The sequence below is a fragment of the Gobio gobio genome, assembly GCF_949357685.1.
Source record: "Gobio gobio genome assembly, chromosome: 13".
Lineage (NCBI taxonomy): Eukaryota > Metazoa > Chordata > Actinopteri > Cypriniformes > Gobionidae > Gobio > Gobio gobio.
Window position 1 is genome coordinate 49,097,152 of NC_137106.1, and position 60,948 is coordinate 49,158,099.

General features: G+C 40.8%; 1 protein-coding gene and 1 long non-coding RNA gene across 2 annotated transcripts; one reads left to right on the forward strand and one right to left on the reverse strand.

The window, feature by feature from the left end:
• Positions 1 to 15,790: 15,790 nt before the first annotated feature.
• Positions 15,791 to 30,640, reverse strand: bmp4 (bone morphogenetic protein 4). The gene is made up of 4 exons (XM_079833752.1): positions 30,244 to 30,640; positions 27,147 to 27,269; positions 24,164 to 24,519; positions 15,791 to 17,364 (listed from the first exon to the last, which is right to left on the reverse strand). Exons 3-4 carry the CDS (start codon positions 24,510 to 24,512, stop codon positions 16,511 to 16,513), a joined length of 1,203 nt encoding a protein of 400 aa, XP_079689878.1. The 5' UTR covers positions 24,513 to 24,519; positions 27,147 to 27,269; positions 30,244 to 30,640; the 3' UTR covers positions 15,791 to 16,510.
• Positions 30,641 to 34,253: 3,613 nt separating this feature from the next.
• Positions 34,254 to 39,143, forward strand: LOC307135881. The gene is made up of 4 exons (XR_013817725.1): positions 34,254 to 34,504; positions 35,953 to 36,065; positions 37,309 to 37,398; positions 38,431 to 39,143. It is a non-coding gene; the product is annotated as an uncharacterized lncRNA (long non-coding RNA).
• Positions 39,144 to 60,948: the final 21,805 nt, after the last annotated feature.

Sequence of the window (60,948 nt, forward strand, 5' to 3'; positions counted from 1 at the left end):
ACGGACATTGACTCATTCACTTCCTCTGTATTGGATCATATCAATACAACCATCGACAGTGTTACAACCCAGAAACAGATCACCACATACCCTAATCAGAAGCCTTGGATGAACAGGGAAGTTCGACTCCTGCTGAAGTCACGCAATACTGCCTTCAGATCAGGTGATGCACAAGCCTACAGTACGTCCAGGGCAAACCTGAAGAGGGGCATCAAAAAGGCCAAGCACTGCTACAAGCTAAAGATAGAGGGTCACTTTTCCAACTCTGACCCTCGACGCATGTGGCAGGGCATTCAGGCTATCAGTGACTACAAACCCACCCACTCCACCCCCGCAGCCACTGATGTCAACTTCCTGAACGAGCTAAATTACTTTTATGCTCGTTTTGAAAGAGACAACAGAGAAACTGCCACCAAGCTCAAACCCTCAGCTGACCACCCACCAATCACACTCTCCTCCACAGATGTCTGCAAGGCACTGAGCCGGATCAGCGCACACAAGGCTGCTGGACCAGACAACATCCCTGGACGTGTGCTCAGGGCATGTGCGGAGCAGCTCGCTGGGGTTTTTACAGACATTTTCAACCTGTCTCTTGCCCGAGCAGCTGTACCTTCATGCTTTAAACGCACTTCCATTGTGCCAGTGCCAAAACACTCTAACCCGAGGTGCCCTAATGACTACCGCCCTGTAGCACTCACACCCATCGTCATGAAGTGCTTTGAGCGGCTGGTCCTGGAACACCTAAAAGACTCTCTACCATCCACATTGGACTCACACCAGTTTGCCTACCGCAGCAATAGGAGCACAGAGGATGCCGTTTCCATGGCACTGCACTCTGTGCTCACTCACCTGGACAATAAGAACACTTATGCACGCATGCTGTTTGTTGACTTCAGCTCCGCATTCAACACTGTCATCCCATCCAAGTTAATAGCCAAACTTGGAGACCTGGGCATCAACACTTCAATGTGTAACTGGATTTTGGACTTCCTAACTGACAGACCCCAGAATGTTCGTTCAGGATTCACCTGCTCCACATCCATCACACTCAACACTGGCGTACCACAGAGACCCTGGTTAGACCTAAACTGCATTTCGTTGCCTTGTACTTGTACTTGTGTAATGACAATAAAGTTGAATCTAATCTAATCTAATCTAATCTCTGAATAATTCTCAGAATGATGGAGGTGCTTATAGCAGAAAATGTATGCTCTTGAATTTGGCTACTAACTTATGGGATGTACAAATACTAGTGGTGGGCCGTTATCGGTGTTAACGTGAGACTCTTATCGGGCGATAAAAAAAATTCCGCCGTTAAAGGGATAGTTCACCCAAAAATGAAAATCAGCCCATAATTTACTCACCCTCAAGTCCTCCTAGGTGTATATGACATTCTTCTTTCAGACGAATAAAATCTGAGTTATATTACAAAAGTCCAGGCTAATCCAAGCATTAGAATTGGATTCATAGTTGCTCGAAAGTTTACTTAATAAAGTTATAAATATGGATATTTTTCTTACACAAACGTGTCGATTCGCTTCAGAAGGCCTTTATTAACACCCCAGAGCTGTGTGGAGCAGTTATATGACTGACAGGTGCACTTTTGATGGACTTCAAAAACAGAGCAACTATGAATCATTGTTCTAATGCTTGGATTAGCCTGGACTTTTGTAATATAACTCCGATTTTATTCGTCTGAAAGAAGAATGTCATACACACCTAGGATGACTTGGGGGTGAGTAAATTATGGGCTGATTTTCATTTTTGGGTGAACAAACCCTTTAATCTGTTCTCAAAGTTGGGTTGGGAGCTGGGTCTATAATACGCAAGCTATGATGACTTTCACCTTGATATTTTAGCGCGGATGTATACCTAGCCGAATTGCACTGTAGGGGGCGAGAGAACGATCCTGTGTGTATGCCTACTAGTGTTGTCAAAAATATTGAAATTTTGCTATGTATCGATACTGAAATATCTGAAACGATACGATACTCATTTTCGACAGTATCGATATCAGCTGTGCTCTCCTCTCCAACCGTCAGCGAGTTGACACACACCCGCCTCCTCTCATTCAGTCCAATTAACCCTCTAAACATTGCGAACGCGTGTTCTGCTGGATTTTACATCATGACCGTGTGTTAGTATTGGTGTGACCGGTCTGAATTTCGCGCGGGATTGCACATAACGTTAATTCGACTAATTCCTGCTGTTTTCGCGCTCGCATCTGAAGCGCACACACACACACACACACCGTAATAAAGCCGCTTATTACATACAAGGGCAAAAAGGAGCTCCTTTTTCCACCTTATTAATGGTCAAATACACTCAAAAATGTCGCAATGCCCATCTTGGTGAGTTTGAACGTAAACACAGTCGTAACCAGCTCACAGGAACAGTGTTTGGGATCCATGCGTGCGTCAGGTCTTAAAGGGACAGAAGTTATTTATTATTCAAACTACAAAAAGACAAACGATCACTTAATAGCACACATATTCTGAATGCCTTCGGCAGAATTCAAATGAGCCATTTTAATCAAGATTAATCTAGATTAATTCCAAGATTACAGTGAGATTAATCTAGATTAAAAAAAATAATCAATGCCCACCACTAACAAATACGCTAACAACAGTATTTTGTTCTTAAAGGGGTGGTTGATAATGATTTGACTTTTTTAACTTTAGTGAGTGTGTAGTGTCGCTGTTTGATCATAAACAACATCTGCAAAGTTACGACACTCAAAGTTCAAAGCAAAGGGAGATTTTTTCTTTTACAGTAATCTCTTTTTAAGGACTACAACAAATGGCTGGTAGGGACTACACAAGCTTCCTCCCGGGTTCGTGACATCAATACATCAATAACCCTAAAATTTACATAAACCCCACCCCCAAGAATTTGAACCATGGTTAGGGTTAGGTTGGGATAGGGTTCATTACTTTGGATGCCTTTAAATTCATCAATAGACACCAATTTCTCGAGTTTTAAATCTCTTGTCTGCAGTCCAGAGTGGACTCCACTTCCTGTCTCCAGTCCACAGTCCAGAGAGGACTGTGTCCAATAAAGTCGGCAGCTCCCCCCAAGAAGATTTTTTTTGGGGGGGTATATCAGTCCACAGAGGTCATCCCTGACACGGCCAAGGAGGCTGAACTCCCTGAGCCGCCATGGCCCCCTGAACTCCCTGAGCCGCCATGGCCCCCTGAACTCCCTGAGCCGCTATGGCCCCCTGAACTCCCTGAGCCGCCATGGCCCCCTGAACTCCCTGAGCCGCCATGGCCCACTGAACTCCCTGAGCCACCTTGGCTCCCAGAGCCGCTATGGCCCCCTGAACTCCCTGAGCCACCATGGCCCCCTGAACTCCCTGAGCCGCTATGGCCCCCTGAACTCCCTGAGCCGCCATGGCCCCCTGAACTCCCTGAGCCGCCATGGCCCCCTGAACTCCCTGAGCCACCATGGCCCCCTGAACTCCCTGAGCCGCCATGGCCCCCTGAACTCCCTGAGCCGCCATGGCCCCCTGAACTCCCTGAGCCACCTTGGCTCCCTGAGCCGCTATGGCCCCCTGAACTCCCTGAGCCACCATGGCCCCCTGAACTCCCTGAGCCGCCATGGCCCCCTGAACTCCCTGAGCCGCCATGGCCCCCTGAACTCCCTGAGCCACCATGGCCCCCTGAACTCCCTGAGCCGCTATGGCCCCCTGAACTCCCTGAGCCGCCATGGCCCCCTGAACTCCCTGAGCCGCCATGGCCCCCTGAACTCCCTGAGCCGCCTTGGCTCCCTGAGCCGCTATGGCCCCCTGAACTCCCTGAGCCACCATGGCCCCCTGAACTCCCTGAGCCACCTTGGCTCCCTGAGCCGCTATGGCCCCCTGAACTCCCTGAGCCGCCATGGCCCCCTGAACTCCCTGAGCTGCCATGGCCCCCTGAACTCCCTGAGCCACCATGGCCCCCTGAACTCCCTGAGCCACCATGGCCCCCTGAACTCCCTGAGCCGCCTTGGCTCCCTGAGCCGCTATGGCCCCCTGAACTCCCTGAGCTACCATGGCTCCCTGAACTCCCTGAGCCACCATGGCCCCCTGAACTCCCTGAGCCGCCATGGCCCCCTGAACTCCCTGAGCCGCCATGGCCCCCTGAACTCCCTGAGCCACCATGGCTCCCTGAACTCCCTGAGCCACCATGGCTCCCTGAACTCCCTGAGCCACCATGGCCCCCTGAACTCCCTGAGCCACCATGGCTCCCTGAACTCCCTGAGCCACCATGGCTCCCTGAACTCCCTGAGCCACCATGGCCCCGTGAACTCCCTGAGCCACCATGGCTCCCTGAACTCCCTGAGCCACCATGGAACCCTGAACTCCCTGAGCCACCATGGCTCCCTGAACTCCCTGAGCCACCATGGCCCCCTGAACTCCCTGAGCCGCCATGGGCCTCCATGGCCCCCTGAACTCCCTGAGCCGCCCTGAGCCTCCATGGCCCCCTGATCTCCCTGAGCCACCATGGCCCCCTGAACTCCCTGAGCCGCCATGGCCCCCTGAACTCCCTGAGCCGCCATGGCCCCCTGAACTCCCTGAGCCACCATGGCTCCCTGAACTCCCTGAGCCACCATGGCTCCCTGAACTCCCTGAGCCACCATGGCCCCCTGAACTCCCTGAGCCACCATGGCTCCCTGAACTCCCTGAGCCACCATGGCCCCCTGAACTCCCTGAGCCACCATGGCTCCCTGAACTCCCTGAGCCACCATGGCCCCCTGAACTCCCTGAGCCGCCATCGGCCTCCATGGCCCACTGAACTCCCTGAGCCGCCCTGAGCCTCCATGGCCCCCTGATCTCCCTGAGCCGCCATGGCCCCCTGAACTCCCTGAGCCGCTATGGCCCCCTGAACTCCCTGAGCCTCCATGGCCCCCTGAGCTGCCGGCGCCACCATGGTCCCCTGTAACACTGGCACCACCCTGGAGGCTTTCTAGCCAGTCGGCAGTGCCTGGATCAGCTGTCTGTGTCCTCAAAGACTCCAGGGTGCCCGCCCACCCTCCCCGGTTGGAATCATTTTGGCGCAAGGCCGCGCCTTCCGGGAGGGAGAGGTAATATCACATGTCTGTCTGTTAAGTTTAGCTTTCAGTTGTGTTTTGATTGTGTCACGTGTTCCTTTGTCTTAGACCCCATCCACACGAAGCCAGAGCTTTCCCTATCCAATCTTTTTTTTATCCTTGTTTCAAGAAATATCTACGTACACATGAGAGCAATGAAATCGACTCAAAACTATGTAGTATACATGCCAGCCCAGTGTGTGGCGCTGTAATTCTGCCACAGAAATACACAAAAAAAACCGTAGAAGAAGAGTTGTGGCTAGAAGGGGTACAGCAATGGTTGGAAGTGAGGCAAATCTCACAATAAAATAACAATAAAAAAATGTGCTGCTTACCAGATGTGCTTTATTAACTCCTACACCTACTCCAGCTCTAAACTTACCCTTACAATAATACAAATACAGTAATTAAATGAGACAATATTGATGTGCGCATGCCCAGTGCCCGTAATTGTATACCTTTCTAGTCTTTCCTGTGCGGGACGTGGTGTGATGACTTCACCGTTTCACAAAATATACGGATTGGCTGTATAGACGAAAACGCAAGGGTGTCGTTATCAGATTTATCCACTCTGGGACCGGGTTTAAAAAAATATCGGTTTCATGCTCCCAAAATGCCTGATCCATGTGGACGAAACGCTGATACAGTACAAAATGTTATCGTATACAGATAAACACATCTCCATGTGGACGAGTTCCTACCCAGCCTCCCTGTCCCGCCTCCTCTTCCAAAGCCTCCAGTGGTTCACTTTTTTTTAATCAACTGTGTGGATTCACCTTGTGTCCTCAGTTATCCAGTGTCACCCAGGCAAGTGGATCCCCCAGCTCCGGCTCCAGTCACGGATCTCATCACTCATCGAACTGTCGGCTTCATCTTGGCTTAGCCTTCCCTCGGCTCCACCAGATACCATCGTCCTTGTGGCTCCACCAGGCTCCCTTGTCCATCCGGCTTCGCCTTGGTCAGACTTTCCCCTGAACTTATAGACTTATGAGCCATCCACTGTCCTCTGTCTCTCAACCCCTTTGGCTCTGTCTGGCTCCACCCTCCCTCCACCTCGGTCCTCAGTCCCACCGGCTACAGTTCGGGCACCCTTGCTACACATTGGGACACTCGTCACTGCAAGTTCCTTTGTCTGATATTCAAACGAATGCTTTATTAAAAGTCACTGGACGGGATAGTAGGTGTATATTTGCCAGAGTTACTTTTTACTGTTTACAACTGAAGATGGTGTTTGGATGAACACCGAAACGTCTTGATAACTTGCTTTTATCCCATCCAATGACTTTTAACATTTAACATTTTATTACCTGGATGTTTTAGACGTCATGAATCTACAAGACTTTGCATAGAGTTTGTCTGATATTGTTCGCCAGTCAATGTTTATTGATTATGTTTACTATAATCTCTGATGATCTCCTGTGTTTTGGTTTTGTGAATTAGAATAAAGATTTTTCTGCATACTTATTCGTCATGTGCAAACAGCCAAAACGTTATAATATCAATACAAAAATACATTCTAAGAATATTCTACTCTGACGTTTGCATTAAGATAAAAAAAACGTATTCAGTGTTTTAAATGCTTTTAAAAAAAAAAATTCTGGGTTATGCGTTAAGGGGACATTCCCTTTTATAATTTTGCAAACATTATAGGAATGCAACTTTTGAATTAACTTTTTTGTTTTATTAACATTAAAAAAAAATCTTGGTTATGCATTAAAGGGATAGTTCACCCAAAAAGGAAAATTAGCCCATAATTTACTCACCCCCCAAGTCATCCTAGGTGTATATGACATTCTTCTTTCAGACGAATAAAATCTGAGTTATATTACAAAAGTCCAGGCTAATCCAAGAATTAGAAATGGATTCATAGTTGCTCTGTTTTTGAAGTCCATCAAAAGTGCATCTGTCCGTCATATAACTGCTCCACGCGGCTCTGGGGTGTTAATAAAGGCCTTCTGAAGCGAATCGATGCGTTTGTGTAAGAAAAATATCCATATTTAAAACTTTATCAAGTCAACTTTCGGCCGACCGCCTTCCCTGTTCAAAATATGGAAAAATTATTGAAAGTTACCATGCCGATCGAAAGACTAATGTGACCAGGTCCGCTCGTCATGACGTCACGTACGCATCTTGAGTTTCACTTTCAACATTCAACATTTTTCCATGGAAGGCGTTCGGTCAAAAGTTTACTTGATAAAGTTATAAATATGGATATTTTTCTTACACAAACGCATTGATTCGCTTCAGAAGGCCTTTATTAACACCCCAGAGCTGTGTGGAGCAGTTATTTGACGAACAGATGCACTTTTTATGGACTTCAAAAACAGAGCAACTATGAATCCAATTCTAATGCTTGGTTTAGCCTGGACTTTTTTAATATAACTCAGATTTTATTCGTCTGAAAGAAGAATGTCATATACACCTAGGATGACTTGGTGGTGAGGAAATTATGGGCCAATTTTCATTTTTGGGTGAACTATCCCTTTAAGGGGACATTCCATTTTATCATTTTGCAAACATTATAGGAACGCAACTTTTGAATGAACTTTTTTGTTTTATTAACATTATGGGAAGAATGTTTGTTGATAACTTTGAGAGAACCTTGCCAGGACATTAGCTAAAGTTCTGATAACGTTCGCTGTTAGCTGGGTCATTAGTTGAATTAGACTCAGACCCCAGAGCAAAGGACCAGGCTGAGGCTGTGTGACATGAATAACCCTGCAGTTGTAAAGCAGCCGCTTCTAGTGTGTCACCCGCTTGGCTCCCACTCCATACACTTGGGGCCGCACATGAATACGGCACAGTGAGCGGGGGAGTGAAACAAGAGGATCTGACCTCCACCTGCACTGACATCAGCCGTTACTAGCCAACTGATCCTCGCATCAAAACAAGCCACACATCCAGTGCTTAGTTAGAGGTGCTGCAAGGGTGCATGATGAAACAAGTCTGAGCTGAGGACCGCACAGAGAGAAACCGCTCGCTCAACAACACACGTTCACTCTACTGACGGACAGCACTTTATCTAAACCAATCAAGTGACATAAAACAGCCTCGCTACAAGCACATAAAGCGACCATTAGATTAGACTCTTTGTGGTGAATCAGGTGGGCTATTGTCTGTTGGGATACTGATGAAGATGTGGGCACGTTTTGTCTTTGCACTGAGCACATTGCACTCTTTTGGCCTCTGAATAAAATCATTTTGTAAGAAATTCTCTATGATTACGCTTGTCCTCTTCTTTGACATGGCTATAATTTTTGCCGCTATGCACGTGTTATTTGGCTCTTTTACTAAAAATGTTACTTTCAAAGATTGCACCAAAGTTACTGCTTGTTTTGTTAAAACTGTATCAGGTGACTGAGACATCTTTCTGAGGGAGTTTGGTGCGATTATGAGTGATGTTATCTTGATGGAGGGAGGCCAGTTGATGTGCATCTGCTCCAAGAAACCTTGGAAAAGCTCGGCCTCTGCCCTAAGCCACTTCAAAATGAAATTCCTACCTTCCCTCATCTGACAAACCCGTGTCTGATATAGTCTTCAAAGGAAAAGTGGCAAGCCTCTACCTCCAGGCTGAGGTAATTTGACTAAAGCTTTGCAAAGAGAGAAGACAAATGTTGTGGGCTTTTTTCCTCTTCAAAGATTAGATACGATGCTGCTTCTTTTCCACGTTAATCGCTGTAAATGGGTCATCTCAGGAAACATACAAATGCATGAAAATGTCCGATGTATAATTTCTTGAGAACTTCATCAATAGGATTTAGGGGTGGGGGAAAGCCATAGAGGGACCAATATTTAAGTTAACAAATATAGGTTCGTTTTTTAATATCATATTTAGGATACATTCCTAAATATGATGTTAAAGCCATGTAAAGTACATTATTTCAACCCCGCTATAGTACATTTTTGACTGTATCAACCAGTATCAGAATACATTTTAATAAATCACATGTATATATTTCGTCAAAAACTGAAAAAGGATCACTTCGATTTTGTTCCATATATTGTGTTTTCCCCAAATCTAAATTAATGAATACATTAAAAATCCCAGCGGTTGGGTTAAATGTTTGCTTAAAACAACCCAATCGCTGGGTTTGTCCGTTTTTATTTTTTAGAGCGTTTTTTAGAGTGTAGAGATTATAGTTTGTCAGTCCCCCCAGAAAAACGTGATTATGCGATCGCATGATTTAATGCATAATCAGCCAAAGTCCGCATATTTATGCGGGGGCCGCATTTTTTCAAATATGCCGCACTATCGCTGCGTAAATTGCCTATTTCTGCGTGCAAAATATGCGGGGCTAACATGATTTCATAATCCCCGCATTTTCGTTGCAAAAAAGTCATACTTTTAAGTTTCAAAACACAGCATCATGAAGCTTCGAAGCGTTATGAATCAGTGAGTCGATTCAGTGGATCGCCAAAGTCGCGTGATTTCAGCAGTTTGACATGATCCGAATCATGATTCGACTCGCTGATTCATAACGCTTCGAAGCTTCATGATGCAGTGTTTTGAAATCGGTCATCACTAAAGTCGTTATTTAGGTTTTTTTTGCGCACAAAAACTATTCTCGTCGCTTCATAAAGTTATTGTAGAACCACTGTAGAGGATGGACTTTGTAACGACGTCTTTAGTGCCTTTTATGGGTCTAAAATATCTTCATCTGTGTTCCGAAGATGAACGGAGATGAACGACATGAGGGTCAGTCATTAATGACAGAATTTTCATTTTTGGGTGAACTAACCCTTTAAGAGATTGCACTTTGTGCATTGGAAGCACTCAAATGTCTGTTTTGTATAGCTACCTCTGTAAAACAGGAATTTTTTTTTTTAAAGCATATTCTTTTGTAAAGCTACAGAACTGTTTGACTCAATGTTTTGTAAATTTGAGCCATGTGTTTATTAAGGTCTTCAATAAAACAAGATGAGAACTTAAATATTCCCAGCACTTTCTGTGATGTAGTGCTTTTTTTCTCTTTTTCATCAAACCGCAGTTTTTGCAAGTTCCCGCAATTTCATCGCATAAAATTGCATAAATATCCCGCATTTTCCATCGCATTTTTTAAGAAAACATGCCGCATAATCAAGGATTTTTGCCCTTAACAATCACAAAAAAAAGCCGAATTTTTCTGGAAGGACTGGTTTGTAAAGTTTGTAGGCCTAAATATGGATGTTTTTCTCACACAAATGCACCGATTCGCTTCAGAAGGCCTCTATTAACCCCTGCAGCCGTGTGGAGCACTTTTATAATGGATGGAGGCACTTTTTTGGGCTTCAAATTTTGGGCTCCCATTCCCATTATAAAGCTTGGGTTCGCCAGGACATTTTTTAACATAACTCTGATTGGGCCCTATTTTAACGATCTGAAACGCAAGTGTCAAAACGCGAAGCGCAAGTAACTTTGTGGGCGGGTCTCGGCGCTGTTGCTATTTTCCCGGCGGGATAAATGGCTCTTGCGCCCGGCGCAAATCTAAAATGGGTTGGTCTGAAGTAGCTTCATTATTCATAGGTGTGGTTTGGGCGTAACGTGAATAAACCAATCCGAGCGTCATCCAACATTCCCTTTAAAAGCAGGTGCGCAAGTTCCATTATGGATTGCTATTATTATGGCGTATTTACCAGGCGCACGCCAGGAGCGGTTCACAGCCGAGGAGACTGATGTTCTTGTAAGAGCAATGAAACACAGAGAAGTGAAGTTGTAATGTTGTACATTATGGTAAAGGTGATTTCACAGTCTTTTTTTTTTTTTCAGTCTTTCAGTTTTTTCAGTTTTTCAGTCGATTTTTGTTCCTGGTTCTTGACGGACAAACCAATTTGTCAGATGTCCTTATATACATATATGTCTTGCCACTATTGGACAAACAGGTCTTATCCTTAATTATTACAATTAGCCTGAATCATTTGTAAGCTAGATTTATGCCTATTTTTTCACATCTTCGTGGCACACCACAATGATTTCCGTCATCTCATGTGTTAATATTTTTTTAGTGTAACAATTTATGATTTGCAAAAATAACTGTTGCATCTGTGTAGATTACATGAGCAAAGTGTATGCGCGTTGTGCACGCTATACATTATGGTCAAGCATGCGCCCTTAAAATAGCATAATGAACAACGCGCAACGCGCCACTGACTTTAGACTAGGTTTTTTCTGGTCAGTGGCGCAATTGTTTAATGGAACGGCAAAATAGCACCAGGGATTGTTTGCGCCGGAACACGCCTCCTTTTTTGCGCTGACCCGCCCAGGGAGCGCAAGTGCATTCACTAGTTTAGCGACGTGCTTCTGTGGAGGGAAAAGCGCGCTTTGCGCGGGTGCAAAATAGGAATGACACATGCGTCGGTGTACAAAGTCAATTGCGCTGGGTGCAAGATAGGGCCCATTGTGTTCGTCTGAAAGAAGAAAGTCATACACACCTAGGATGACCTGAGGTTGAGTAAATCATGGGCTAATTTTCATTTTTGGGTGAACTAACCCTTTAATTGTCGTTAACGGAGGGAAAATATGACCTAGACATGTTCTTGACGGATTTTGTGAGTTTTCAGATGGATGTATTTGTTTCTTGATTCAAAATAATTAACACAAATTACTATAATGAAACTTGATAGAACCCTCTCATAAGTAGAGAATCACAACTGGCAACTTTTCCAGACATAAGAATAGGCCTATAGCCAATATTTATTATTGTTTAGGTTTGAGATATTAATCAATTAATTCCTGACAGGATTGTTTTGACTGGAGCACATGTCTTCAGAAACCAAAGTCAATGTTTTTACAGCAGTCAGGCAGGCATAATTCCCCAATGAATCCGACTGGAAATGTTCAGTATAATGATTCACCCTGCAATATCCAATGAAACTTTTAAATTAAAGAATCCTTGGTTGTTGTGTTTTTACGTCATTGTGAATTAATTCAAGATATGACAGTATTTTTAACAGTGTTTATTTTCGTGCGAGCTGTAAGTCGCATCAGAGGATATGATCAATTTAAGCCTAATAGCCGAAAGCATTTAACAAAAGGGTGAAAGATGATCGGACAATGATGCTTATTGACAGTTCAAAGGGCTTCCGTTGGTGTGCTGGAATACGGGCAGTAAATGAGTGATTAGAGCCTGACAGGCGTCTGTATTCAATCTGCTGATGGAGACACGCCGTCTCACCTTTGATTTGCTCTCGCGTCGCGACGTGCGCAGCGCCGTGTCGCGTCTCCGGATCCGCGCAACGCCACCCCCATTCAGACTGACCGGGGCGCGTGCGTCACGCAGTCTAGCCGCTATTGAGCGGACCAGAGACGGGCTGGTGTGTGAAATAGATAGGGTCGTGTCGTGTGAAACATGCTGATATTTATATTAGTTATACAATCAGGTCATGTGACCCTGGACCACAAAACATAAGGGTACATTTTCTGAAATTGAGATCTGAAAGCTAGATAAATACGTTTTCCATTATGGGTGAATTCAGGTTGAATGGGACACTTTTTTCCAAGTCATCTCAATGGCAAAAAGTGTCCCAATCACCCTGAATTCACCCTATGTTTTTATTTTATTTATAGGATTGGGCAATATTTGGCCGAGATGCAAATCTAAATATTAAGAAAAGCTCCTTTGAAGTTGTTCAAATGAAGCATATTACTACTAATAATATATTTTTGCTATATTTACGGTGGGAAAATTTACAAAATATCTTCATGGAACATGATCTTTATATAGGATCTACCATAGGATTATATTTATATAGGATCTACCATACCGTAACTGGATTATGCTCATTTGCACTGCCGACTGTTATTTACAGTACCAACTGTTTACATTTGTATTTTGCACCGTACTTCTAACTGTAATATGCAATCACTTCCACTGCACTTTTACACTTTTTATTCGGATAGCTTCTGTCCATAATTTATTGCACTACTTTAATCCACTGCCATATTCCTCATTTTAGCCTAACATATCATTGTATACCTCTATCTGTAAAATTCTGTTTATAGTAATAGCCATCTGTATATTATATTATATTATATTCATAGTACATATCCACCTGTAAATTCTGTTTATAGTAATAACCATCTGTATATTATTCACTGTACATATTCACCTGTAAATTCTGTTTATAGTAATAACCATCTTTCTATTTATAGATATATTTATATATACTCAGTACATATCCATGTCCTGCACTTATGCAAACGTTGTATATCCTGCACTTGCTGCTATTGCACTTCTGGTTAGACCTAAACTGCATTTCGTTGCCTTGTACTTGTACTTGTGTAATGACAATAAAGTTGAATCTAATCTAATCTAATCTAATCTTTACTTAATATCCGAATGGTTTTTGGTATAAAAGAAAAATGGATAATTTTGACCCATACAATGTATTGTTGGCTATTGCCACAAATATACCCGTGAGACTCATGACTGGCTTTGTGCTCCAGGGTCACATGCATGCTCTTTGCAGTGTCATGTCTAAAAATCACATTTCCCTCTAGGCTTTCAGCAGTGCAGACGTTTGTCTGGTCATAAAAAGACCAAACATCCATTAATAATAAACATTTCTTATAATGCAAACCGTATCTTCTCTGAATCTAGACTAAAAGGCCGTCCGCTTCCAGCTGAGAGGTGTGTTGATTGACAGCACAGACCACATGAAAGCCTTTATTTCCCTCTTCAGTGCCACTCATCCACCAGCTGATCAAGACAGTCGACTTATTTTTGTACAATGTTACACAAATGCACATCCGGATTACATTCACCCCGAGATGAAATGTAAACATGAGCAACTTCTTGCATTAAAGCGTTATTTTCATGAGAAATTATCACTGTAATACAGTTATTTGTAGTACGGTAAAAAAATATTCCTATTTTAACAATAAATTAGGCATAATTACATGCAACTAACCCGCAACCAAACCATAACCCTATAGTAAGTACATGTAGTTACTATTACTCATATTTACTTTAATAACAATGTAACTATGTCACCTTAAAATAAAGGGTTGTTACAGTGTAATTATATATTTAAGTACTGAGTAATATTAATGAACTATACTAGGGTTAGGGTTTGGTTGAGGGTTAGTTGCATGTAATTATGCATAATTTACTGTTATTACTACGGTAAGTACATGTGTAACAAGGACACTGTAAAATAAAGTGTTACACAATAAAGGTAAACCATCTATTTTATATTACAATAATAAGAGTGGCATAAAATGAGCTTATTGTAAAATATGACCCAGACATATTTTCAGATGGATATTTTTGTTTCTTGAATTATTCAAAATAATGAACACAAATTGTAATAATATTAATATATAAAGAACCCTCTTTCAGCATATTTGATAAACAGATAACTGTTTACATATTTGGATGTTGGTCTGTAAAAGTAAATGTGTTTCCCCCCCCTCCACATTAGGATATCCATAACAGATGACATGTACACTCACCTAAAGGATTATTAGGAACACCTGTTCAATTTCTCATTAATGCAATTATCTAATCCACCAATCACATGGCAGTTGCTTCAATGCATTTAGGGGTGTGGTCCTGGTCAAGACAATCTCCTGAACTCCAAACTGAATGTCAGAATGGGAAAGAAAGGTGATTTAAGCCATTTTGAGCATGGCATGGTTGTTGGTGCCAGACGGGCCGGTCTGAGTATTTCATAATCTGCTCAGTTACTGGGATTTTCACACACAACCATTTCTAGGGTTTACAAAGAATGGTGTGAAAAGGGAAAAACATCCAGTATGCGGCAGTCCTGTGGGCGAAAATGCCTTGTTGATGCTAGAGGTCAGAGGAGAATGGGCCGCCTGATTCAAGCTGATAGAAGAGCAACTTTGACTGAAATAACCACTCGTTACAACCGAGGTATTCAGCAAAGCATTTGTGAAGCCACAACACACACAACCTTGAGGCGGATGGGCTACAACAGCAGAAGACCCCACCGGGTACCACTCATCTCCACTACAAATAGGAAAAAGAGGCTACAATTTGCACAAGCTCACCAAAATTGGACAGTTGAAGACTGGAAAAATGTTGCCTGGTCTGATGAGTCTGGATTTCTGTTGAGACATTCAGATGGTAGAGTCAGAATTTGGCGTAAACAGAATGAGAACATGGATCCATCATGCCTTGTTACCACTGTGCAGGCTGGTGGTGGTGGTGTAATGGTGTGGGGGATGTTTTCTTGCCACACTTTAGGCCCCTTAGTGCCAATTGGGCATCGTTTAAATGCCACGGCCTACCTGAGCATTGTTTCTGACCATGTCCATCCCTTTATGAGCACCATGTCCCCATCCTCTGATGGCTACTTCCAGCAGGATAATGCACCGTCACAAAGCTCCAATCATTTCAAATTGGTTTCTTGAGCATGACAATGAGTTCACTGAACTAAAATGGCCCCCACAGTCTCCAGATCTCAACCCAATAGAGCATCTTTGGGATGTGGTGGAACGGGAGCTTCGTGCCCTGGATGTGCATCCCACAAATCTCCATCAACTGCAAGATGCTTTCCTATCAATATGTGCCAACATTTCTAAAGAATGCTTTCAGCACCTTGTTGAATCAATGCCATGTAGAATTAAGGCAGTTCTGAAGGCGAAAGGGGGTCAAACACAGTATTAGTGTGTGTTCCTAATAATCCTTTAGGTGAGTGTATAGTATTCAATAAATGATGACTTTTTCACTGAAATCATGTCTATGTATGATTATGAGCTTAATTAAACCATGCAAATGATGTTAAAAGTGTGCAATTTAATAACAAACATACAGTAGAGGTTTGAACTGCTAAAATGCAAGCGATGCATTAGTTCATAACAGTTCACAAAATATGTTTGAAGATGAGCAAACTGGCATAGATGCACAAGGTTTTAAAATACACGGCTGCCTTCAGGTGTGTGTGAGAAACCGGCATCATCCTTTAGTGATATGAGAACAACACGCTACCTTTTATTAATCTCACATTGTTGTTGGAATGTTTCACAATTTATTGAACAACAAAGTTATTTCGGGAACATGTAAATCACATGCTGATGCAAAACATGAATACACATCTGATTCCTTAGAACTAGGATTTCACACAGTGCTCTATTTTAAGTACACAAACACGATGCGCTCGGATCAAATAGGGGGGGTCGCATTTCTATTTTTCGTGGATGCATATTGTATTAAAGAAATAAATACTAGCAGTAAATAAACTTTTAGTGGCTTCTAATTCTTCTAGCTCATAGAAAAACCCTTATACAGTCCGATATACATTATGGAAAGCTGTACAGCTGAATTAGAATTAAAATAAGGACACTTTATTTGTTTTACTTAGGTTGATATAAATATATATTTATATATACTTTTTTTGTCAAAATATATGATCGATCAGACAGGAAATGAGACAAACACACATCTCAACACAGAAGTTATAAATAAGTGTCCACGTACGGATATTTGGGTGTAAATGGTCAGCGGCAGCCGCATCCCTCCACCACCATCTCCTGATAGTTTTTCAACACCACTCTGTCCGTCTCATCCAGGTAGAGCATAGAAATCGCACTGAGCTCGGTGGGAACACAGCAGGCTTTGGGGATGTTGGTGTTCACCGAGTTAACCAGCGTCTGTACGATAGCGTGATTGGTGGAGTTCAGGTGGTCGGCCAATGGGAAGGGACACTCGCCGTGACAGTAGTACGCCTGGTATCCGGGCGGCGCCACGATCCAGTCGTTCCAGCCCACGTCGCTGAAGTCGACGTAGAGTGCGTGTCGCCGGCAGTTGCGGTTGCGCTTTCGCCCTCTTTGCTTGGGACTGCGCTTCGCCCGGCGGGTCAGCGGGTGGCTTTTGCCATCGTGCCCGAACGTGACTAGCAGCGGGCGGAGCTGGTCCCAGTCTTCACCCGGAAGCGGATGCAAGGAACGGCTCACGCGAACGTGGCGGCCCTGGTGACGCCGGCCCGGGTTCAGGGCCACGACCTCCACGGCGAGGCCGTGGTTGGAGCGCCGGTCGCGGGTCCAGCGCAGCACGGCGGGACTCACGTCGAAGCTCTCCCAGCTGGACGCGTTGTGCCGCACCAGCCGCGTGTCCAGGAGCTGCGTGATGAGCTGCCCGGCCCGCGGAGGCCTCAGCACCTCGTATATGTTTATTCGGTGGAGACCCTCGTCTCCCGTGTGAGGAGGATCTGAGATTGCATCATCTATTTGTTGCCTGTAGATACGCAGCTCTGCGGTGGAAATGAGTTCCTCCTCGGGGATGCCGCTGAGATTGAAGACGAAGCGCAGCGGGGTCTCCTGTGACCCGTCTGGCTGCAGCTCTTCCATGTGCTCTAGACGAGAACGAGCAGAAAACAGGTCAACATCAGATGCAAACGACGCCATGAACCCCATTAAACCCACTGCATCGTGTTTGATATGCCTCTAAATGATCAACGTAATCACAACTTGCTGAAAAACTGCACTGCAAAAAATGCTTTTCTTAGTATTTTTGTCTTGTTTTCAGTCCAAATGTCTAACAAATCTTACATTAAGAAGCATTTACTAGACAAGCAAAAGTTTTTGTCTTGTTTTGGGGGAAAATAACTCAAAATGAAGGGAGTTTTTGCTTAAAATAAGCAACATAATCTTGTTTTCTGTTTGAATTAAGATTATTTTGTTTACCCCATTGGCAGATTATTTAGCTTATTTTAAGCAAAAACTCACTTAATTTTGAGTTATTTTCCCCCAAAACAAGACAAAAACTTTTGCTTGTCTAGTAAATGCTTCTTAATTTAAGATTTGTTAGACATTTGGACTGAAAACAAGACAAAAATACTAAGAAAAGCATTTTTTGCAGTGTGAGGTTTACATGCTTATCCAAACATGTCTATTTAGAAAAATCTCAAATGTCTCAAATTTGATCATCAGGTTTATTTGTTCATCTCCCAATCATCATTGCATTGCATTATATGTTTGAAAACTACAGATTTTTGATCATGAAACTAAGCATTTATGGCCATTTTAGCATTTTTCTCTCTGTTTTGGCATAATTTCTGTTTTTATTCACGGAAATTAAAGGGATGGTTGCATGCGATTTCACTTTTTTAACTTTAGTCAAGTCAAGTAAAGTCAACTTTATTTATATAGCGCTTTTAACAATGCAGATTGTTTCAAAGCAGCTTTACAGTGTTAAACAGGAAAATAATGCAGCATAATTTTATTCAGCTGTATAGCCATTCTGGAGAAAAAATGTCATTGGTTCATTTCAATTATCATACAGTGACAGTGGGGCTTTAGATCAGTAATTAGATCAGTAATTTAGTTTATATGGTTAATTTAGTTTAATAATTAGATTTATTTCGATATTTAGTTGAAAAATTTAGTGTCCCCAACTGAGCACGCCAAGCCAGAGGCAACAGTGGCAAGGAAACCAAAACCCCATTAGGTGACCTAATGGAGAAAAATAAACCTTGGGAGAAACCAGGCTCAGTCGGGGTGCCAGTTCTCCTCTGGCCAATTAACAAACAGCGTATGATTATTATTCTGGAAACTTTACAGGTCAGAGGTCATAATAGACACGCAACACGGAGACAGATTTATTGAGGAGTAGTTAGTACAGTATCTGCAAGGTTACAGCGCTAAAAGTTCAATGCAAACGGAGATATTGTCTTTTAAAGTTATGGCAGTTTATTGCCTACAAAAACGGCCGGTTTGGACTACAACAAGCTTCTTCCCGGGTTGGTGACATCATAAACCCTTGCTATTAACATAAACACTGCCCCCGCGAACACGCAACATTGCAGTCATTACGAGAGAGAGAGAGAGCTGTTGCAGAACTACAAACTACATTTGGCCATCTAACCAATCTAAGACCATTGCGTTTTTCGGAGGGATGGGCTTCACAGAAGCAGGAAGCAAACGAGCCGTTCAAAGGACAGTGGAGACAGCGGTGTGGAATAAAGGTCAAATATAAGAAAAATACGGCGTTTTGAAAAAAGGAAGTATTAAGACATGTTATACTGTGCCTCATAAACACAACCAAGCCTAGAAAAAAACCATGGAACCACCCGTTTAAGCTTTTTGAAAACGCTCTCCAAAGCGGACTGTGAAGACGGAGGTATTTAAAAACGATGATATGTATAGATATGTATGTTTATACCACTATTGTGCCAGAGTCACTTTCACACACTTGCTAAAACATGTTACTTTGCACACTTCATATCACAGTCCTACAAGGATGTCAGAAAATGTACTGCTGTCCTGTGGTAAAACATGAGAGCAGATGCGCTTTAGACCAAAATGATCCTTCCAGAAGAATTGTGTGATAACTTTATGATGTCTGTTTTGTCTGTATCGTCTCAGTAAGCTTTGACTCATGCACAGTCAGGTGAATTTGGCGTTCTCTGACGTTTCGGTTGGGATGAGAAACTTCTGGAAAACGTTTGAAAACGCTAGTGTGGACGGAGAGTGAAAGTCTTCAATATTGCTTTAGGGAGTAGATGGCTAGAAACTCCACTGAGAACATAAAATAGAGGATTTTCAGATGAATAATAATATACAAATTAATATTGTAATATTTTAGCCATGTTTGTCTTGTTGCTAGGCCAACGGATTCGTTATTTGTGACCCTGGAGCACAAAACCAGTCATGAGTTTTACGGGTATATTTGTGGCAATAGCCAACAATACATTGTATGGGTCAAAATTATAATTTTTTTTCTTTTATGCCAAAAATCATTAGGATGTTCCATGAAGATATTTTGTAAATTTCCTACCGTAAAAATATAACAAAGGTATTATTAGTAGTAATATGCATTGCTAAGGACTCCATTTGGACAACTTTAAAGGCGATTTTCTCAATATTTAGATTTTTTTGCACCCTCAGATTCCAGATTTTCAAATAGTTGTATCTTGGCCAAATATTGTCCAATCCTAACAATCCCTATTGTCCTATCCTAAAGCTTATTTATTCAGCTTTCAGGTTAACCCTATGACTGGTTTTGTGCTCCAGGGTCACATTTCTTCTCAGCCGAAGCTTCAAGATTGTCCTCAAATATTTAAAATAATTTAATATTCCGATATTTATTTACTTGGTATTCGTCCGTATAATAATCAAGTCAATCCCCCAAACAGGATTAATTTTGTGATGATTACTAACACTTTATTATCCCATCCATCATGTGTGTCCAATCCTGTTCCAAACTTCAGATCCAACCTTTCTCCAACGAACCTGTCTGTAATTTTGTATGTGTTCCTGAGGATCTTATTTAATTGGTTCATTTATGGTTAATCATGGCTGGAGCTGAACTTTGCAGGAAGGCAGATCTCCATTAACAGCATACTTAGGCTACTACGTTCACACTGTCAGTACAAATCTGCTTATTTTTGTATCCGATCTAAATTATTGTGTTCACACAAAACAACCTTGTTTCTGCCGCGACTTTAACAACATCCGACATGTTTATGTTTTACATGGCATGAGAAAGTGACATAAACCACGCAAATCTGATCAGAGTGCTCAGATAGGATTTCAAACTACTTATAAATGTAGCTCAAAACGGATTCGTAAAAATGTGTTTTTTTGTTGTTCACACTGATTCCAATCGGATATGTACAAATATTGGATTTGGACTGACAGTCTGAACGAGGCTTAATTGTCATCTAGCTATTTTTTTAAATAGATTTAATCAGCAGTAATCAAAAAAATAAAACAAACCATTTTGTATTTTTCGCTTGACACAAAAGTGTTGTTGTGGAGAACACATACTGGCTATAAGCTCTACTGACAGCACACATTTTTATGGGTTTTTATACATTTTTCCGGTGTTTTTTTTGTTTTTGTGGTACTTAATAGAAAATATGATGCATATTTAAAAAAGACATCACAGCAAACATTAAGTTATTTTAGTCCTTTGTAAACTAAATAACAATTGACAAAAAATATTTTAAGTGAAAATTATTTTGATGTATTATATATTATATAACTAAATGCTTATTTAGTTTTTGTTTATGGTGCAATTAAGTTGTAAATAGCCAAATAATAAATATTATATTGACCTACATTAAAGGGATAGTTCACCCAAAAATGAAAATTAGCCCATTATTTACTCACCCTCAACTCATCCGAGGTGTGTATGACATTCTTCTTTCAGCCAAATAAAATCTGAGTTATATTAAAAATGTTCAGGCTAATCCAAGCATTATAATGGCAGTAATAGTTGCTCTGTTTTTGAAGTCCATAAAAAATGCATCTGTCCGTCAAATAACATGCTCCACGCGGCTCCAGGGTGTTAATAAAGGCCTTCTGAATTTTGTGTAAGAAAAATATCCATATTTAAAAATGTATTCAAATTTTTTTCTATGGCTCTGCATCAGCCGTCCCCGCGCCATCACTTCCGGCGAATAAGGTCAAAATACATGCAAAATACCGGCGTGATCATAGATATATACATAGATTCCTCATTAGTGCCTGCGCGGATCGGTCGAATGAGGCATCTATGTATATATATCTTTGATCGCGCTAGTATTTTGACCTTATTCGCTGGAAGTTATGGCGCTGGGAATACTAGATGACATTCGTCTGATAAGAGGTGAAAAAATAGCATAAATACTGTTGGGTTTCTGGCAGAAACCAATCGTTTCGTGTCTTAAGACATCAATGTGTCGCCCGAGCCGCAGGGTTTAATAAGGATTCGTATGTCTATGTGTTTTTACTCTCATTGCTCTCATACTCTAAAATATCCCCATTGACATCATTATACGACTATCACACTGCAACTTCATTTGTGTTCTACTGAAGAAACAAAGACACCTACATCTACATCTTGGATGCCCTGGGGGTAAGCAAATAAACATAAACATTTCGTTTTTGGGTGAACTATCCCTTTAAATAAAATTTTTGGTTGGTGTCTAGATAATATTTTTACTTTGTATGAATGTTTTTGTCTTTGGGACAATAAACATGTTTGATTATTTTTTAAATCAAATCAATTTAAGGTTTAAACCAATACATAAAAATTATTGAAGAAAAAAACCTATACAATTAGCGGTATCAAGTTGGTCCAAAATATAATTTTTTAAGTGCAGAATGTCTGAAACTTTCACTGTTGAACACACTCCTTTATTTCAGTGTCTCCTCTCCACATTTTCCAATGAACTTTGATTCATTTACACTGAAAAAAGGTAAATCATCTAAATTAACTGGTTTTATTCAAGTCAAAAATATGATTTAACATCACCGAATCAACCTAGATACATCCATTTATACCAGCAACAACGTTTTTACGTAAAAAAAAACAAGAATAAACAAACCGGTGACCTTCTATCACCTTGATCCTGAATGAGTGTTTTTCTGGGAATCCTGTCTGCCTGAGAGACCACATTGATGGCAACAGGAGTTTATTTAGAAATCTGTAGAGTAGCATTAAAAATAATTGCATGTTGAGGAAAGTCCCTCAACAGGATCCACATGAAAAATTATAGACTTTTTCCGTTTTTTTTTTATGTTGGGTTGAGTTTGAACTATCCCAGCTAACAAGGAACATTCTCAGAACTTTGGCTAATGTTCTGACAAGGTTTTCTCAAAGTTATGAGCAAACATTACATTAAAGGGGTCATGAATTGAGAAATCAACTTTCCCTTGAGCTTTTGATATAAAGGTCATAGTAATATAAGAATTTCCTGTAAGTTTCAGAGCTGAAAACTTCCTTGTTACTCAAAGAAAAACTTTTATTGACAGCTGGCTCAGCAAACGATCGATCTGCGAATGTGCATCCCCGTGACGTCAGAGTTCATTGAAACGCCGCCTTAACCAAAGAAGACGAACCGATTCACGCATGACATGCTATAGATAAACAACACTGGCCTACGTGGAGCTAAACCGGATTGAGCTACCAAGCAATAAACATGCCATAAGCTTCCTTTGGTTTACAGTATTAGCAATGCATGGTTGAACTTTATTTTAAATGAATATCCAGCTCATTCGCTTCGTTTCACCACGGATTCGTTTGTAAACAAGAGACGATTTGCAGACAGAAAGAGATGCTGTGGCTTCTGGATCCAACAGGAGAGATGCAACAGAATTATGCGAGTAAAAAATGTTTTTTATGTGTGATATTATTGCATTGTTACGTATTATGTACGTGTCTAACTGAACATAACTTCCATGCTGTCACAGGCTGGAGTATCCTTTGTATTTGAGGTGTTGTTGGTTGATTGTGCTGCTATCCGTGATCAGACTCAAACATATATGGGCCAGGGCTCACACTATCTTAAATAGTGAAATAACATTCCTTTCTTAATGTGCGTTGTTCACTCTCTTGACTGGTAATTTAAAGGAAAAATACAATCGTGGTAGTTTTGAACATGCTGATTTGTCTGCAGTGAAGTTTTGCTGATGCACGTACTGGCTTGTGGGTGTGCGTGTGCGTTAGTGATGCACGGTTCGCGGTTATATCCACCGATCGGGCGGGCCAAGTAATAAAAAATAACATTCCAATTAATCGCGGGTGGGTGAGAGATAAAGCATTGTGTTTGTTTGATAAAGACATTTCGTGAGCCCTGTGGGCGAATCATTGCGGTTGCTGTTTCTCCACATTGGAAGTTTTCGAAAACAATTCCTCACGTGTAATGACGAAGGAATCAAAGCTCATTATAATATTTAAAGCTGTTATCCAATCATAGCAGTGGGCGTTTACTCCCAAGTCTTCAATGAGGCACGCTCATAAAAACCGAGCGTTCCAAGAGAGCAGCTCAAAACCAGGGTAGAAAATAGCCTATTACTTATTCATTATGATGTTTTTGAATGTAAAAACCACGCAAATATCATAAGTTGACCTCAGACAACAGTATAAAAAAATTTCAAAAGCCAGTTCATGACCCCTTTAAGAATGTTTGTTCAAAGTTATCTGGTCTTTACATCCGTCTGAAATCTTTTAGTTAGACAGTCATCTAATGTTTTTAAATTTATCAGAGAACATTCAAAAGTAACGTTCCTCTGATGTTTGCAAAAAGGTCAAATGTAATGTTCCCTTAAAGTTGAAAAAAAAACCTGGACATTTTCAACGTTCATAACTGAATGGAAACATTAGGAAAACGTTTTCCGAACATATTTTTGTTGGCTGAGCAAGTGTCGATGTCTCTGCTGTCTTACCTTCATGATGGAATCCTCTCACAGTGTTTGCTCGACTGGTGGACCTTTCGGGATAATCGAAGCTGACGTTGTGGGCTCCGGCCTCTTCCAGCTCGCCCGACTGCAGTCGATACAGGTCGAGCAGATATTGGGGCACGACAGCCGAGTAGCTGGGTCGCGGTCGCCTCTGCAGCCCAAACATGTGCAGCAGCGTGGCTTCAAAGTCCCGCAGCAGTTCATGACTCTGACCCAGGTGCTGAGCCGACACTTTCTTCTTCCCTTCTTCAGGTATTAGACTAGCATAGCTGCTCTCTCCCAGTAGGACTTGGCATAATAAAATAACCATCAGCATTCGATTACCAGGAATCATGATGTCTCTGGTGGGCGGTTGAACAAGGAAACAGAAAAGCAAGACTTCAGGCTCTTCATTGTCACGTCAATGATGAAAAAGCATACCAAAAACACAAAGTCATTATTATTATCATTTAGGTCAGAAAGATACTTTATGCAAGTATTTAGGCAAAGTCGCGAGGACTTGTTCTCGTTGAACTCGCTTAGTGTGACCTCCATACTCTACAAAAGCCTGTTTCCACCGGAATTAACTTTTTTTACAGGAACTTTTTTCCCCCCAGACCTGCAACTGTCTGCATTTCCACTGCGGTCTAAAGTACCGTGAAGATTAGGCAAATTATTCCGGTGATATAGGACTGCGCGCGACTGCTCCTACAGTAATCATTTTTGCGCAAAACAGTCTGCTACAATAACAAGTATGGAGGAGATGCAAGCAGCGCTGCTTTTGCTGGTTATGTATTGGTTTACTAAAGAGGTCATTAACAAAATGGCGGAAAAGAGACGAGCACTGATACTAAAGCGTATTCTGAAATCTCGTAAAGCTAGATTTAAAATAAGACAACGTAGGTTATTATCAGCTATTACGGACATTGACCGTGAGATTGCTGAGGCGAACGCGCACCATCAGACAGAAAGAGCAAGACTGATATTTGCTGAACGCAGAACGAACCTCGCAAAATACTTTTAAAAATGCCGGTTGAAATACAATGCTGCGTGAGCTCAACCAATCAGCATGTTCAGTGCCCAAGTCCCACCCCCGAAAATTCCTGAACTTTGAAAAAGTACTACCTCGGGAGCAGGGCCGTTCGGAGGGGGAAATATTTACCCGGAACTTCATTTAGACCCTGCGGTCGAAACGCACACAGAGTACCATCCCAAAGTTCCTAGTTCCTGGGGAAAGTTCCTGCGGTGGAAACGTGGCTAAAGTTTCCTTGAAATGACTGTCATTTGTAGGGTTGCAAAACTCCGGGAATTTTCAAAGTTGGACACGTTCCATGAGAATTAAGGGGAATATGTTGGGAATAACAGGAATTAATGGGAATAAACTGGAAATTTGCACATTTTCAGGTTAGCCTATAACAGGGAATTTAAATGTATTTGGGAAAAAAATGTCTTGCAGCATAATCTTGGTTAAAACATCCAGATTTAATGCAAATTCAGTTCAATTCCAACCCTCAGTCACATGCACACAGCACACTACTTACTGCGTATGTATTTTTATTCAAGCTTGTTATGAACATTTTCATTTACGGTCACATTTATTGTTGTTCAGCAAATTTTCACCGGTGAAATCGAGTCGTTTTAATAGGAAATCATGCTGTTGTGAATTTCGCTTGAGAACGAACGATTTCCCTAGATTTTGCAATGGTTCAAGTTGGTCAGATGGATTTGACGCATTGACCGACAGAAATCTGCTTGGACCAAGAGAGATCTGCTAAAGTGACAACATACATTGCTACAATATTGACCTTTTTAGCCTATGAAATTTTGCTGTGATCGCACCTTTCCACTAACTTACTCAGTAACATTCACTTCAAACTGTTGTTCCACCATGACAGTACTTGAACGAAATAGTCTGATAGTCTGAAATGCATCTGACACGTTTCAGAATGCAACAACACAAAATTACACTGAAAAACACTTTGGTGTAAGATTTACTAGAAAACTATTTTCCACACTATTTCCACAAATTGCTAGTAAATTCCACAAATAATTACAAAGCAAGTAAAACATTGAATTAAACGTAGGGTTGTAACTTGCAATGGGGCTGAACATTTCCTAAAAATCCTGGAAAGTTTACAAAAATTCAGTTAAGTTTATGGAAACTTTGGAGCCCTAATTAAACGTACTAGGGGACTAGAAAGGGAATATATTTGTAAAAACTACTTCAATAGTCTATGTGTAGAAGCGTTTGGATTCATGTACTTGTGCAGATTACCTTATTCATTCCAAAAAATGTCATAACTTGTTTATAATTCAGTAGTTTACAACAACATAAAGAAATGAGCTGAGAAGTTTAAGGAATCATTCACCAAAAAATTAAATATAATTATGTCATCATTTACTCGCCCTCATGTCATAATTTCTTCACAGTAGCAAATATATTCAAAGGGGATCAAACGACTTTAAACCCCATTGACTTTCAATTAACATTTTTAAAACTAGAGGTTCCAAAAAAGTAGATTTCGCAGCAATGCCATTAAAAAAAAAAGTTTGGTTCCCCAAAGAACCTAGCTGTTAAAATAACCTTGTTTTTCTTAGTTTGAAGAACATTTTAATAATCTGAAGAACCTTTTCCACTATAAAGAACCTTTTGAACAACTGTATGGATGTCTTCATGGAACAATCTATGGCAATAAAGAACCTTTATTTTTAAGAGTTTGTGGACAAAAAACACTTTGATAAAAGTCATGGGTGAGTAAATGATGACAGAATTTTCTTTTTTGGGTCAAACCAAACAACATTTTGGTGATGTCAAACAAAGATGTCAGTCTACAATTTTCAAGTGCTTAAACCGCAACATAAAAGCTAAAAGCAAAACTCCTGATTGATGTTTTTTTTTTTGTAAAGAGTGACTAAGCCTTTTAATCAGCTCCAAATATGTAACAAACCCCATCACACAATTAAGCCTGGATAGGCGTGGTCCACTTACCGACAGAAAATAAAGCATGGGAAAACAGTCCATGTTTGTTGAGAGGTGATACAGGACGAGTTCCTCAAGCGAATGTTACGTCGTCCTGCAAGGCTGTTTAAGAACTGCGGTGAGATTCTTTTCCTGAAAGACAAGGGTATATTTGCTGCTTAATATTGTACCATGTAATCCGATTAGAGCAAACATTTCAGTAAAAGCATGGCATGATTGCAAGGCGGGAGTAAAATGCAAGTTTAGGCCAGACACCTTAAAGCAACTAAAATGCCGCTTGTGCAACCCGTTATCTTCACTCATTTACAAGACTACCAGGTGTGAACACCTGAAAGGACGCCAATGCCAATTTACATACAAATAGAGGTTCGTCTGTCAACAAAGGGATCTCAGAACTGCCTCTTTTATTGATGGTCTTTTTACAAATCCCTCTTAAAGAGTCTTTAAAAATCCCCCAACCCAGACTGGGCATGCAAGCGGCACCGTCCCGGTTTGTTAACCCGTAATGTCCAAATACGTCTTTGCTGCACAAATGTGATTTTCAACGAACTATTTGAGGAGTAAATGCACTAATAACAATCACAAGAGCTTGGGAAAGGTCTCCGAAAACAACATCATCACTGAAACCACAGCAGAACTCAATAGTTGAGCATAGCAACGCATGTATTTTGTCACTTCTTGGACTTATTTCTACTGGACCAAGTCCAACCATTACAGCAGGAATGATGCATTTTAACAAGAACACCGTGTGTGTGTGTGTGTGTGTGGTCACGAGTGTTATTTCTCTCTCCCTGTCTTCACAATCAAGCAGAAGATCCTAGAGGTGCTTGTGATTCTAGAGTGATATACCATTAAAAAGATTCACAATGTCTGCAGCTTTAACAACAACGCAGCGTAGTGCGGCTATTCAAACAGTTCATTATGTCGAGAGCAAACCATAAAAATGAGCGTAACTAAAAGACTTTGATCAGCCGTGCCAGAAAACATGGAACAAAGCACAAACAATTGGTTTCTTCAGACCACCTACTCTTGTTTAAACGCCCACAGATACTGCCCTAAATATTTACAGAATCCCCTTTTGATGTGTTTGAAGATGGAGAGCAATGCATTTGCTTTTGCACAGTGTGGGTTTATAGTCCTTTAATTTGGCCGAGTCGTGTAAAGCTCACAGTGCTCGACGTTGCTCTACCCTAACCCTGCTTAATGAGATTAGGTTATGCACATGGTTCTTCAGATGTGTGGGACAGGGTATGGAGGAGGAACAGACAACATTGAGCAGCCGATGTTAGGACGAGTTTTATTCAGGAATCAAATCTGGAAGCCTGAGTAGCATCATGTCCATTTGGAAAACAAGACGGCTTAAATGCAGCTTATGCAAACCTTCTGTGCAAACTCATAGGATACACAAATGCTGGGTTGTTTCAACCCAAATTTGGGTCAATTATGGACAAACCCAACCGTTGGGTTAAATATTGAATTAATTAAACCCATATTTAACCCAAATTTGGGTTGAAACAACCCAGCATTTGTGTTAAAATTGGGTTAAAGTACACAGGAAAGTACATATGTTCATCAATAAGAAGGATTTTAATGGCTTTGCATTATAAGTAGTATTGTAGTTCTATAAGCAAATCCAACAAGAACCCATTTCTCGGCCTGAAAAAGGTTCAAGACCCTTGCTCTAAAAAAAAGGTTCTATATTGCACCAAAAATGGTTCTTGGCTTGTAATCATAGGGGAACCTTTTTTTGTGCTATATAGCACCAATTTTGGTGCTTCAGTGGTTCTTCAGAGGTGCTATATAGCACCTTAGTCAAAGAACCGGTGAAGAACCGCTGAAGAAACCCTGAAACACCAAAATTGATGCTATATAGCACTAAAAAAGGTTCCCCTATGATTACGAGCCAAGAACCATTTTTGGTGCCAAATAGAACCTTTTTTTTAGTGTAGAGTCTAGACAACAACATCTGTTGATCTGTAATCACTGTCTGGCTCTTGCAACAGTTTACTTTTTAATGTCAAGTATTAGGTATGAATCTTACTTCTCCGACAAAGACCCCTGTCAAATGGCTGATGTTGTTTTGTCTCTTTATGTCATAATGTACCTCATAAAAGCTTTCAGACGTGTTCATATGCTTGACTGAGTGCCACCACTTTTCACTGCAACTCCTTTAAGACAAAGTCTTCAAAACATCTGTGGAGGTCAGATGTACTCGTGCATTTTCCCATTGGAGACTGGTTTCACTTAACTTTTCAAATTAAGAATATTTTCTTTAATGCTAATTTGAGATTAAAAAAAAAACAACATGCATAAAAGCCTTGAGGTAAGAATGTGTTTGAATGGGACCAGTTTACGTTCTTCACTGAAACCAGTGTCACAGCGATTTGGAACATTTCGAATTTAGACTTTTGTTGTAGATCCCAAAAGTAATGATATGTTGCTTTCCCAGCTAACAGCGCTTCGGCTAACATTCTGGAAAAGTTATGAACAAACATTCTTCCAGTAATGTTCAAAGTTATCTGGTCTTTATGTTCTCCATATATTAACTGCTATTTTATACATTGTTTTTTCCCCCCAAAAACATTTTGTTTTTAAATGTCAGAACATTCAAAAGTAATAATGTTTGCAAAATTCTAAAATATTATGTTCTCTTTACATTCGTATAGAAAACGTCATAATGGGAACATTAGCAAAACATACAATTCTACTGATATGGTATCAACAATCACCTTAAAACATACATTTTAAAAAATGTATCTATTCTGTGAATGAAATGTATAGGCTCTCATCCACCCGGTTGTGTGTGTGCGTGGTCAGGTGTTCGCACGCCTTGGTGGTTCCAAAGTTGCAAAAACATTTACCATAAACAACCCAGAGTGACTGAGATTTTTACGCAACGCGACAATCCAAAAATCGCTTTGTGGATTATAATAATTGCGCCTCTCGACGTAGAGACAGGTTCGTTTGCTATAAAGATGGGAAGTAAAGGATTTGCATATAGCAACACACACAATGGGTCTTTTAAATGATCGCGTACACATCAGATAAAGTCACAAATCACTTCTTGCTATTACCAAGCTGCCTTCAATACGACATGCCAACTTACCATTGGTAGAGATGCGCACGGTATTCCCGACGTAAAACAGAATTCTCCTCGCGTAACTAAAGTCCAGCCCTGAAGGGAATGTTTAGGTCATTAGTTCCGCGTCGCGTAGAAGAAGCCAGCTGAAGAAGTCCAGTGCGAGCGCGGATCTCTGTAGCTCCAGGAACATCCCCGACTGATCCCGCATCCAGTTCTCCTGGCAGTTTTTGTCACCGCCCTATGAAGTTCCTTTGCCTCCTCCCCTACTCTCTCAACCCACCGCACTTCACCCAACACCTCAGATAAACCCCAGAGAGCGCAAACACACGAGATCTGTTTCCTTCTTTGAGTTGCATGCATGCACCGCAACACCGCACTGCTAAATCTGCTGGACTGGGTCATCAGCGAGCACATGCAATCTATTAAAAGTTTTTTCTTTCTTTCTGAGATGTCATCACATGGGTTCACCACACTTGCATTGAGACGGTGTGTTTATTTGAGTCATAGACAAATAAACTCCCAAACAAAGTTAGCCTAGAAGATTCAAGTGAGCACTTGGCTCTGCTTTTGCAGCCAGCGACTCCATGGAAGAACCTTTCAGAGAACAGTTCTCAAAAGAACCATATACCATTTTTTACTATACTACCCAGGAAAAGAGTGGACATTAAACTTTAGTGAATTCAAGTCAGTTTTATTCTGGATGTCCTGTAAAGAGCACATTCAGGGCTTTTCAGAGATACCATTTGTCTTGAGGTTTCACCAGGACAACACCTTCTCCTTGATCACATTTAGCACTCCGATGTAGTATAATATTTTGTTAAAAAACTTTTCCAAATGTTAATCTCAGGAAAATGATCTAATCAAGATATGACTTTCTGTTACAAAATGTCCCCTGAAGAGACAATTAAATCATGTTTATCAGGCATTCTGTGAGACACAACAAGTGAATAGGGAATTACACATCAATATTCCTATGAAATATGAGATATTATTATGAAAAATGTTGCCAATTTTTTCATCACATGTTGCCCCAAGAACACATTAGATGCAGTGTATTGAATGGGAAAACCCATGTATGGACATTTTACCCACATATTGCATAAAGTAAAATGGTATATCAAGTAATTCCGTTATATCTTTCATAACATAGTTGAGAATCATCTTTACACAAAGTTTGGTTTAAAAAAAATCATGAATCATGAAAATTGATTGGTGAATGAAAAAAATCACATTGTTTTTGCCTATACATTTCATTTCATGTTTTTCCCGGTGTCCACTAATGAGGACTTAGCATAACGTATGAATAAAAGATAATTTTCCATTTGTTTCTTATGCTCTAAACAATGTAATGATATGAAAAATACTAAATTCAAAAAACTTTTTTTTTTTCTGGGTCCCAGGATAATAAAGAACCGCATGTGATGGAACGATGCCGTTGATATTGAAGGTTTTTCATGGAACCATCAATGCAAATAAAGAACCTTTATTTTTAGCGTATAATGGGAAATATGGGAGAGTTTGTTGGAAAAAGTTGTTCATAAACTCTGCAGACCCTGATCAGGGTCCGGAATGACATCATCAAGTATATACTTTAAATATGAAATGTCTGTGGAGGAGCTCTGACCTCATATGAGCTTAGAGTCTCTACTTTCTGGAGATATGCATCACTTTGGCATTTGTTTTACACAAAGTAACTTATTTACACTAAATTACTCTGGGACCATTTCCGGCTGGATTTGGCCGACCCAAATTGAAAAACTTCCCATACACACATACAGTGTCTCTAAACACACAATACTGGTGTCATTTTACAGGAAACCCTTTGAAATGGCATAAACCACTGCTAAAAGTGATAAACATGTAAGTATATGTTGTCTGAGCTGTAATAACCCCCCCAAAAAGAGACGCTTTTTGATTTTTTAGTTATAAATTCCTTTTTGAAAGTGTGTAACTCAGGCCCTGTGAGCTCTAGAATCCTCAAATTGCTTAAAACACTTTTGAAAGTGATAAATATAATATAGTATATGTTGTGTGTGATATAATAAACATATAAAATATAAAACAAAAAAACAGACAAACAAAATAGGCATTTAAGATTTTTTTGGTTATAAATACATTTTTGAAAGTGTATATCTCAGGCCCTGTGTGCTCTAGCACCCTGCACTCTAAAAAATGCTGGGTTAAAAATAACCCAAGTTGGGTTGAAAATGGACTAACCCAGCAATTGGGTTGTTTTAAGCAAACATTTAACCGAACCGCTGGGTTAAAACAACCCAATTGCTGGGTTAGTCCATTTTCAACCCAACTTGGGTTATTTTTAACCCAGCATTCACACAGTTTTGGTTGTTTCCAGCATATATCAGCAAACACTGGAAAAAAGAATTCAATGACACTGGGATATTGCATTTATACCACTGTATATGGCTACGGGTATGATGGATCTCCCTTCAGATCCATTTGAATAAATATTGCATATAACATGATTCAAAATTATTTTTTCCAGTATTTTCTGGAGTCTAGTGGAAACAGCCCAAACTGTCTGCAGGGTGCTAGAGCACACAGGGCCTGAGTTACACACTCTCAAAACTGAATTTATAACCCAAAAAGCGTGGTTATTACAGCATATACTTACATGTTTATCACTTTTAGCAGTGTTTTATGAAACTTCAAAGGGTTTCCTGTAAAATGACACCAACATTGTGTATTTAGAGACACTGTATGTGTGTATGGGAAGCTTAAAAAAATAAAAATGTCTTTATGGAAATCAGGATTTCTGTCTACTTTGCGAAAGTAAAGTGAAAATTAAAGTGATAAATTCATAATAACATTGATAAGCATAATTGTGAGCGCTGTTATTTAACAGTCAGTGTGGCCTATTAAAGTCTCCGTTTGACCTCCTGCCCCTGATATCACAATTAACCCCCGGTGTGTGAAGAGACACTCGCAGACACCCTCATTACCATATTATTTACCTGTCTGGCTCAAGTGCTTTGAGTCACAGAACAATAAAGTGCCACCCGTCCTCCCTCAAACCCACCTTCTGCTGCTTCAGCGAAGGACACATCATCACGTTTGGAGAACTCTCTCTTTTGGCCGTTATTCTTTGTTAGTATATTGAAAGCTGAACCTGTTTACTTTCTTAATACACATTCCTGGTCTTATCTGTACAAGATTCGTCTGTGCCTGTCTTCGTAATCTTCGCTCTGAAATCACTTCCCTTTTCAGGGGACATCACTAAGCTCTCTCTATCTCTTATATTTCAATGCCTTTGTCCATTTCGTTACAGAAAGGCACTTTTCATGACCTAGTCAGTCCAAACTTGTCCCACTATCCCCATTAAATATCTGGTTTCCCTCAGAAATACTTCCCGTTTAGACACAAATGCATTCTGTTCCATGTTTACTTAATTATTTGTATAGCGCTTTTCACAATACATATCATTTCAAAGCACCTTAACAGAAAATGCATGCATCTACATTACAATTTAGTTTGTTATCAGAGATTACTGTGTCCAAGTTATGTATTTCAGAAATGTACATATACAAATCATGCAGTAAGCTAACAATGTATTAATTTAAACAATGTTTCAATTTAAGGCAGAAACAATAAGCTCATTGAAGCAATGCATGCAAAGGAAAGTAATGAGCGTAGCTGCTGTTCATAACATTAAGCAAAGATAATCATGTGCTTTTGATCTGATATAACCGGAGTACAAGGTTATGAGATGCATTATGTGAATGCTCGGCTAAAGAGATGCGTCTTTAATCTAGATTTAAACTGGGAGAGTCTGAGCCCTGATCATCATCAGGAAGGCTGTTCCAGAGTTTAGGAGCCAAATGGGAAAGCACTCTCCCTCCTTTAGTGGACTCAGATATCCTGGGTACTACCAGGAGCCCAGAGATAAACCATTTAGGGCCTTATAGGTCAGTACACTGTAAAAAGTGATTCTGAGTTTTAGTCAGGTGGACAATAAAAATTATGTCCTGTCAACTTGCAGTGCCTCACTACACAATAGGATGCGTTATAACAACCTCAACTTAAAGGTAAATGGAAAACTTAAAATAATGTGTTCATATAACAACAAACCATAGGTTCTTTCAATTTCCTGCCTCATGCGCATGTGCCAGAAACTCTACGTCATGATGACGTACTAACGCATTTGAAATTGAACCAGACGCGCCATCGCCATTTTCTGCACAAGAAGACGAGATCACGACACGAGTTGCTGATGCGAGAGAAAAAAAGGCGACGAAGACGAAAGGAGATCTACAGATGGATTTTTATAGTAAGTACCCTGATTTGTTCTTTCTTTCATGTAAAATTTAGGCACGCACATTTTTGGTAGCTGTACAGTGTGTTAGACAGACACCGAGCTGCTGTCGAGACGTGAGCAGAAAGAAATTTGACTAGTAACGTTATATGTTAATGATAGTAAATATTGTACACATAAGTTACTTTTTAGCGTGTTCTTAATCGGATCAAAATTTTTTTAGAAACACAGAATGACCATTAACGTTAATATCTGAAGCACCGCCGCTAGTCCATAATTAGTGTTGACCATTAACTTACTACTATAAATGCTTGATTTACGTTACTTATGTTAAACGGCCAGTTGTTATTTTTTTCAAATGACATACCATGCGTTTTTGAGCATGTGCAAACGGTGCTTCTTCTGTTGGCCTATATAGGCAACTTGCCATGATTTTGTATTAATATAATGTCAACTTTTTGTACATAAATCATATATATCATACATATTAATTTGTACACTTAGTTCATTATCACAAGATTCAACTTTTATGTAAATTGTGTTACCTGTGAAGCCCTGAAGAATCATCAATTTCAGGGTTACGTTATTTATATAAAATATTTTCACAATAAAAGCTATATTTACAGCCTGCTCAATTTTATATTGACAGCAACATCATAAGTATATCATTTAATGCATCACCAGAAATAGAAATAAAAAGTTGTAAAAAAAAATTTGTTTAAGATGTTTTAGGTCTGCACAATTATGACTACATAATTTTCGATTATTCCCTTAAAATTTTAATGGGTGATTTATTAATTTCAAATGATTAAATTATGTTTTAAATAGCCTAGCTTTATCACAGTGGTTCTCAACTTGTTTGCCCATGGCACCCACATTTTCACATTTTACCCACATTTATGCCCATTATACATTTGTTTACAAAAAAAAAATTTGTAGACTCAAAAAAATTACTGTCCCCCTTTACTTAACATAAACATAAACTGTAAGAATATGACTAATACTGATAAATAAACGCTTTACAAGGTTAAGCTATTTAATAGCAGTCCCAAACTAGTTCAGTCTTTTAAAAATATTTTTTAAAAATAACAAAGTTAATATCAGGCTATATAAAAATAAGACAAAGTGAACATAAATGGGTATTTTTGGGTTATGGAAACAACACTTACCATGGTAAATACACAATACTAACAAAAACTGTTAATACATCACGGAAACTGCTCCTGATTAATAGAATGAACATCATACCTGCATGCAAATCCTTCTCAGCTAACGCGTGAGAGACTTATTTCAGCGTACACTTACGTCTATGGTAGTTCCTATTCCTATAACAATTACGTTATCGTGGTATCAGTAATCGCAATTCGATATTTGAATAGTTGTGCAGCCCTATGTTCAGTGAATATTTCTGAATGTAACATGTATATGTGTACTGGAGTTTTACTTTATTTTTTTATTTGCAGGATCAGTATAGTGGAAGCAGAAATCGATGAGGTGGTGTTGCAAAATTTGCAGATTTTCCTCGCCCAACCTGCGTGCCTTAATCATCCACTACAAGCTTAAACACCGCCATCAGGCAAGTCACTGTTCACTCCCATGCATCTATATTTGGTCTGGTCTCACACTCAACTGGATTCTGTCGAACCCTGGTGCGTTTGTGTGCATATTATGTCATTGCAAACATGCACGGCGCATGATAGAAAACAACATGGGTCAATATATTGTGTTCTTTATTAATTCGGTGCTATTATGTGCAGCTGAGTGAACAACACAGGTTTACTCTGTGTGTGTGATGCTTAAGGTGGTATTCCGCTGCTTGCAAACAAACTCTTTTGGGGAGACAGTGGATTTCCAAATTTGTTGTCCACTCTAGCTCGTATCCAAGGTAAATCATCAACACCATCACCCCTCACATGCATTATATTTAACTAAATACTTCATAATAAGCTAAAACGCATGCGCAGGTCACATTACTTCCTGGACAAGTGCGCACCCGAGTCCGTGTTGATTTCACAATTACACGAACCGCATTCGGTTCGAGTGCAACCGAATAGAGACCACTTCTTCCAGGTAGTCTTGGCTTTGCTACCGCAATGCAAAAATCATAATGTGGACTAGTTTAGTTAAATAAAACGCTTGTAAGGGATGATAGTGTTGATCATTTATCTTTGATACGAGCGAGAGTGGGCCTTCAGTGTGTTCGCACATAGCGTGTGGAATCAGGACAACAAATTTGTAAATCCACTGTCTCCTCAAAAGAGTTAGTTTGCAAGCAGCAAAAGCCCACATTATACGACACAAACACACTCACACACCGTAAACCTGTGTTGTTCACTCAGCTGCACATAAGAGCACAGAATAAAAAAAAAAAAACCTATATATTGACCCATGTTCTGTTTTCTATCATGCGTCATGCACGTTTGTGATGACGTAATAACACACCGTGTTCGATAGAATCCAGTTGAGTGTGAAACCAGACAAACACTGCGGGGGTCGCCGGGAACAATCGCGCTCAGAGTCCAGACCGCAGCAAACAAGACCAGTGTGAAAGCACCCTTTGACACTCCTGGTTTAAGTGACATGAGCTGGTTACATCCACTATTAAATCGTATTTTGGTGCTGAACAAAAATGTAACAAACAACTGTTGTTGTACCACATCACTGGTGATTTATTTACAACAAAAGTATACAACTGTACACATTTGAAATTAATGTTTTTATTTTTCAAGACAGAGGGAGGGGTTGAAAGGATAAATGAAAAGGAAAAACAAAGGATTTAACCAATAAAGCAGGTACTTTAACCATCCTATATTTTACAGACATCAAACCAAAGGATGAGGACTGCAGCATTGCTTGGCCTGCCGTGGTACATGCGAGAGACTCCTTCTAAATTCATGAAGATATGCGAGGTAAGCTGAAACCTTTAAAGGGTTAGTTCACCCAAAAATGAAAATTCTGTCATTAATTACTCACCCTCATGTCGTTCGACACCCGTCAGACCTCCGTTCATATTCGGAACACAAATGAAGATATTTTTGTTGAAAGCTGATGGCTGAGAAAGGCTTCAGATAGGCCTCCATTGGCATTCAGTACATTTAAACTCCCAAGACCCATAAAGGGCACTTAAAATGTTGTTACAAAGTCCATCTCACCACAGTGACTCTACAATAATTTTACGAAGAGACGACAATGGTTTTTGTGCGCAAAAAAAAATCAAAATAACGCCTTTATCCAACTTGTTCTTGTCTTCCGTGTGTGCCTCCACGACGCATGCGCGAGAATATTACGCAGATCCGGCGTTCGGACACATGACCCAGAAGAGATTTGTTTACAAGCAGAGGAAGACGCTCGTATCTAAGCTGTTGAATTCTACATTGATCGTGCTTTAGGTCTCGGCGTAGTGCTCAAATGGGGCTAAAGTGTACATTTCATGGATTCCCGAACGCCGGCGCTACGTCATATTCTCGCGCATGCGTCGTGGAGGCACACACGGAAGACAAGAAGAGGTTGAATAAGGTTGTTATTTTGAATTTTTTTTTTCGCACAAAAACTATTGTCGTCGCTTCGTAAAATTATTGTAGAGTCACTGTGGTGAGATGGACTTTGTAACGACGTTTTAAGTGCCTTTTTATGCGTCTTGTGAGTGTAAATGTACTGAATGCCAATGGAGGCCTATCTGAAGCCTTTCTCAGCCATCAGCTTTCAACTAAAATATCTTCATTTGTGTTCCGAAGATGAACGGAGGTCTGACGGGTGTCGAACGACATGAGGGTGAGTAATTAATGACAGAATTTTCATTTTTGGGTGAACTAACCCTTTAAGGCAAAACAAGGGAAAAATTTACATTAGATCTCTTAATTTGCTGGGGTCTGGGGACTTTAAATTGTTTGTGAAATTGGTTTTAACTAATAGTACCGTAATTTTGTTTTCATTCTACAAAGCCCAGTGACCGAGGGTGTGGTGATTCCTAGTGGTTGTGGAAAATGTGATGGAACCTCTGCCTGAATTCTACAATGACGTTGCCCTGGTGATTGAGGAAGAAGTGGTGATGCGTCACCTGAGTGACATACCTAATGCTTTTCTGAACCTGATGGGCCTGGTGTACGCATTAAACCTTGACTACCCAAAGGAATTAAAATTCACTTTTGAAGTGATACAGCGCCTGTTCATTGGAGTTGGATCAGACTGTTGCACCGCAAGAGTTCACTCATTGAAGAGCAAGTTGCTGAGATAAGAAACAATTTTCTCCTCCTTGCTACTATTAGCACTTACACTGTTACACGGTTTTAAAGTTTAAGACCATTATTTTAGATCTCATTGTTTTAAGTGTAACATTGGTATTCTTGAAAGACTGTTTTCTTGTTACCTTGTCCTGCTGCTCTTTCCTTGTCATGTTTGACATTTGATTGGGAATTGAAGACACTGTTTTATTTGAAGTTGTTAAACACAGCTTATTGTGAATTATTCATGTACACTTGTTCCTGTAAGGAAAATATCTGATGATGACAATAATTATTTGTACTATTCTCTAAGAATGGGTCTGTGCATAAAAAAGAGCATTTCTTGTGATGTTCTTATATCTTTGCAAGCTAATTCTTTTTGTCTGTTTTTGGGTACTGTGCATCTGTTTAAAAAAATAAATGCTGAGAGATTCAATTTTGCAGTTGTGTTCATTAAAAAATCTGGTTCCAGGTAGATATCTAGAACTTCTTGTCAAAGCAAGCAATGAAGTCTAGTAAACTCAAAAAGTTAAGTTGTGATGTTGAGGAAAAAATACTATTTTATGTCAATTAAACTTGGTTAATAGTTGTGAAAACATGAAAAACTAAGTTCAACCAATATGTTTTTAAGTTGACTTAACAAAAAAATATAAATGCTTATTAATTGATACAGTACGTTGTCCCAATTTACTGCAAGTTATTTCAACAAATACATATAAGTTGGGTTAACTTAACTACTAATGCTGGCTAAACTTAACTGAGTCAATGCAACAAGATGACTTGACCAAGTCAAGTTGTGTCAACAAATCATTTTTTACGGTGTAGCAATACTTTATAATTGATACAGAACTATAAGTAAATACATTGATACAGGTCTTTAACTGTAGCGGATGAAGTAACAGTACATTTCTGTGCAAATTATATTCTAAGAGGTTCTGTGTACCATTTTTTGTCCAATAAATAATACCTCAGTCTTATCTTAATTTAATCGGAGAAAATTACAGGTCATCCAATATTTTATATCTTTAACACACTCTGTCAGCTTTGAAAATTTAGAGATTTCATCTGGTCGTGCTGAAATATATAACTGAGTATCATCGGCAGAACAGTGGAAACTAATTCCATGTTTTCTATAATATTACCAAGTGGCAGCATATATATTGAGAATAGCAGAGGGCCTAACACAGATCCGTGTGGCACTTAATTTACTGAATACCAATTACTAAGAGTATTTTATGATCTTGGACATTTATTGTTCATTTTTTTTAAGTTTTCCCTGTAAAACAAACACAATTTCTCGTTGTAAGCAGTGACAGTTCGATTGACAGCACTTCACCACAGTAATTCATTTCAACTCAGTCTTCACTCCATGAAAACTCCGTAAAATAATAATGTGTTAATATGAAGGAATTTTCCATATCGATTTGTCAGGAGTTTTACGCATATTTTGAATTACGCATTGCATTTCGATGTTTTTCAGAGTTCTTAAAATGAACGGATCATGTCCTGGCAGAACATTATCATCACCTTTTCCATTTTTCTACCTTTTTTTCTTTCAGCTTAAGCTAACTTACAATAGAAGTAACAAAAGGAAAATAATACACGTTTTAACAGAACAATTGGACCAACTTTAAATTAGGTGGTGTTAAATATGTATTAACATCTGAATTACTTATTTAATGCAATGCACTTATTGTGTACATACATGTTTTTACATTGTACTTACATTTTAAAATTACCTGCATGTAATTACATCTGTAATTAATTTCTGTAGTTACATTTATAATTACACTGTTGACCCGACCCTTAAACTTGCCCTTACCACCACACCTGTCCCTAACCCTACCCTTAAACTTACCCATACCACCACACCTGTCCCTAACCCTACCCTTAAACTTACCCATACCACCACACCTGTCCCTAACCCTGCCCTTAAACTTACCCATACCACCACACCTGTCCCTAACCCTACCCTTAAACTTACCCATACCACCACACCTGTCCCTAACCCTGCCCTTAAACTTACCCATACAACCACACCTGTCCCTAACCCTGCCCTTAAACTTACCCATTACCACCACACCTGTCCCTAACCCTACCCTTAAACTTACCCATACCACCACACCTGTCCCTAACCCTACCCTTAAACTTACCCATACCACCACACCTGTCCCTAACCCTACCCTTAAACTTACCCATACCACCACACCTGTCCCTAACCCTGCCCTTAAACTTACCCATACAACCACACCTGTCCCTAACCCTGCCCTTAAACTTACCCACACCACCACACTTGTCCCTAACCCTACCCTTAAACTTACCCATACCACCACACCTGTCCCTAACCCTGCCCTTAAACTTACCCATACCACCACACCTGTCCCTAACCCTACCCTTAAACTTACCCATACCACCACACCAGTCCCTAACCCTACCCTTAAACTTACCCATACCACCACACCTGTCCCTAACCCTACCCTTAAACTTACCCATTACCACCACACCTGTCCCTAACCCTGCCCTTAAACTTACCCACACCACCACACCTGTCCCTAACCCTACCCTTAAACTTACCCATACCACCACACCTGTCCCTAACTTTACCCTTAAACTTACCCATACCACCACACCTGTCCCTAACCCTACCCTTAAACTTACCCATACCACCACACCTGTCCCTAACCCTACCCTTAAACTTACCCATACCACCACACCTGTCCCTAACCCTACCCTTAAACTTACCCATACCACCACACCTGTCCCTAACCCTACCCTTAAACTTACCCATACCACCACACCTGTCCCTAACCCTACCCTTAAACTTACCCATTACCACCACACCTGTCCCTAACCCTGCCCTTAAACTTACCCACACCACCACACCTGTCCCTAACCCTACCCTTAAACTTACCCATACCACCACACCTGTCCCTAACCCTGCCCTTAAACTTACCCATAACACCACACCTGTCCCTAACCCTACCCTTAAACTTACCCATACCACCACACCTGTCCCTAACCCTGCCCTTAAACTTACCCATACCACCACACATGTCCCTAACCCTGCCCTTAAACTTACCCATACCACCACACCTGTCCCTAACCCTACCCTTAAACTTACCCATACCACCACACCTGTCCCTAACCCTACCCTTAAACTTACCCATACCACCACACCTGTCCCTAACCCTACCCTTAAACTTACCCATACCACCACACCTGTCCCTAACCCTACCCTTAAACTTACCCATACCACCACACCTGTCCCTAACCCTACCCTTAAACTTACCCACACCACCACACCTGTCCCTAACCCTACCCTTAAACTTACCCATACCACCACACCTGTCCCTAACCCTACCCTTAAACTTACCCACACCACCACACCTGTCCCTAACCCTACCCTTAAACTTACCCATACCACCACACCTGTCCCTAACCCTACCCTTAAACTTACCCACACCACCACACCTGTCCCTAACCCTGCCCTTAAACTTACCCACACCACCACACCTGTCCCTAACCCTACCCTTAAACTTACCCATACCACCACACCTGTCCCTAACCCTACCCTTAAACTTACCCATACCACCACACCTGTCCCTAACCCTACCCTTAAACTTACCCATACCACCACACCTGTCCCTAACCCTTCCCTTAAACTTACCCACACCACCACACCTGTCCCTAACCCTACCCTTAAACTTACCCATACTACCACACCTGTCCCTAACCCTGCCCTTAAACTTACCCATAACACCACACCTGTCCCTAACCCTACCCTTAAACTTACCCATACCACCACACCTGTCCCTAACCCTACCCTTAAACTTACCCATACCACCACACCTGTCCCTAACCCTACCCTTAAACTTACCCATACCACCACACCTGTCCCTAACCCTACCCTTAAACTTACCCACACCACCACACCTGTCCCTAACCCTACCCTTAAACTTACCCATACCACCACACCTGTCCCTAACCCTACCCTTAAACTTACCCACACCACCACACCTGTCCCTAACCCTACCCTTAAACTTACCCATACCACCACACCTGTCCCTAACCCTACCCTTAAACTTACCCACACCACCACACCTGTCCCTAACCCTGCCCTTAAACTTACCCACACCACCACACCTGTCCCTAACCCTACCCTTAAACTTACCCATACCACCACACCTGTCCCTACCCTTAAACTTACCCATACCACCACACCTGTCCCTAACCCTACCCTTAAACTTACCCATACCACCACACCTGTCCCTAACCCTTCCCTTAAACTTACCCACACCACCACACCTGTCCCTAACCCTACCCTTAAACTTACCCATACCACCACACCTGTCCCTAACCCTGCCCTTAAACTTACCCATAACACCACACCTGTCCCTAACCCTACCCTTAAACTTACCCATACCACCACACCTGTCCCTAACCCTGCCCTTAAACTTACCCATACCACCACACATGTCCCTAACCCTGCCCTTAAACTTACCCATACCACCACACCTGTCCCTAACCCTACCCTTAAACTTACCCATACCACCACACCTGTCCCTAACCCTACCCTTAAACTTACCCATACCACCACACCTGTCCCTAACCCTACCCTTAAACTTACCCATACCACCACACCTGTCCCTAACCCTGCCCTTAAACTTACCCATAACACCACACCTGTCCCTAACCCTACCCTTAAACTTACCCATACCACCACACCTGTCCCTAACCCTGCCCTTAAACTTACCCATACCACCACACATGTCCCTAACCCTGCCCTTAAACTTACCCATACCACCACACCTGTCCCTAACCCTACCCTTAAACTTACCCATACCACCACACCTGTCCCTAACCCTACCCTTAAACTTACCCATACCACCACACCTGTCCCTAACCCTACCCTTAAACTTACCCATACCACCACACCTGTCCCTAACCCTACCCTTAAACTTACCCATACCACCACACCTGTCCCTAACCCTACCCTTAAACTTACCCACACCACCACACCTGTCCCTAACCCTACCCTTAAACTTACCCATACCACCACACCTGTCCCTAACCCTACCCTTAAACTTACCCACACCACCACACCTGTCCCTAACCCTACCCTTAAACTTACCCATACCACCACACCTGTCCCTAACCCTACCCTTAAACTTACCCACACCACCACACCTGTCCCTAACCCTGCCCTTAAACTTACCCACACCACCACACCTGTCCCTAACCCTACCCTTAAACTTACCCATACCACCACACCTGTCCCTAACCCTACCCTTAAACTTACCCATACCACCACACCTGTCCCTAACCTTACCCTTAAACTTACCCATACCACCACACCTGTCCCTAACCCTTCCCTTAAACTTATCCACACCACCACAACTGTCCCTAACCCTACCCTTAAACTTACCCATACCACCACACCTGTCCCTAACCCTGCCCTTAAACTTACCCATAACACCACACCTGTCCCTAACCCTACCCTTAAACTTACCCATACCACCACACCTGTCCCTAACCCTGCCCTTAAACTTACCCATACCACCACACATGTCCCTAACCCTGCCCTTAAACTTACCCATACCACCACACCTGTCCCTAACCCTACCCTTAAACTTACCCATACCACCACACCTGTCCCTAACCCTACCCTTAAACTTACCCATACCACCACACCTGTCCCTAACCCTACCCTTAAACTTACCCATACCACCACACCTGTCCCTAACCCTACCCTTAAACTTACCCATACCACCACACCTGTCCCTAACCCTACCCTTAAACTTACCCATACCACCACACCTGTCCCTAACCCTACCCTTAAACTTACCCATACCACCACACCTGTCCCTAACCCTACTCGTATCCCACCTCAATATCAGCAAAAGGGTTTTGAAATACAATATGAACACAATAAGTACATTGTTCTATTTTTTGATGTAAGTAAATAGTAGTTAAGGCCACTTAATATAAAGTGGGACTAAATAATTAATGTAAGTGCTTTGATAAAATTATGAGCTTTCTGTTTCGTGAATTGGTCACATTCACTTCCATTCTAAGTGTGTCTCGTCACATAGATTTGTGCTTTTCAGAAGTAAAGGGGGACGAGATGAAATTCTAATGCTGTCACTCGAGCTTAACTTGTAATGAACCCAGAATATTCCTCTAATATCAGTTTAAAAGAAGAGATGGTGTGCCGCACAACAGGCATTGGCAAGGCTTTCAGCTCTTGGTAGTGTGTGTTAGTGAGTAACTGAGGTATGCTAAATGTCTGTGAAGGTTTTGTTGTAACGACATTGGTCAGCTGACCAGGACTGGTTAATGACACTCACCTATGAGCAGCAGCTCATAATCAAAGACTTCAAACGCAGAGCCCTGCTCAGTGTCACAGCACAGCTTTCCTCTCATCTTCTCTCCTGGTCAGGACAGGAGCTGTAAGGCAGTTGCTAGTGCAGACACGCTCACTGGTGATTGATCAAATAGCACTTTCACTAGGCCAGCTTCTCTCAATGATGCAGTTACTTCCCAGCACACATCCTAAACCCAACCAATGCAACACACTGCTTTGAAAGTTTACAAGTTGCATGGCATGTTTTTTGGCCAAAAAGGGGCTCAGGACAAACTATGACCTGTAAAAAGAGGTAAACATTAATGCCTAGTATATAGTATTCGGGCAGTATTGTGAGACGTGTGTTGCACAACATCCATGTGAGATGACAAACATTGTTCAAAGAAATGGTCAGATAACACCTCAACCCTGCAATATAGGGTTTGTGCAATATAGATATAATTTCCTTGTGTAATATAGAGCACAACAATGAGCGGGCATCATTTTTTACCCAACATTTTTTTTATATTTATTTTCTAAACAACTTGAAAAATATGGAAGTTCTAAGCCTTGAACGGATGATAAGCCAAAAAAGAGACAAAATGTACAAAAAAGGTATATTAAATATTAAAAAGAATATTTATTGAATTTATTATTAAAGAGTGAAATTAAAGTGTTCTGTGTGTGGCATTCAACAATGATTATGATATTACGATAGTCAATAATGATCACATAATGTTTTATAGATTATATTATTCATTTTATTTGTATAATTGTATCTAAATAATATCTGACCCTGGACCACAAAACCAGTCATAAGTCTCACGGGTATATTTGTGGCAACAGCCAACAATAAATTTTATGGGTCAAAATTATCCATTTTTATTTTATGGCAAAAATCATTAGGACATTAAGATCATGTTTCATGAAGATATTTTGTAAATGTCCTACCGTAAATATATATATATAAAAAGTATTATTAGTAGTAATATGCATTGCTAAGGACTTCATTTGGACAACTTTAAAGGTGATTTTCTCAATATTTAGATTTTTTTTGCACCCTCAGATTCCAGATTTTCAAATAGTTGTATCTCAGCCAAATATTGTCCTATCCTAAAGGTTATTTATTCAGCTTTCAAATGATGGATAAATCTCAACTTCCAAAAATGTACCCTTATGACTGGGTTTGTGGTCCAGGGGCACGTTATTTTCTGTCCTTTTCTGTCCGTGTTCTGGCCTTCTAAGCAGAAATCTAACCCTAAAGCCTTGCGTCTTTGTGACTGTCAAACGTCCATAAAGCCAGATGTGTCTCTCTCCATCAAACACAAACACGGCTATCTCTCTCTCTTCCTCTGTGACAGCTGGGCAGAAGATGTGTGGATGGACTTATCAGAGCTGCTTGCTGAAGTGTGTTGGACCCCAGGCCTTTTTTTAGTTTGCTTTGTAAGTGTTGGAAGACACTCTTGCCGCAACATTGTCCAGACCCTTTTTGGAGTGCTGCAGTACCTGTCGGACCACCGGAGGTCACAAAGGGGGAATTTCTAAAGATTTAAAAGCTTTTTTTTTTTTTATCAGAAGATGAACTGGCACTTGAGAATGTTCCTTTAATCTAAGAGGATGCATTGACACTCACGAGCAATCATCACTGTTGGTGCTGAAACCCCACTAAAAAGTTGAATTCAAACTTCAAACATGTTTCATTGTAAAATAAATAAACATTTAGCACAATCAATTTTGGATGTGTCATCCAAACTAAAAGAAAGTGTTCTCATTGTAGCAGGTTAATAAAGCAATATACACTTACCTAAAGGATTATTAGGAACACATACTAATACTGTGTTTGACCCCCTTTCGCCTTCAGAACTGCCTTAATTCTACGTGGCATTGATTCAACAAGGTGCTGAAAGCATTCTTTAGAAATGTTGGCCCATATTGATAGGAGAGCATCTTGCAGTTGATGGAGATTTGTGGGATGCACATCCAGGGCACGAAGCTCCCGTTCCACCACATCCCAAAGATGCTCTATTGGGTTGAGATCTGGTGACTGTGGGGGCCATTTTAGTTCAGTGAACTCATTGTCATGTTCAAGAAAACAATTTGAAATGATTGGAGCTTTGTGACGGTGCATTATCCTGCTGGAAGTAGCCATCAGAGGATGGGGACATGGTGCTCATAAAGGGATGGACATGGTCAGAAACAATGCTCAGGTAGGCCGTGGCATTTAAACGATGCCCAATTGGCACTAAGGGGCCTAAAGTGTGCCAAGAAAACATCCCCCACACCATTACACCACCACCACCAGCCTGCACAGTGGTAACAAGGCATGATGGATCCATGTTCTCATTCTGTTTACGCCAAATTCTGACTCTACCATCTGAATGTCTCAATAGAAATCGAGACTCATCAGACCAGGCAACATTTTTCCAGTCTTCAACTGTCCAATTTTGGTGAGCTTGTGCAAATTGTAGCCTCTTTTTCCTATTTGTAGTGGAGATGAGTGGTACCCGGTGGGGTCTTCTGCTGTTGTAGCCCATCCGCCTCAAGGTTGTGCGTGTTGTGGCTTCACAAATGCTTTGCTGCAGACCTCGGTTGTAACGAGTGGTTACTTCAGTCAAAGTTTCTCTTCTATCAGTTTGAATCAGTCGGCCCATTCTCCTCTGACCTCTAGTAGGACCACACCCCTAAATGCATTGAAGCAACTGCCATGTGATTGGTTGATTAGATAATTGCATTACTGAGAAATTGAACAGGTGTTCCTATTAATCCTTTAGGTGAGTGTATAAGGCAACAGTTATAGCGATTGTACCAGATTAGACCAAATAACAGGGATCGTTCTCAGAAACTCTGGCAAGCTCCACTATGATCGAACGTTCTTCCACTAACATTAATAGAATGTTTGTTCAACATTATGTAGGTTTTAAGGCGTCATTCACACAACCCCGATCTCACAGGAAAACATGTCGATGTCATATGATGTGTCTGATGTGAAAAAATACAAAAATAGTTGATTATTAGAACAAAGCATGAAGGCCCACCCCTGAACACTGGGGTGTAAGCAGACCATACCAATGAGATTGTATGAATTTTTAAGCACACTTTTGTGCTTAAGGGGGGGGGGGGGGGGTGAAACACTCAGTTTCAGTCAATCTCATGTCAATCTTGAGTACCTATAGAGTAGGATTGCATCCTTCATATCTAAAGAAAAGTCTTTAGTTTTATCATATTTATAAAACAAAGATAGGCTGTACCAAGTCTTTCCGGAAAAAAAACGAGTGGCTGGAGGCGTGTCGTGTGGGCGGAGCTAAAGAGTCACGAGCACGCGCAGCTATTGCGTTGAGAGCGTCTGAAAGCTGTGACATCCTTAAATGTGGAAAAGAAACCGTTATCCTAAATAAACCATGGAGATCAATCAGATTTAGCCATACATATATGATCCAGAATCTGATTATTAGAATAGAATCGGACTATTATATGTGATTTTTTGTTAGCAGTAGCAAGCGTAACGGTTTTGCACGTCGGACTAGTGCGTGTTTACATAGAAAAACAATGGAATAGTAGCGCATTTAATTGAACGAGTCGATAGCCAACAACACAAAGAAATTTGAAGAAGTTTTACTCACCACCTGCTTCCAACACACGACCGTGACCCTTAATCGTTGGGACCGCTCCATCTTTCAGCATTAGATGAGCTACAAAAAAAAAACATCGTCGCCGGCCGAAATGCAGGGAACAAACAAAACACTTGCACAACTCCGTTGCTGCTCCGGAAAAACAAACTCCATCCACTGCCCCATTTACGCTGGGTTTTTCGGGGAAGCTGTACAGGGTTGTCTTGCCCTGACAACCAAAAACACACTTCTTTAGTGACATTGTTGATGTTGTGAAGTCCTGTGACTTTAGCGCAGCCGGGCAAAGTGCCTTGATGGGCGTACTGCTTTCGCTCTCTCGCTCTGGTCTACGGGTGCGCGCGCGCCCTTCTGGGAGAAGTGCCCTTAGGACCTGTATAAGGAAATTCCGCACCATTTGACGTCACATAGGCCCATACTCGAAAAAAAAAATTCAGAGACTTATGAGAAACCGGAAGGAGTATTTTTGGCACAGAAATACTCCATCAAACGTCCAACTTAATTTTTTAAAACTTTTTCCATGTTTAGCATGGGAATCCAAGTCTTTAACAGCGTAAAATGCTTGGTATGCATGAAACAGCATGTAACCCCCCATTTAAAAATGCAAAACACAGGGCAGAGGAACAAGAGAAAAAAAACAAAAAAAAAAAAACAAAGACGCATTGTACTTTTAACAGTGCAATGGTCAAACATTTTAGACTAGCATGTTTATATAGAAAAACTATGAAAACGTAGTGCAGTGGAATGGAAAAACTACGAATGTTCTCCAAAACATTACCACACACACAAAAAAAAACACCTTTCAGAAAGTCAGAGAACAATCACAAGTAATGCTCCCATAATGTTTTTTAGATTGAAATGACCCCAAAAAAACAAGGTAAAACTCAAACACTGTGTTTATTAACAGGTTTTGGGCAGGAACACAATCAATACACAGGTAAGTGGTGATACTTGAGATGGTGGATGGTGAGAATAGCATTTTTGCTTACAGATCTGGGCATGCACACACGCGCACACACACGGAGAACAGCTTGAGTACTTGCAGGTCTGGAGATAACTGATAAGACTGAAAACTGACTCGGATGAGGCAACAGGAATAGAGATCGTGGCAAACAGGGCCGTAAGTTGCAGGTAAAGGCAGGCTCACACTAAACGTCTTTTGGCTGGATTTTGTTGTCGTAACAAAAGGTCTGCAACAAAACCCCCGGATCGTGGCCAGTGGTTGAGCACGTCAGCGACGTTTTGAGCAGTCACCGACACTGTGATTATTTTCAAACCTGTTTGATATTATCGACATGTGATCTTGTAGAGTGAGCGATGAAACAACATGGTAAACCGCTCATGCACCTTAAAGGTCCTGTTCTTCGTGATCCCATTTTTCAAATTTTAGTTAGTGTGTAATGTTGCTGTTAGAGCATAAATAATACCTGTAAAATTATAAAGCCCAAAGTTCAATGCCAAGCGAGATATTTTATTTAACAGAAGTTCCCTTTCAAAGCCTACAGCAAACGGCCGGTTTGGACTACATCCCTGTACTTCCTGCTTTAATGACGTCAGTAGAACAGTTTGTTGACTAACCTCCGCCCACAAGAATATGCGAAAAAGGGGGCGTGGTCTTGTTGCTCTCCCACGCGGAGAAGAGGAAGTGTTGCGTTCTTAGAGTGTTTGTCGCCATCTCCCAGACGCTGTTATTTTCATCCCGGAGTCAAATCATCTTTCTTTGGCCTGGGACGCTGTACTTTGAGCGCATGCATCTCCCCGTTATGGTAAGAGGCGGGACCTTTCCGGGCAACGTGCGCTAAGCTGCTGTCGAATCACAACACAGGAACCGTTGGCACAATCAGAACTCGTTACGTATTTCTGAAGGAGGGACTTAATAGAATTAGGAAATCATCAGGCCGTTTTTGGACAGTGAAAACAGCGGTATACAGATAAGTATGAGAGTTTTTTTACACGCGAAACATGAACACATGTTATATTGCACACTGTAAACACAATCAAAGCTTCAAAAACACAGGAAAAACGGGACCTTTAATATACATGAATGCTTTCCTGTAGCTCAAACAGTAGAGCGTGGCGCTAGCAACGCCAAGGTCATGGGTTCGATTCCCAGGGAAAGCAAGAACTGACAAAATGTAAAATGTGTACCTTGAAAGTAATGTAAGTCGCTTTGTATAAAAGCGTCTGCCAAATACGTAAATGTAAATGTAATGAATGCAAGGTGACAATTTTATCATAACTTTTTTATACTAACAAGCAAATAAGTGCACTATACTTTGATATATTTTAATTACCATCAGTTTTTGCTGAACAGACATGGACAGCCAGCCTGCGTATATTTCTGCCAATTTTCCTTTTTTCTTTTTTGTCATGTTTTTTTCTGCACATAGGACTTTAAGCATGAGAGTCTCTCTAATGTCTTATGTGAATATTTGTGATAAAAAAAAATTCATTGTTGGTTGCCACTTGGCCTAAGATATTGTAGTTTGTGCACCTTATCGGCGTTGTGTTGTGTAGTATGAGCACTGTTTAGACAAGACGACAAGAAAACATGTTGTGTGAGCACCATGGCGATTCATCTAGTCTCATAGGTCTGTATTGTGAGCTTGCCCTAAGTTGAAGGTAAGTAAAAAGTGACAATGACTGATAGTGGCTGCGTCCGAAACCTGGAAAATGCTGCCTTCAGAAGACACATTTCAAGGCAGGAAGGCATCAAGGCACGTCTGAATCTAATGTTAGCTTCACTTCCTGTCTCCTGAGATATCTTCATCTGACTGAGTTTTGAAGGCAGCATATTTGTATCCTTCGCTGACTTTGATATCCACCAATCCTGTGCGTTCCATTCTGTGTCTGTGTGGAGCTGAAAAAAAGATGGCGTCCGAAAGTTGCGTTTGCTGGTCAGTTTGTGTGTAAATGTAAGTTTTTTTTACTTCTAATGTCATTTCTAGAGAGAAATTACTGATGTAGTAATTAAATATGTGTTTAGTTCTCACCAAAGCTCTCTCTGTTTTGCTGTTTCGTGAGGTTCCTTCATGCACAAACTCTGCCTTACAAATCATTGTTTGATAAGGCAGCGAGGCAACGAGTCAGCTGACTAGGTTTTCGGACACAGCCAGTGTGTGTGTGATCTGTGTATAGAGCTGGTGATGAGGTTTGATGAGTGTTGCCTGATTGAGTGCCATGGAGGATGATGGGAAATGTAGTCCTTGATCAGTTCTCTGGTGAATGTGACAATCAGATAAGGGAGGAAGGGAGAGCCTGCTGTGATCGGGATAGTTTGCAAAATGAAATATAAAAATGTTCCCGTAACGTTTGCATAGCCAAGAAAGAATGTTTTTAACCTCTTAAGCTCTGGGACCATTTTTGGGATTTCCGCCTGGATTTGACCGACCCAAATTGAAAATACCCATACACCCATACACACAAACAGTGTCTCTAAATACACAATACTGGTGTCATTTTACAGGAAACCCGTTGAAATTTCATAAAACACTACTTAAAGTGATAAACATGTAAGTATATGTTGTCTGAGCTGTAATACCCCCCTCCACACACACACACAAAAATAGACGCTTTTAGATTTTTTGGTTATATATTCATTTTTGAAAGTGTGTAACTCTAGCACCCTGCAGACAGTTTGGGCTGTTTCCACTAGACTCCAGAAAATACTGGAAAAAAGAATTTTGTCTGGATCATGTATGCAAGATTTATACAAAAATGGATCTGAATGGAGCCCCCCCCCCCCCCCCCCCCCTTACCGCCCCTACCCCACATACCCATATACAGTGGTATAAATGCAATATCCTAGTGTCATTGAATTATTTTTTCCAGTGTTTGCTGATATATGCCGGAAACAGCCCAAACTGTCTGCAGGGTGCTAGAGCTCACAGGGCCTGAGATATACACTTTCAAAAATCAATTTATAACCAAAAAAACAATCAAAAAGCGTCTCTTTTTTGTTTGTGTGTGGAGGGAGTTGGGGTGGGGGGTTATTACAGCTCAGACAACATATATTCACATGTTTATCACTTTTAGCAGTGTTTTATGAAACTTCAAAGGGTTTCCTGTAAAACATGGGTGTCCAAACTCGGTCCTGGAGGGCCACTGTCCTGCAGAGTTTAGCTCCAACTTGCCTTAACACGCCTGCCTAAAAATGTATAGTATCCATAATAAGACCTTGATTAGCTGGTTCAGGTGTGTTTAATTAGGGTTGGAGCTAAACTTTGCAGGACAATGGCCCTCCAGGATCAGGATTGGACACCCCTGCTGTAAAATGACACCAGTATTGTGTGTTTAGAGACACTGTATGTGTGTATGGGAAGCTTTTCAATTTGGGTCGGCCAAATCCAGGCGGAAATGTTGCCTGAGTATATCTCCAGAAAGTAGAGACTCTAAGCTTTTAAATGGTACCACATATGTTCCAGTTTAAGTGGTTAAAAAACTGGATGTTTTGATCAATCAGAGAACATTCAGACACAAGGTTTTCATGACTTAAAACTGCTCTACATATATATTTTTTGGACTGTAATAAAACATAAAAATACCATTTGCAGATATTTAGGAAACATATAAGGTCACATAGCCTACATGTTTCTCTGAAAAACAATGCTACAGTACAGACAGTTATTCTACTTTGAAATGTGTGTTCCGTGTCAGAATGACTGTTTTTGTTTTGGCCTGTGTGATCCCGCTCACTGCCAATTTACCCAATAGTATTTTGACACCGCGGGTTGGCGGAAAACACAGTGTATTGCATCCATTAAAGCCAGTAAACCAAATGAGTCAGAGATCGCAGATAAAAGCCTCAGCATCCATCTAAACTGTTTCTTACCAGAGGTATATTAAAACACAGATAAATCAACTCATCAACTTATAGTGTAAGGCTTGTCGCCTTCCATTGTCAATTGCACTCATTCCTGTTGCGCGCCCTCAATCTGGCAACCCACGTGAGTGTCAAATCTGAGGAGGAGAGGTGGAGAAACAACTCTTCTAATATTTTGAACAGGGACTGCAATACCCATATAAACATTTTTCAGAATTCTGTCTATTTTGTAATAAAATATCACCAACATAAACATTGTGCATCTTGATCTACAGACCATCTTTGACTAAACCCCAGAACAGCAAGCATTACAAGACAAGGAAAAAACCTTGTCGAACCTTTTAAAGGGGTTTATTTTGATTTGATTTTACTTTTTTAAACTTTAGTTAGTGTGTAGTGTCGCTGTTTGAGCATAAACAACATCTGCAAAGTTACGACGTTAAAAGTTCAAAGCAAAGGGAGATTTATTTTACAGAAATCTCTTGTTAAGGACTACAACAAACGGCTGGTAGGGACTACAATGAGTTCATTCACAGATTAGTGACATCACTAACCCTGAAATTTACATAAACTCCGCCCCCGGGAACACACAACAAAGTTGTTATTGTCGAGCACGGTTTGGAGTCGCTCAAGCTGTCGCATTCATCTTTCACATTTATTGCAATACAGAATATAATACAAATGCAATAGCATGTCGTAAAGCAAGATGACATCATAAGTTATAACCGTAATTAAACTAAACTACCCCTGTTCTCTCTTCATGCAATAGATATTCTCTGGCTCATCTCACACCAGTTCTCACACCAGCGATTTATAGATTATCATGACAGAATATGCTAATCAATGACTGAAGATAGTTAACTCATAAATTCATCAACTAACCCTTCAGAAACATCCTGTCTCATTCTACATGTTGTCTCTTCTTCTTGAGTCTCTCCATCATTGTCCGACTCCAGTTTGAGCATAAACAGCTGAACAGTTTCTGACATTTTCAGTCAGTGTCGCCAGATTGGGTCGACGATTTCCCGCCCAAAAGCTCACCAAAACCCGCCCAATCCCCAAAAAAAACTGCCAAAATTTTAACTGCCAAAAAAATGTGATATAATTTTATTGCCATGTCAATCCAGATTGATTAGCACCATTTTAATTCCTTAAAACAAAATAATGATGACCAAATAAAATAAAAATAAACACATTTTCTAGGAAAACAGATCAAAACAGGGCAAATACTTTCAATTCATGCATGACTAAAATGTCCAAGTGGAAACGGTCAAAATCACGAAATTAACCGATGTCAAAAGTAGGAATAAACTAATTTAAGTGCAAAAAGTGCCCAATATAAGTGATTGGAATAAACAACATAATTAGCAGGCATTACACACACATTACTGCACACACCACAGCCAAAATGGGTCAGTGACTGATACATGCACTGAGTCCTACAACAAAAAATGAACAACAAGAATGACTTTCTCTTTGTGCTGTCTTTCGTGAAGTACATATTTATAGAACATAACGCAGAACTTAACACAGTCAAAATGGATTAATAGTTAATTCAAACCTCTTTCAGCAGCTGTCAGGACGAGGAGAGCGCAGTCTAGACGGGTTAAAAGGTAGCCGCCCTCCTATATACTTCCGCTCAATTTTCATTTTCCTTCAGTGGTCCGTCTGGGACTGCGGTATAGTCTTAGGTTTTCTCCGGAAAAATTTTAACCGGTCCAATCAGCGAACAGAGGGAGTGTCTGAGAACGATGACGTTGATGTCGTGCGCTAGTTTGAGTTGTAGTTCAGTGATGGCGGTGGAGAAAAGATGCGAGTAAAGCCATTCATTCCGTTGCGGCTCCGCTGCCGAATATCAAGAAGTTAAAGCCGGAGCAAGAACAATCTTTGCTGAGTAAAATATATTTCATCACCTCTCAAAAAATTTAAATAAGAAAAGCATGTAAACATTTGAATTGGGCCGTTATTTACGGCAGCATTTATTCTTATCATACCAAGCATATGACATTTTATTTACAGCATACAATCATGTCACAGCGTGAGCAGCTCGTTCCCGATCACAAAACTCTCCCCTCCACTGTGAATAAATCACAATCCGAATGCACAAGGTTTTATCACTGAGGTGCTGCACATTTATTTTTACCGAATTCCGTGTGAGAAATAAATGCGAACGGTGCATGACATACGTCATGACCAAACGTTAGCGATTGGTTATGGCAGATCCAGAGCAGCTCTGGGCAGATCCAATAGTTTTAAACTTCAACAGAGTTCCCGCCTTCAAGGAAGTTAACGCTTGTCAATGGAGAGTGGCCAGACTCTCTGAACAAATGAAATGTACGAGAGTCTGGTAGGACCAGGCTAGTTAAAAGGTTCAGATGTCCTGATCAGGCCAGTGTCCACACGATGATGGACTGGAGTCATATATTCGATTTCAATTCAAGTCATTCAACTGTGCTCTTAGAGTTAGTTATATTTATAAAGAGATGAGTCTTCGAGTCACAGGTGTAGGGTTGGGCATCGAGAACCGGTTCCAACTTGGAACCGTTTAAAAAATAACGATGCCATTGGAATCGTTTAGAAATTTTGTTTTCGATTCCGATCATCGGTTCCAAACGCGCAAGTTTTCGGAAGTGCTTGCCGCGCCCGTTGGTTCTGTTGCAGCCATGGAGCACGGTTAGCGGCGCTCAAAAGTGTGGCTTTATTTCACTTTTTTTTTTTTTAAAGCCTGGGTCGGCACAGTGCAACACATATGACAAACTTATTTCTTGCACGGGAGGATGCACTACAAATATGTGGTGTATAAATTAACGAGTGTAGCGTGTTTGAAATGCTGCGCAGGTCTGTCCCTCGGGCAACCCTGCGCTAACCAACGTTATTAAAGGGATAGTTCACCCTGAAATGAAAATAAAGCCTTCTTTTACTTACCCTGATGTTGTCCCAGTGCCCTATGTCCTATGACATTTAAAATACTGTTCCTGCACGCGCTCCTTCCTATTATGGCAGTGAATGGTGATCAGCTAAAACATTACTAAAAATAAACAAATGTATCACACAACGATACAGGGAGACGCGCGCCATATGGAAAGTGTTCAGGGGGCACACTATAAGGTTTTGCGAGAAAGAAACCGTATTATTCAGTCAAAACACTGAGCTCGGACGTTATTCTGAGCGCGCTCCTCTGTGTAATGTTACACTATGAGCCGTCAGCAGCCGCCGGCGCTCATGCCTACTATAATAACTCGCACTGTTGTCATTGCACCAAGGATAAGCACACACACACATGCACCATTTTGAGAAATTCTCGTCTTTTCTATAACGTATATGATAAGAAATAATACTAATAATATAACTTCCTTAAGTGAATATTGTGTACCGGTTGTCATGACAATATTGCACGAGGCTACTGCGGCTTGGAGTGCGCACACACAGGAACACGCGCATTTGAACAACAGCTGGGTGAGTAAAAGATGGCTTTATTTTCATTTCAGGGTGAACTAACATTATCCCACCTCGTCATAATCAGCTAAGTGATTGTAGTGTAATAACAAAGCCCTTGACCAAATTGCGAATTGTGGTGAACAACAACGTTACTGAAATTATTTGTCCCCCTCGTAGATAAATGTAGCTATACGCAAATTGCCCACGCTAGTAGCAGTCCTAATATGACTGCTGTTAATGCTATTGTTAAACCGGGACTCGGTGTGAAACTCCATTCACCTTTGCAGCAAAGCAAGTGAAAATGCCAGCGGAGAAAGTCCCAAAACTAAAACTCATTATTGAATCAAAATACAATTTTCCTCTGTGAAATGAGCCTGTGACATGTTGTGACTCCACCCCTCAAAGAATCGGAATCGAGAATCGAAAAGAACCGTAATCGAAACTAAGAATCGGAATCGGAATCAGAATCGTTCAAATCAAAATGATGCCCAACCCTACACAGGTGTAATCCACGTTTTGAGAGTTAAATGGTAAATGGACTGCATTTATATAGCGCTTTTAACAGACCTACGGCTATCCAAAGCGCTTTACATTTTTGCCTCACATTCACCCATTCACACACTCATTCATACACCGACGGCGGTGTCAGCCATGCAAGGCGCCATCCAGCTCGTCAGGAGCAGCTGGGGTTAGGTGTCTTGCTCATGGACACCTTTGACACTTGGTCAGGTGGAACCGGGGATCGAACCACCAACCTTCCGGTTTGTAGACAACCTACATGAACCACTGAGCCACTGCCGCCCCTAGTTGGTTCAGTCCCCCACTCATTACTGTATATGTATGCCACTTTGGCATAGCACTTGAATTTCCAACTACAATTTTGAGCTGAAAACCTGTCATGAATGAGCGCTGCTCGTCGGCGACGTCAACACCAGCGCCAGTCATGATGACTGATTTCATGGAGTCCATGCACACTTGAGTTTGTTATTAACCAATTAGACTATAAAATTTAGAGGTTTGAAAACCGCCAAACTGACCCCAAGCTAGCCCAAATTTTGTCCACCCGCTCAAACGCATTTTCAGTCCAACAATCAAATTCAAAACCGCCCATTGGGCGGGAACCTGCCCAATCAACACTGTTTTCAGTGTGTCTGCATGAGGTAATCGGAGCGGCTAACATTAGCTATTGAAGCCCCGCCCTCTTCCTGAAAATGGGAGGGGAGTAGCAGCTCATTTGCATTTAAAGGGACACAAAAACGGCACGTTTTTGCTCCCCCTCAAAAAGGACAATTTTAACATGCTATGACAAATTATCTGTGGGGTATTTTGAGCGGAAACTTCACATACACACTCTGGGGACATCAGAGACTTATTGTACATCTTGTAAAAAGGAGCATTACAGGACCCCTTTAAGGAAGGTCAGGCACTTCCTTGCACCCATGTCTGTCTGCTTGTGCTTCTCTACCTTCCTTTCCTTTTCCTCAGCATATTTATTTTTATTGCACATCCATATCCTTAAGCCCTTTTAACATTTCAGGCCATCGAGAAGCTCTTAAGTGGATGAGCGAGTGTTAACTGTGTCTTTTCAAACCTTGACATTTAATACTCAATATAAATCTCTCCAGAGACCTGTTATTTTTTCAAGAATGTAATTACATACTTTCAAATAAAACTTGAAAGGGCCCAACAAGTTTTAAAACACAGTGTGTGCTCTCTGGACGGCAGGAAGGAATTCCAAGCAGTTGGAATATGCTAACATCTCAGTGTGTGTGAACCACGGGCCTTTGGCAGGACAACATAGCATTCGTTGCTTTAGACCTCGCAAGACATGCAAAATATAGAGACAATTAATCCACGTAGGAGGAAATGCTGCTCGAATGTTTACAGCTGAAGTGACCACAATATGTCCTTGTTGTGCAATGAAAATGACCCAAAAATGATAGTTGCCACACAATACAAAACACAAAAGAGTATATTGCAATGATACAACTCGGTAGCACTTTACTTAAACCCTTTATATATAATGCATTATAAAAGTATTGCATTAATTATGCTTGTTTGAATAATTGTAACCATGGTTATGATACATTATAATACTTATATTTATTCATTGTTACATCATTAGAAAGTATAATGCATTGAAACATGACAAACAACGACTAATTTCAGGTGGAGCAAGAATCTGCATATATAATGTGTTTTAACTATGGTTACAATTATTTATGAGAAGATATAATGCATTATAATATATATTATCAATACCTTCATGCTGCGTTCACACCAAACGTGAATAGAGCGTCTGGAGCGAGTGGTTTCAATGTTAAGTCAATGGAAAGGCGCGTTGTTTGCGCGAATGACGCAAATTGAGCGTCTTGTGCCATACGCGCGAATGGTGCTCTTTGTGCATTCACGCATTTGAATCTAATTCGCGTCTGCCGCCCGAGTTGAAATTTTTTAATTTTGGCGTCAATTTGCGCTGCATTAACCAATCAGGAGCCTGCTCGCTGCGGTCACGTGGTGAAGTGATGTGAAACCCTGCATAATTTAAAAATACTACTATTGTGTCACAAAATGTAGTTTTAAGACTTTTTCAGGAGGGAATGTAGTTGTTTAAAGCTCAAATCTGTGGTTTATTTATAAAGAGAGCGCCTATTTGAACATGTGATCTGGTGTGTGTGTGAGCTCCAGTGGATCAGCGGTACTCAGCGCTCATTAACCCCGGTGAGATCAGCCTTTCCTCGGCTAGTCCTTCTGATGTTTGCCGCTGGCTCTGATGTCTCTGTAGTGGTTAAACATGAGATATAATTCGTCTTGTGCGGATCTAACGGACGATATTTGGTCTCATGAATCTATACTTGGTTGTCTGCCAAATGGTTTTGACTGAGGGCAAAGAGAAGTTTCATAACTTTATTTGTTATGATATTTAAATATACATGCAGTGAAGATAATGTAGGAGTTGCCTGGACCATATGTGTGGCTATTAATGTTTAATATATATATTTTTAATGAAAATGAAAAAAGGCAGAGTGGTGTTTTGTGACATATTTCTCCTGGAGCGCCTTGAACGCGCATTTTCGCTTCAAACGCTCGATTTATATGAATGGATTCAAAATGTTCAAGCGTCCAACTAGACGCAGTAGACGTGATTTTGACGCTCTATTTGCGTTTGTGAACGCAGCATTATAATGCATTAAGTACAGTGTTTCTAATTAGTTTGACAATGTTATTTGCATTTGGTTTAGGACTTTTAGAAGGATCGTTCATGGAACTGTGCAAGTAAATAAATATTATTTAAAAAATCAGTCACTTCATCTGTTGAACAAGCAGCTCTTGATTAATATAAAGTGCTATAAATTACACACGATACAATTGCCTTTCATCAAGAAATGTAAAAAAATTGTAATATGGTGTGTACACCTGTGCAATTCGATGCATTTTAGACAAGAAAAAGAGTTTCCTTTCCGAAAAACTACAAAACAAACAAACAATAAGAACTGTCTTGACAGTACTTTATTTGCATTCGTGAGATTTGCGTGTTTCATTTCAGTTTGTGCAATCACTGTCCAGCTGTCAGATTAAAAACAGCAGTTTAAAGCTCACAGTATTCCCATTCTTATAATTTCTCAGTGGGACACAATGTGTTTTATGTGAAGGACTATGGGAAAAAAACAAACCAGCAAGACCTGAAGCCTTTAGGTCAAACACCAGAAACATAATTAAACAAGGAGGACAGCTCCTTAAAGCAAGTCCCTCCCAGGTTTTCTCCAGCTAGCATGTTATTACCAGACTGAGTGCTGCTTAAACTCTGGGAGTGGTCAGCAAACTTGGCAGGGCTTGAGGCAACATAGTTCTTTGAGTGTGCTTTTTGGCCTTGTTGGGGTGAACTAGTTCAGTAATAGAAAAATAAAGTTTTACCACAAAAATCAAGATGCAGAATTGTGATTTGAATGAAAATTGAAATGTATTCGGCTGCACAACTGTGTAGTTCTTAAAGGGATAGTTCACCCAAA

Coding starts and splice junctions, on each gene's coding strand:
- bmp4 (XM_079833752.1), bottom strand. CDS start 24,512: ATGATTCCTGGTAATCGAATGCTGATGGTTATTTTATTATGCCAAGTC. Junction 17,365..24,163: donor GAGAGGATTCCATCATGAAG/GTAAGACAGCAG, acceptor GTTCTCGTCTAG/AGCACATGGAAGAGCTGCAG.